Genomic DNA, 72,089 nt, shown 5'->3' on the forward strand with positions numbered 1-72,089 from the left:
TTTTTCGCCTAATAGCAACCTTTTGGAAATTAACCCTCGAGTAGTGAGAGTAGAAAAATCAAATGACTTGTTGGAAGACACCCCTTTCAGGAGTGGGTCATCAAAATTGATCAAGTGGACTTTTGAGTTCTTCAAAATCCACATTAATTCCTTTTACTGCTGCAATATATAGAGGTCATTTCTATAACAGCAAAACATGTCTTAGATTTCTATTCAAAACCGTCAATATATATTTACATTCTTAATTATCTGAAACCTGTCTGTACCTCAAGGTACATGTATGAAGAATCATAACTATATTTACTACTCTAAACAGCGTACGCTTTTATATGTCTTAAATATGTCGTGTTTGATGTTGTTTCGTTCAACATTTCTTTGATTATCGTTTGTTGACGATTATGACATTTACTGTGATGGCTTGTCGTTAAATGATTTAGAATAATAATCAGAAATACTACCAATATTGATAATAAATAAATTGTCTCCTCTGTCAAGATGTGTGGTATATCTAGTCCAAAATTCGGGAAGATGATATCAAATACTCAGATATGTTGGAATACAGAGACGTTTTAAGTATAACTGCTTTTGAATTGAACTATTTTTTTTGTACAAACATTGGATTAGAAAAATCACCCGGACAATGAAAATGTGAAAGTGATTTGTGTATATTGTATAAATTTCTGGTACGAAATGAATGAATTTAACTTGGTGATGTTAGTTTCGTTAATTTTGGACTAATACAACAGACAACGAGACAAATTTAGAGCACGGCGCTTCAGTTTGGAGTGATACGCTTTTCGTGAAATTTTGTTTTTGATCACATTGTTGATACTAAAAAGGTAAAATCCTTTAAACGCATTTGTATGGCTTGGAATATTTGAAACTTCGAGTATCAATATCCAACTGATTTTATTCGCCTGTGCCTTTTATAAGAATACAAAAATAGTCATCTTACTTAACTAAGTGAACATGTCACAATTAACTGAATGTTAATATTTCAATGCATGAAGGATTCTTTTAAACAAATATTTCAGAGTTTTGTATAAAAAGCAACATTAGGAGCTACGTTTTAAGTAGGACGATTACATTGACCAAACAGGCATTAATACAGAATGTTATATGTGAGAACTGAAATTGATTCTGTGTTCTAGTACATGTACTAGAATAAACCCCAGTGTTGATTAGAAATGATTTGACAAAATATTCAAATAAAACTCCTTTCCACATAGTTAACTAAAGCAGCTGGTAATTTATATAGGTCTATAAGTGACTAGGTCATTTTGAGTACCATTACCCTTGTAAATTGCTTTGACATTTTTTATTTTCGAGCTATCTGGTATTTCCCTTGTCCGTATAACCGTATAAGTTACTGTAACGGTAGAAAAAGACATGACTTGTGGCCTTTCACAATTTTAAGTAAAAATCCATCAGAACATAAGGGTTTATCAACATTGAATAACGTTATTTGATTTTCGTCCTTCCGTTCTAATACATGCATATTATCACGCACAAAGGAAAGTTGGTTTATATCATTACTTAAGTAAGCACGGTTTTGTAGATTTTCAGAAGAGAGAATTTCTTCTCTCGGAGTTAGATGGTGTGCTGGCCTGTCATTATGTTTAAATGGTGGTATTTTAGTTTGTTTATTGTTAATTTCGGTAATCATTTCAGGTTATCGACTTATTAGTTAAAGAAGGTTGTACGAGCTCAAAACACTATACATTTTTGCTCTCCGAACCAAATCAATAACACGATTTCTTGCCTGTTTATTTTCAAACCAATGTTGTAGACTATTTATATTCTTTTATGTTTTCTTATCCTACCTGTTATTTCTAGCTGATTATGGTTTGACATTCAACGTTTATCTTGCGGTCGTAATGCTATTCGATTTTTTTTCCAAACATTAGTATCCCCTCTTTCTGCGTGTTATTTCTGGCGGATCATTGTACTATCCCCTCCCCTTCCTACAGATATGATATGTCCCATTTGATACGACATTCAATGACGTTTTCCCATTATCATGATTTCCGGACTACTGGCGGAACATTAACAACACATTGTCTCAAGAGATGCACACCAAAGGAACGTTTTGTTGTCGACACCATGATGATATATGGCAATATATGTATTCTGTTTTCTTGTACGATATGAAGTCCAACATATACGATTCCTTGTTGATATGTCTAGCAGTTCCATTGTCAACACCCTATTTCTAAATTTGAGAATTAAACTTAACCCGGATTGGACCAATATTTGTATGGTGGATGTAAAAGAAACTTATCTTACTTTAGTCCTTTTCATCTTGTAGTTTTCCAACGGTCTCTTTGAAAATCAATTCTTTGTTCATAGCTTGCCGTCGTCTTATCTATTTTGAGGTCAAATTACGATTTCGTTACTCTGTTTGAATTATCTGTTGTTTTGCATAGTACAGTGTACTGTGACGTGACTTTAAAAAATGATAAAAATGTTCTTATGTAACTTACAGAAGAATACAATGTGCAGCTCTTTTGGCTTTGTGGCAAACCCAAAGACACTTTGACCGTAGAAGAATATCACCTATAGAACATTTTGTTGTAAATATTGTAAATAAGGAAAACTAAGGATCGGGAAACTGTATATGTAATCGAGATATATCAGACATGGAACAATCGTTTTGTTACTCGAATAACTGAAAATAATCAGATATAAGCCATTTCAGAAGACTTTCGTTTGATTTGGAAATCTTCTCAAGCTGGAGAAGTGTTCCACAACAATCGCCATCAGAATGACGCTTTATCAGGCATGTGAAAGTTTTGGCGCTTTCAGATGTTCAACGCTGGTCAACATTTTTTTACAACCGGCTTGTGTCAATGTTTTAGCAATTTTTTTCTGGGACGCAGTCAAAAATACTAATTTTACCATAGCGAATCAGGTGTCAATACAAATTATCGTATATGATTTGTGAGGTGATGATCAAACTTAAAACAAAATATCTCATAATCAACAACAGTAGAAGCTTGGTCAAAGTTTCCATGATTAATAACGCAGAAAAACAAAACTTGTCGAGAAACATTAAATGCAGTGTATTTATTCAATTTTGTAGGGTATCAGACATGCTTACAATTTAACAAGCACACTTGTCAACGGTTGTATACCAGCTGTACTGGTGACCGTCATCCCTCTGTGTTAGATATATATATATATATATAATGTAGTCTCTGTAAAGTCTATTGGGTCCACGTATTGGTGATACAGTGTAGGTAAATAGTAAGTACTAACTATATAATACTACTAAGATGCCCTACATCACAATACAGCTTGAACACTTTGAAATATGTTTCTTTTATTAAAAGCATGCTTCGTTCCTTAAGCGAATTCTGGGTGAGGTACTTTTTAAATTCCAACTATATAACATATCAACGCTTTGCTTTAGCTTCCAGCATTTGGAATAGAGATCTCAAATCCTCGATTTCCGTTTGTAGTTCCCTCTTGGCTGATGGTGCGGGTGCTTGGCCTGTAATAAGACAATGGAAGAGACGTATTGATGTTGTCATCTTTTCTGATCTAAACATGAACGAACAAGTGTATCGGCTTATATCACATGGAGGATTCATTTGTTAACCGAAACGACAGTAGAGTTATAGAAAGAGAAAACGTAATAATGAAAGTAACAAAACTGTCTATCTGGATAATCAATTCTTGAAACACACAAAAAAACCGGATTAACATCAAAACTTAAGGAATTGTGGCTGCAATATATCAACACGAACCTGCGCATGTCTTTTTTATAAGGATGTCCTCGTGGTCTACTAAGGAGGCAAAGTCGTCCACCATGAACGTGAAGTAGGGGGCTGGATCAGAAGCTATTCCTTGGAGCTCGTCTAAATCAATGCTACTGCCAACACCTATATTTATACATCATACTGATTTAGATAATGTATTAAAGTGTAATACATCGTATGTGTATGTCAACCAATGAATTCTGCCTTTTTTATTTACGCAGTTAAATACAATGTACTTTAATACAAAAGAACAGTGTAAGAATATTATTGACTATAAAATTCGGAAATGTATATGGCATGCTTAATTATTTGGTTTACGATACAATATCAAAACTGTATTACTTAGTATTATGTAGTTAGCGATCGTACGGTTTTTTTTATATATATGAAATCTGCATATGAAGATATTTTTAAGTAGATATCACTTAGCCGGAATCCTTCCATTAAAGAAATACCTTTAGAACGTCGATGTTTCGACATCCAAAATAGCATTTGATAATTATAAAATAATTTACCAATGGCAAACAGAGTGATGCCTTGAGCCTTTGCGTTTCTCGCCATTTCTTGTGTCCTAACTTGATCACGTGATACGCCATCTGTAATTACGATGCCAACCTTGGGTACACCAGCACGTGCTCCCGCCCCGGATGTAAATGCTTGTTCTGTCATCATTTCAATCGCCTTGTCAGTGTACGTCACCCCTGTCAGATATTTTACCTGAATATTTGCAAATATCAAAATTCAATGTTAACACAAAATAAACCACGGGAATATGCATTTAACCTAAACAGTTTCTATATGAAAAGACACAAAGTAACTGTATTTAAAGCGGTAGTAAGGATTTCTATCACCTGTATTCTTATCTGACTGTCACTTTAGAAATGCAAACATTACAATGGAAGTTAACATTGTATGTATGCTTGCATGCATCATGCATGTATGCATGTATGTATGTATGTACATTTTTTATGTATGTATGTATGTATGTATGTATGTATGTATGTATGTATGTATGTATGTATGTATGAAGTATGTATGTAGAAATCATAGAGAATAATATGTAGCACCTTGTCAATGGCGGATAATGTTTCAGCCTCTGAGGAGTATCTATTTAGAGTGAAGTCGGTATGAGCGTCGTCGGAGTAGGAAATCATGCCGATCTGAACACCATCTGGACCTATGTTGTATTTCTCCACAATGCTAGCGATGAAACCCTTCTGCTTTGCAAAGCTTTCATCGCCGATGCTTGTAGAGGCGTCCGAAATGACCACAATATCAGCTTTGTACTGGTTGCATCCTGCCACGACAGAGCACAAACATTGATTATTTGCAAACATTTAATCAAGAACATTTAGTTTTTAATTGATGAACCCATGTTGAAGACTTTCGTTCCATTAACTGATGTGTATGATTCAATCTTACCTTACTTATATGTACATGCACCAAAACTAAAACACCTACCTTCAGCCAAACTGCACCCAGGTTGCTCTAGAAAAATGACAGAGAAGGAAATTAAAAACTAGGTAATACAACACGGCTGAAATATAAAAGATGTACTCGGTAATCGGTTATATTATACGCTAATGCTATCTATAAAGTCAACATCAGTTCCGAACTATCTCAAAAAGACAAAGACCAGCATAAAATTGTACCACAGCGTCCCAAAATACACCACATGCATGACGGTCGTTCTTTACTATTAATAGCTGTTGATCGGACGGTATATGGTACAAAACCAAACTATTGATGCCACCAAAACAGCCAGTGAAATGGTCGTTTACCTTTACAAATACGGAAGGCAAATTTGTTCTTAAGGGAGTCCAGGGCATCCAGATTATCGATCTGGTATACATAATCCTCGGACGGCTTAGACGCCATGATATCCAACTCGGGTTTGTACGCATCTCCGATTCCTGGAAAGCAAGTATAATGTTTTCTTATATCAATAAAATTATTGACATCAGATGTTTTACATGTTATACATATCGAACAATAGTTTAAGAAAAAAATTGACGATTTTATTAAAATGTATACCAATACGTTGTTGATTGACCTGGATATATCGCAGAATCACAGAAAGCTCCCAATAAAAAAGTCATTAATGAAGGACGTTTCAGCCACAACATACCTAAGTGTCACCAGTGAGTGGTTGCTTATTACGCCAGTTAAGTTGAAGTATCTATATGAAAATTTACCCAAAGGGTTAAACTGCACACATTAGTAATGGGATGTATTCGTTGACATGATTTACATTGACATATCGGGAATCCCAATGCTTACCAACAGCGAACATCTCAATGTTTCCGGTAGCTAGAACGTTCTGTGCAGACTGTTTTGTGCTGTCAGAGTCGGTAGACTTTCCGTCCGTAATGACAATTCCTATGTGGGAAATTCCCTCGCGGACCTCGGACAGACTCTTCGACAAAAGGAGGTCCAGAGCTTTGTTCGTATACGTGTTTCCGGTGGACCAGTCGATGTTCTCTATGGCGTTCTCAAGGCTCGATTTATCCGTGTACTTACTCAGGGTGAAGCGCATCTGGCTTTCGTCACTGTATGTGATTACACTAACATGCGTCATATCCAGTCCAATATCAAACATATCGGACACATCTCGAACAAAATCAAGTTCTTTCTTAAAATTGTCTTGGGATCGGATACTGGTGCTCTCGTCAAGGATGAAAATAATATCAACTGGATCTCCGTGGCAGACTAATAAGATAAAATAATATCAAATGGATCTCCATGGAATACTGATGAGATAAAATAATATTAGCTGGGTCTCCTTGGAATATTGATAAGAAAAAAATGATATCAACTGGATCTCCATGGAGTACTTATAGGATAAAATAATATTTACTGGGTCTCCATGGCAGACTAATGAGATGAAATAATATCAACTGGGTCTCCATGGCAGACTAATAAGATAAACTGATCTAAACTAGGTATACATGGCAGACTAATAAGATAAAATGATGTCAGCTGGGTCTCATTGGGATACTAATAAGATAAATAAGCATACTGGGTATTGTGCAATGTGCCCTCTACCGGTTCACGTTATAAATAGCAACATTAATCTTAACCTTGATCTAACAACTCAAAATTGTACGAAATAGTATGGTCTTTTATCGTTGTGTGAAGTTTGATCAAAATCGCTCAAGGAATGAAGCCGCTAGAGTGCAGACAAACTTTACAAATATTGGCCTTACGTCCGTACATACGTACAAGACAGACGGAGTGGAAAGATGTAGTTCATTCGGTTTCATCGGCATAGGGACTTATAGTATAAACTGTGTCTATATAGCATACCAGGCATTATAAGATGAAACTCTCCCACATCAGGTTTATGAACTACGCAGCGACAAATAGAAATTTGATAAGAAATATATCCTATTATTTCAGTTTTTCTTGAACACAAAAGGACCAGGCTTACCAGCTTACTGCGGAAATTAACGAATTGTTTTGATAAAAGTACATGCTTAACCATGACTAAAACACGTGTTACCTTGACACAGGACGTATGTCATGCATCATAATACGGCATTAATGTCTAAATGTATATAACATAGTTGATCAAAATAATAATTATTCGATTGATATTGATCGGTGTAGATTACATTGTCATGTTTCTTTACAACATCTATGCATGGCAGTATGTTTATCAGGAGTAACCCCGTTGGTTAAAGATACCGGAATTTGTAAAGAAATGGCTTTATTTTAACTCACCTTCTCTTGCACTTTCAGCAGAGACCTGGCGACTGTACCGAGCTAGTTACAAACAGAACAAAAAGGTATAACTATGTATGTTTGACTTGCGTTCTTTATATTCGTCTCCTTTACCTACTTTAGTATACCAAAATCATAATGTTAGCATTTATGATACATGAATCTTCATATTCACTAATCCACAAGACATTAAAATGAGACTAGTAAAGTGTATGTAATTTGAGAATGGAAAATTGAGTGTTTACAAATAAAAAATGTGTGTTTATCGATACACTTACAATCCGCTGCTCTGCGTGCGTTGGTTGTTGTGAACTCAAACGTCGGTGCTATCGAAAGACAAATATGATTTCATATAAGTCTGATGATTGCATAGAGATATGTGAAATAAATATTACATCAGTTAATTTGATCAAATCACAAAAACAGAATCAACCCATCAAGGTATGATAAAATCGAATTGGGCAGCTGAAAATAGCTTAACTATATACTCATAAACACGAGTAGGTTTGGTTTCTAAATACCCTCGGTGAGATACTACTTGTCTCTTAACTTATAGGATTGAAATGGTTGTTCACGAAGCAAACAAGTAAATATCACCTTTATAATTATGTTATACATACACCATATGTTGAACAAAGAATAAGACAAAGATATTTGCATGGTCTTTACCTCTACAAGCACGACAGGCCAAAAGACTCTTAATATGTGCGGTATCCAATTTGTCATAATTGTCCACGACGAAGAAGAACTTGTCGTCTGGTTCCGACGCGATGCCTCTGAGTTCTGCTTCATCCACTCCATCTCCTATCCCTATAGCGAACATGTAGATTCCAGCTTGTTTTGCCAGCTCAGCCTCTTCTTGAGTCTTTGCTTTGCCCTCATTTCTCGAGTACTGGTCGTATGATCCCGGATTGGTACCTCCATCAGTCAGAACAACGGCTACATGTACGGCATCATCTCTGGCTCCATTGCCAGGGGCAAACAGGTCAGTGCGCATGCGATTTATGGCCAGGTATGTCCTGGTGGCGTCACCTTTGCTGTACCGGATGTTGTTCACAGCATCGAGAATGGCGTCACGGTCGCTGAAGGCATTAAATTTGAATTCGTCAAAAACGTGATTACTAAAGGACACCGCCGCGATCTGGACGTCTTCTGGCACAGACGCGAAAGAGTCGACAACATCGTGGATGAAGGATGTTTGGCGTTCGAAGTCTTTAATCCAAATACTGCTGGAGGAGTCAACAATAAAGGCTATGTCCAGCTTACATCTCGTCATCTCCAGTCCTGTTCACAAATCGAGAAGATACAAGTATACAATGTTTTGAATTATTTGGATATTCATCTATTTTTCACTCGTCTGTCTTTACAAAGGATTTACCTTTCTTATGATTATTACTGAAAATTCCTGATATTGTTATTTTTACTTTACAAACTAAAAGCGATGTTTTATTTTACCACAAATGTAACCATTGAATATCATTATGAGATGATATATTTGATATACAATGCAATAAATAGTCCGATGTAAAAAGGTATTCTCACCAGTGTGTGTCGGGATCTGAAATAAAATGCGTAAAAATCAACACGAGAAAGAAATATGTACGGTAAAAACAACATTTTCATAAACGTCTGTAGGTGGTACAATAGATCAACTGTAAGTTAATTTACTACCCATATATGTAAAATATACATCTGTAAGCGGTGTCATTACCCATATAAACAACATATACACCTGTAAGTGGTGTCATTACCCATATAAACAACATATACACATATACATCTGTAAGTGGTGTCATTACCCATATAAATAACATATACATCTGTAAGTGGTGTTATTACCCATATAAACAACATATACACCTGTAAGTGGTGTCATTACCCATATAAACAACATATACATCTGTAAGTGGTGCCATTACCCATATAAACAACATATGTACATCTGTAAGTGGTGTCATTACCCATATAAACAACATATACATCTGTAAGTGGTGTCATTACCCATTTAAACAACATATACATTTGTAAGTGGTGTCATTACCCATATAAACAACATATACATCTGTAAGTGGTGTCATTACCCATATGAACAACATTATACATCTGTAGGTGGTGCCATTACCCATATAAACAACATATACATTTGTAAGTGGTGCCATTACCCATATAAACAACATATACATTTGTAAGTGGTGTTCCTACCCATCTAACCACTACGTACATGTACATTTGTATTTTTTACTAGTTAGCTTACACAAAGTGTATGGTCACCATCGGCAGTTATACTTGCCAATTTCCTTTCTCGGGAAGGTGTTTAAAAATTACCGGAGCGTTTTATGTAATCCCTGAAATTTGCTTGAACTCAAACATTTAATAACAAAATAAAAATGTGAATTATTTAAAGCAGTATTCCAAATAACCATACAGTAAATATTTTAGTGTCAAAGCATATATTTTATTCAATGAGTCCTAGATATTACGGTAGGGTTTTTATCATTATATAATTTTCAAATTCATTTTATTTAATTTTTCATTTATTTATTATTCTTTTTACTTCTTCTATTACGTATATTTATCTAAACCACTTACAAAACCAAATAATCTACCACATAAGAGAAATTGGGATAAACACGTTACTCTGAAGTGGATTATTTCTAAGTTCGTTACGGTAAATTTAATTTGGCTGAAGTAGGTTATTTCTAAAGTACGTTAAGGTAAATATAATTACAACGATGTTGTTTTTTTCTAAGTACGTTAGGGTAAATCAAATTACGCTGAAGTGGGTTATTTCTAGGTTCGTTCAGGTAAATTTAATTACCCTGAAGTAACTTATTTCTAAGTATGTTAAGGTTAATTTAATTACCCTGAAGTAGCTTATTTCTAAGTATGTTACGGTTAATTTAATTACCATCAAGTAGTTTATTTCTAAGTATGTTACGGTTAATTTAATTACCATGAAGTAACTTATTTCTAAGTTCATTAAGGTACGTAAAATAACGCTGAAGTAGATTATTTCTAATTAAATACATTTAGGTACGTTCTAATAAAGCTTCGGCGCTATGCATGTGATCTAATTAAGGATTAAAGATAAAGGTTCCCTACACATTATGCGCGTGATTTTAATATATAGAATTTAGAATATAAACTTCTTTACAATTAATGCTCGTGGTCCATTGAACTAGCGTCAATGATGCAAGTCTTACAACCGATGCACGTGACCTAATTCAGGTTTTATAAATCAGGTTTCTTGTATATGCACGTGTTTTAACTTCAAGTTAAGAATACAACCCGCCTCACACGCAATGCACGTTATCTAATTAAGGATATATCACCCTTACAATTCGGTACTTACCAGGAACCCGAAGGTGAGCAGAAGACAGCAGGTAAGGGAGAACATCTTCGGTGCCAATCCTGATCATGAATCAATGTAGCTCTCCGCTGTCTCTTTTTTATACTATACACGGGTGGTGTCATTACGGCCGCTAATTACTGATAATACGTTCTCAATAACCGGTATCGACACATATAATCACTTTTGGTATTATGCAGCAGATTTTCGTCATTCAAAGTCATTGTAAAAGTAATTTTCTTCTCTAAAGTTATTATTTCAGCAATCAAAAATATAATTGGGTTATTGGAGTATGCTAATAAAGGTCACCTCCATCAAATATCCACGAGAAGTTAATTTTCTTGTTAAATTCGGTAATACACAATTACCCATAAGATGTGTTTATACCTAGTACGTTTAATCCAGTAAACTTATCTAGACTTATTCAAGGTGTTTTATAATCTTAAAACAAAATGGATATATCAACAGTAATGTCAATACATTATTTCAAAGTCATTTAGACGTGAAGTATAAATAACTGGTATTGATATGCTGCGACGCTTAATATGAATTCATGAAGACATGTACGTGTAATAACTATCTAGTTAGTATACACTTCTATCAATAATCAACTTCAATTTTCTATTCAATTTTAACGAAATTAAAGTACGATATTGATTCATGCTAGTGAGGTGAATAGAAATACAGAAGAAAAAATGTTTATAAGTTATTCAAGAAAATGTAAAATAATAGCCAGTGGTAAAAATGTACCATAATAGCGGAACACAAAGACAACTCTTGAAACATTATAAATTAGAAGATCATGAAAGTTTCAGTACCAATTTAATTCGTAATCTGTCTTTTTCTATATTTTTACATTTGGTTTGACACGTTGACACCTAGCATCATCAAACATCCAAGAAAAAAACCGAGCTGTATCAATGGTCGTTAGAAGGTAAAACAGTTGTATAAGTGGTCATTAGAAGGTAAAAACAGCTGTATAAGTGGTCGTTAGAAGGTAAAAACAGCTGTATAAGTGGTCGTTAGAAGGTAAAAACAGCTGTATAAGTGGTCATTAGAAGGTAAAAACAGCTGTATAAGTGGTCGTTAGAAGGTAAAAACAGCTGTATAAGTGGTCGTTAGAAGGTAAAAACAGCTGCAATAGTGACTGTTAGAAGGTAAAAACAGCTGTATAAGTGGTCGTTAGAAGGTAAAAACAGCTGTATAAGTGGTCATTAGAAGGTAAAAACAGCTGCAATAGTGACTTTTAGAAGGTAAAAACAGTTGTATAAGTGGTCGTTAGAAGGTAAAAACAGCTGCAATAGTGACTGTTAGAAGGTAAAAACAGTTGTATAAGTGGTCGTTAGAAGGTAAAAACAGCTGTATAAGTGGTCATTAGAAGGTAAAAACAGCTGCAATAGTGGTCGTTAGAAGGTAAAAACAGCTGCAATAGTGACCGTTAGAAGGTAAAAACAGTTGTATAAGTGGTCATTAGAAGGTAAAAACAGCTGTATAAGTGGTCGTTAGAAGGTAAAAACAGCAGTATAAGTGGTCGTTAGAAGGTAAAAACAGCTGTATAAGTGGTCATTAGAAGGTAAAAACAGCTGTATAAGTGGTCGTTAGAAGGTAAAAACAGCTGCAATAGTGACTGTTAGAAGGTAAAAACAGCTGTATAAGTGGTCGTTAGAAGGTAAAAACAGCTGTATAAGTGGTCGTTAGAAGGTAAAAACAGCTGCAATAGTGACTGTTAGAAGGTAAAAACAGCTATATAAGTGGTCGTTAGAAGGTAAAAACAGCTGCAATAGTGACTGTTAGAAGGTAAAAACAGCTGTATAAGTGGTCGTTAGAAGGTAAAAACAGCTGTATAAGTGACTGTTAGAAGGTAAAAACAGCTATATAAGTGGTCGTTAGAAGGTAAAAACAGCTGTATAAGTGGTCGTTAGAAGGTAAAAACAGCTGCAATAGTGACTGTTAGAAGGTAAAAACAGCTGTATAAGTGGTCGTTAGAAGGTAAAAACAGCTGTATAAGTGGTCGTTAGAAGGTAAAACAGCTGCAATAGTGACTGTTAGAAGGTAAAAACAGCTATATAAGTGGTCGTTAGAAGATAAAAACAGCTGCAATAGTGACTGTTAGAAGGTAAAACAGCTGTATAAGTGGTCGTTAGAAGGTAAAAACAGCTGTATAAGTGGTCGTTAGAAGGTAAAAACAGCTGTATAAGTGGTCGTTAGAAGGTAAAAACAGCTACAATAGTGACTGTTAGAAGGTAAAACAGCTGTATAAGTGGTCATTAGAAGGTAAAAACAGCTGCAATAGTGACTGTTAGAAGGTAAAACAGCTGTATAAGTGGTCATTAGAAGGTAAAAACAGCTGTATAAGTGGTCATTAGAAGGCAAAAACAGCTGTATAAGTGGTCGTTAGAAGGTAAAAACAGCTGCAATAGTGACCGTTAGAAGGTAAAACAGTTGTAGAAGTGGGCGTCAGAAGATTTTCCTATATTGTATATAAAGATTGGTTAAGAAATTAACCGATCAGAGGTGTGTATTACCCCCAAAACGTTTATACCTTTTCCTATATGGTGTCTTCAGCAGTATGCTTCGGTGAGGTAGCACTATAAAGCCGCCATCTAATTCTCGCTATCACAAGCTAGGAGACAAACACAAATATTTACAATTGCGTGGCATTGACACTAATTAGTCTATTTGAAGGCTGATGTACGTTTAAATACCATGCATCACTCGATACATTTCTCAGCGTATTTATACAACACATTCAAGAACTAAACTGTATCCGATATGAAAATGAAAGCATTGTTTAAACATAAATTTCAGCGAGGACTTAGTTTGGTCTTCATTAATTATTATGAAAATATGCCATGGGCGCATTATATTGATAATGAAATGTTAAACAAAATTAACTATGTTTCAGCTGTTCAATCTATTGACCAACAATTTTGATAACTGTCGGTAAGGCAGGAATTATGAATTTTAAATATAATATCTAAGCGAAAAACATTTTGAAAATGTAAGGGGAATGTAAATATCAGCGTTGATCTGCTTTTGTATGGCATTAATGATATATTGAACGTCAGAGCTTTGCTAAGAAACACATCATATTGCACTATCGCGCATTATGTCGTTTGCTAACAAATCTCTGGCGTTCAAATATTTCATAAATGCCATACGAAAACAGGGCAATGCTTTAACATACCACAGCTTCCCAAAACACACGACATGCATACATCGCGCACACAGGCGTGGTCTTCTTAAGATGACTTTGGTGTTCCTGTATGGTTTTAACTCGTGAAGAGATGTTAATTGGGTCATCCGTTGTTACTGGTCGACAAAACGAACACGGATTTTTTTCAAAAAATTCCAATACGGTCCTCTATTCTATTCTAAAAAATTAACCCAATATAGTCCGTTTCATAATTACATTGAGAAATGCATCCATTTTGCTCCAAAGTGTTGGTAAAACAACACATACCGTAATCGTACCGTATAATACCAAAACCCAAAGTACTAGTCCGAATGATTTTGACTATCAATCCCCTTTGGAATACTGTACTTTAATCTATTTTGCAACCTGTTAGTTCGATACAAGGGATTTTTTAAACGGTTAATTGTTAGTCTAAGTTAGTTACAATTGTTGATTGGCCGTAAAATAATAAACCGCTCTATGATCCACTTCCTGTACTACCTTATTATATCATGTATATTCGGACTGCCAAAGAGTGGAATTCAAAAGGGAAGTTGTAAAGCTCCAATCGGCAAAAACAATGTTGGAATATTGAAGAGGAAAACACTATCACTCTTACTCATGATTTGTAAAGATTGGATTGTACCGATTTCCGCTGGTAATATCAAGAACTGCTAAACACTGTAATTAAATGTTGTGTGGTGTATAGGTATTATCACTGATACATGTACATCGTAAGGTTTCCAAGTGCTTAATGAAATATTGGTTATCGAAATCCTTCAAAAATCATATACAACTCTGAGTAATGCTGTAGGGTCAATGATGTTCATACATGTTTATAATTTAAACTACCAATTGACGACATAGGTTGGAAGGCCTTATACGCCATCCATGTCCTCATCGATACCGACACCATCTCTCACCTCGAGCTCAGCGTCATGGGTTATTATATCAATATGGAATAGTAGCTGAAACATTGTTCCAACAAAATACTACTTCAGAAATCATAGGTTTTTGTCATGGTTTGGGATGGTTTAACGTCATAACAAATTTACCAAGTTTCAAAAAGAATGGTTAAAAAAAGATGTCATAACAGCTTTGGACACAAAAGAAATCACATCTATGTGTCATGTCATCGAGTTTCAAAGTGATTAGTTATAAACGTCAAAGGATAAGATTCAAATACCGATGTACAACTGTATACTAACTTAACTTAGTATAACTCGGTATATTTGCCCCTATATTAGGATCGTAGTCCATATAATATTCAAACAAATATGTATTAGTGTTTATCTTGTGATGTTACTGACGGTTTCCGAAACTGGTTAAATTTTGGGCTTGAACTACATTTTCTTGTAAAGAGTTCCTATTGTCTACAATAATTTGAGTGAACGAATATTTCGTCCAGTCTACTTTTTGATTTATTTAGGCTGAGTGAATGTCCCCGAGCCAAGAACTCCACATAAGTGGATGCGTCGCCTGTGCCAAGGGTGAACTTTTGGACATTCCGTCGTCACCATGTCAAGAACATTATGCTAGCTACCTATTGCTGTTTGATGGAGTTGAATGTCCACGCAAATATAACGTCATATATATGTGGATGGTATCGCGAGTACACGATCAAATCCGAACTATTGTATAATATTCATAATAACGAGATGCATCAAGTTACATACTGATGTGGCAAGTGGTACATTGTAGCTGTGAGTGGGGGCTCACATAGATTTGAATGTACTCACCATCTCGTTCATCAATATAACAAATCTGTCCAATCGTTTGTGAGATATCAGGTTTTCTAGATGTTTTAAGTGATCAAGTTCAGTGTTTTTTTTACCTATAATATTGACCGATCAACCACAGGGACTTGGCAGAATTCCCAACACACGGCCCATATAACATGTACAACTATGTATTATTACATGAACCATTTGTTGAGAATTCGTGCCAAGCCTCTGTGGTCCATCGGTAACAATAACCACCGAAATGTAATCAAGTGTAGTGTTTCAAAGTGATTCGTTAAAACCAGGGAGATCTCCAGACAATATTCAAATGTTGAATTAAGAGAAAGGGTAATTAATTTCCTGAAAGACGTCGAATCAAAATGTATAATGTAAAGGTATAATAAACAACCAAACAAAAACTACATTTCACTTCTTTATTCACAGCCAATCCCATAATCCAGGATTAACATATTTTCTAGGACACATTATTCCACAGCCGGTCTGTATCTAACATTTATATCTCTGTTATATATATATATATATAATACCGCCATTTCCTGGTCAGAGTACTATGAGGGTCCACCATCACATCTTCAATATCACTATCCACGAGAGACAATAACATACAAGTTATCACAAGAGTTTACATTCACATTTAACTTTTACAAAAATCTGATAAAACAAAGTATTTCGTACTAAACAAAATAAAAAAGGATATCAATGCCTTGTAGTACTATATTTAGAAACGTTAGGAATAAGTCTTCGTTATTTAGTTTCATATTGAAATACACGCACACATCAACTCAAACTAACATTGCAAATATGAAACATAAACTAATTTTGTTACCAAAACGTGTTTGTCTTACTTCAATGTACTCGACATACAATGTATTCTCGTTTAGACATGCATCTCCCTAGCTTAGAACATCATACATCCAAATAGTCTTCGTCAGTACAAAACGGATGGTGATGGCATTAGAAAGTACAACCAATCGACGTAATCACCAACTACACGTCAATGTGTATCTTATATAAACTACTAAGTACTCAGTAACATGTATTAGTAACACAGCATTCACAAATAGATAAACACCTGTACAAATGTCAAATAATAACGTCAGTGGGAATGGTTATAATCAAAATCAGTTTAGCTTTACCTACACAAGTTATTTTTGTCTTTCTATATTTTAGGGTTCCCGTTAGTGTCGTCCAATAAGCCATGAGTGTTTCGCATTCTCCTTTCTTAAAAAGAAGTAACTATCCTTGATGGCATCATTGAAAGAACACAAACATTGTAGTACAGTCACTGAAAGGACACAAACATTGTAGTACAGTCACTGAAAGGACACAAACATTGTAGTACAGTCACTGAAAGGACATAACACATTGTAGTACAGTCAATGAAAGGACTCCCAACATTGTAGTACAGTCACTGAAAGGACTCAAACATTGTAGTATAGTCACTGAAAGAACACAAACATTGTAGTACAGTCACTGAAAGGACTCAAACATTGTAGTACAGTCAATGAAAGGACTCAAGCATTGTAGTATAGTCACTGAAAGGACTCCAACATTGTAGTACAGTCACTGAAAGGACACAAACATTGTAGTATAGTCACTGAAAGGACTCCAACATTGTAGTACAGTCAATGAAAGGACACAAACATTGTAGTACAGTCAATGAAAGGACTCCAACATCGTAGTACAGTCACTGAAAGGACTCCAACATTGTAGTACAGTCACTGAAAGGACACAAACATTGTAGTACAGTCACTGAAAGGACACAAACATTGTAGTACAGTCACTGAAAGGACACAAACATTGTAGTACAGTCACTGAAAGGACTCCAACATTGTAGTACAGTCACTGAAAGGACACAAACATTGTAGTACAGTCACTGAAAGGACACAAACATTGTAGTACAGTCACTGAAAGGACTCCAACATTGTAGTACAGTCACTGAAAGGACACAAACATTGTAGTACAGTCACTGAAAGGACTCCAACATTGTAGTACAGTCACTGAAAGGACTCCAACATTGTAGTACAGTCACTGAAAGGACTCCAACATTGTAGTACAGTCACTGAAAGGACACAAACATTGTAGTACAGTCACTGAAAGGACACAAACATTGTAGTACAGTCACTGAAAGGACTCCAACATTGTAGTACAGTCACTGAAAGGACACAAACATTGTAGTACAGTCACTGAAAGGACTCCAACATTGTAGTACAGTCAATGAAAGGACACAAACATTGTAGTACAGTCACTGAAAGGACTCCAACATTGTAGTACAGTCACTGAAAGAACACAAACATTGTAGTACAGTCACTGAAAGGACATAACACATTGTAGTACAGTCAATGAAAGGACTCCCAACATTGTAGTACAGTCACTGAAAGGACTCAAACATTGTAGTATAGTCACTGAAAGAACACAAACATTGTAGTACAGTCACTGAAAGGACTCAAACATTGTAGTACAGTCAATGAAAGGACTCAAGCATTGTAGTATAGTCACTGAAAGGACTCCAACATTGTAGTACAGTCACTGAAAGGACACAAACATTGTAGTATAGTCACTGAAAGGACTCCAACATTGTAGTACAGTCAATGAAAGGACACAAACATTGTAGTACAGTCAATGAAAGGACTCCAACATCGTAGTACAGTCACTGAAAGGACTCCAACATTGTAGTACAGTCACTGAAAGGACACAAACATTGTAGTACAGTCACTGAAAGGACACAAACATTGTAGTACAGTCACTGAAAGGACACAAACATTGTAGTACAGTCACTGAAAGGACTCCAACATTGTAGTACAGTCACTGAAAGGACACAAACATTGTAGTACAGTCACTGAAAGGACACAAACATTGTAGTACAGTCACTGAAAGGACTCCAACATTGTAGTACAGTCACTGAAAGGACACAAACATTGTAGTACAGTCACTGAAAGGACTCCAACATTGTAGTACAGTCACTGAAAGGACTCCAACATTGTAGTACAGTCACTGAAAGGACTCCAACATTGTAGTACAGTCACTGAAAGGACACAAACATTGTAGTACAGTCACTGAAAGGACTCCAACATTGTAGTACAGTCACTGAAAGGACACAAACATTGTAGTACAGTCACTGAAAGGACACAAACATTGTAGTACAGTCACTGAAAGGACACAAACATTGTAGTACAGTCACTGAAAGGACTCCAACATTGTAGTACAGTCACTGAAAGGACACAAACATTGTAGTACAGTCACTGAAAGGACTCCAACATTGTAGTACAGTCAATGAAAGGACACAAACATTGTAGTACAGTCACTGAAAGGACTCCAACATTGTAGTACAGTCACTGAAAGGACACAAACATTGTAGTACAGTCACTGAAAGGACATAACACATTGTAGTACAGTCAATGAAAGGACTCCCAACATTGTAGTACAGTCACTGAAAGGACTCAAACATTGTAGTATAGTCACTGAAAGAACACAAACATTGTAGTACAGTCACTGAAAGGACTCAAACATTGTAGTACAGTCAATGAAAGGACTCAAGCATTGTAGTATAGTCACTGAAAGGACTCCAACATTGTAGTACAGTCACTGAAAGGACACAAACATTGTAGTATAGTCACTGAAAGGACTCCAACATTGTAGTACAGTCAATGAAAGGACACAAACATTGTAGTACAGTCAATGAAAGGACTCCAACATCGTAGTACAGTCACTGAAAGGACTCCAACATTGTAGTACAGTCACTGAAAGGACACAAACATTGTAGTACAGTCACTGAAAGGACACAAACATTGTAGTACAGTCACTGAAAGGACTCCAACATTGTAGTACAGTCACTGAAAGGACACAAACATTGTAGTACAGTCACTGAAAGGACACAAACATTGTAGTACAGTCACTGAAAGGACTCCAACATTGTAGTACAGTCACTGAAAGGACACAAACATTGTAGTACAGTCACTGAAAGGACTCCAACATTGTAGTACAGTCACTGAAAGGACTCCAACATTGTAGTACAGTCACTGAAAGGACTCCAACATTGTAGTACAGTCACTGAAAGGACACAAACATTGTAGTACAGTCACTGAAAGGACTCCAACATTGTAGTACAGTCACTGAAAGGACACAAACATTGTAGTACAGTCACTGAAAGGACTCCAACATTGTAGTACAGTCAATGAAAGGACACAAACATTGTAGTACAGTCACTGAAAGGACTCCAACATTGTAGTACAGTCACTGAAAGGACACAAACATTGTAGTACAGTCACTGAAAGGACTCCAACATTGTAGTACAGTCACTGAAAGGACACAAACACTGTAGTACAGTCACTGAAAGGACTCCAACATTGTAGTACAGTCACTGAAAGGACATAACACATTGTAGTACAGTCACTGAAAGGACACAAACACTGTAGTACAGTCACTGAAAGGACTCCAACATTGTAGTACAGTCACTGAAAGGACACAAACATTGTAGTACAGTCACTGAAAGGACTCCAACATTGTAGTACAGTCAATGAAAGGACAAAAACATTGTAGTACAAGGGAAAACGACATGGTACAGCTTACTTTTATAAAAAAAATAAATAAGTATGGCCAGGATGTTATGGAATAAAGAAGCAAAATGGTCCTTTGACCTAAATACTGTCACATTTTGTACCAGACACTTTGTCCACTAGTGACAGAGATTGACGTTGTTTGATGAAATAAAACCGAACAAATACATTAGTCCATAATATGTTTATATACGAGTTAATGTTAATTTACAATTAATGGTTTTGTTCACAGTATCAAGATCTAGCAGATATACTAATTAAGTGTTCATTGTCTCTTACATTTGGTATTAACATGTGAAGGAAATCTACATAAATTCTCAAATACTATAACGGTTTTTACACTCACATTTTATACACGTGTGTAATAGTTAATAAACAAACGACCTTCAGTCCAATTGTACTCAGCCAGACTGAAATTCCATACCGTCATAATTAAATATAAAAAAAACTTCGTCTCCTTCCTCATGAATTAAAGGAACACCTAATCAGGCTAGGACACCCATCCCCATTCATCACTCATCAATATCATGCCGTCACATGCACTCAATTAATTATACTTCCATATCACACATGAAATCCACACTTTAGTTCTTTGTAAAACACTCTTTAAAATATGCATATTTAGATAAAATTGTTAAGTTCATTTTCGGCATCAAGTCAGTCTGGTTTGGCCGCAGACGTGATTGAACCTCCTGCAACAGAAGCGTGTAAGTATGTCATTACATATTTAGGAACACCGACAAGTAACAGACAAAATAAAATTTTAATATAATTACAATTGGTATAACGTTTTAACTGTTTCAGACACTTGTAAACCAACAAGTTCATCTGTCGTATTAAATGTAGATGTTGTAATATTGTTAAACATGTCTATCTGTTGTGGGGTATTCAATAACTAACTGACTGGGTGCATGATGTTTTACAGATGTATAACCACCGCTAATAAATGTGCGTTATTAACTTACTGTGCATGGTTGACGTTGTGGCGCTGTGTCCGACAGTTTTTCCCCCAATGGCAGTCTGGTCTTGATACCACTGCAGCTGTAAAGTAAGACAAGTATGCTCTAAAATATGCAATTGAATATAAATTCAAAATTTTAGACAGCACCATCGTAAGACCGCTGCTGATAAAGAAACAAACCTAAGTCTATACTTAATTGGTTGGACAGATGGACTGGTTGACAAACTGACGGATTGGGCAGAACCTATTTCAAGGAGAGTGAGTATAAACAATCTTTTCTTTACTAGGAACTGTTACAGTATTTCATATACAAAACCAAAACTGTCTGTTCGTCAGTATTCTAAATAAAAACAGCCTTATAATGCCATACATCTTAGTTAATTAGTCATCACTAAACCAAGCGTTCCTAATGTTAATCAACAAACTAATTTCACAAGCTGTCAATCACACGACAATCTATCCATCATAATATTTATACCATTAAACATTAATTACATCATTATATATAATAGGGCAACTCTTTATGTTATATTATCATAGCTGGCGATAATGGCTTACTGAAAACGTGCTGATAAACAAGCCTAATAGCGACTGATTAAATCTAATGATGAAAAAACGTATTGTAACAAATTATAGACACTTATACAGGCTCACATTTACCACACAGTTCAAACCCCTAGATAAGTATTCAGCAGCACCAGTCACTTTATGATGGTAGTAGTACTACTGTATGTGACAGATCAGTGTTGGGAGTTTACAGAGGCATGGTACGTACGGCGCTTATGTGAAGACATTTTTTCTTTTACTGAAAATTGCTGACGTATTTGCCAAAACTGTCTAGAATCATTGCCATAGTATGTGATTCTGAAGTCAGATAAAAACAGCTTTTCTCACTAAAACAAAGACGTCTAGACATCTACTCAGTTTAATTTTTATGGACACCTTATACTGTAGCAAATAAATAAATAGATAAATAAATAAACAAATAAATAAATAAAGGAGAAAAATAATAATAATAAAAATAGCACTTGTACAGTATATTTATGGTATATTATAACTACCATAGTCATCATATTAATTCATATTGTCGATGGATATATTAGGATGTTTACATATTCGACCTCTCAGAACTTGACATTGTAACCAAGTCTGACCGAAATCAATACAACAATGAAGTTGTTAAGTGTTTGAATTGAACCAGTTGATAAATTTCTATGTATAGCAAGTAAGACCTTGTTCTTGGCCTTGTAATCCTGAAACACAACGATGTCCGAAGCATACCAATACTCGACATCTGTATAAGTTAGACCAAATTCTGTCAAAGAAAAGACCAAAATCTGTCGAAGAATGAAGTAGCTAAGTGTTTATATTGAATGGAGACAGGACGCGACGCGACATAATACTTTATGCTCCCTCTCCATTTTATGGTGAGTTATCATTGTATATTACATGTTAAATATAACTAGAACTGTCGCCAGGATGGCTGACTAATACCCCCGCAATCCGCATGAGTCAATGGACAACTGGAACTATTATTTAGAGGCTAACTAAGATAACCTGTGCATGCCCCTATTTCTGAAATTCAGAATGGCTGGAATATGTGTTGTTCATAATAAAGAGAAGTTAGTCATACGTTTTGTTTAAATCAGTCCACAGGTTTTGGAAGAGTTGTTTGGACAATAGAAACCTGTTTAAAGTGACCAGTTACCATGGGGACACAAATTTAGAATCTAAACAGCTGCATGCACATCTGCACATGTTCCCTAACATTCCCGTAAAGTCTTGTGAAAATAGGTTCACAAGTTAAGGAGGAGTTGTCCGGACAAGAAAAACCTATGAATAGTGACCAGTAACCATGGCAACCAAAATTTTGGAATTTTAACAGCTGTATGCACATCTACACACAGTCCTTTCTGTTTGTGTGAAGTGTCATTGGAATTGGCCCAGTGGTTTAGGAGGAGTTGTCCAGACAAGATGTGCCTACAGACAGACCAACGGACAGACAAACCAATTCCAGTATACACCCTTAACTTCGCTGCGGGGGTAAAATGACCCTGTAATAACAGGTGCCTTGGATAGTCAGAACTATTGGGATAAAGCATTTGATATGTGGGACATGGTTAAGTTGGACATAAAGGAATAACTGAGGATAAAATATTTGAAATGTGGGACATTGTAAAGATGGCCATATAGGAATGAATGATGATAAAACATTTGATATGACTCACCTGGTAAATCATAAAGAGATCAAAACTGTAGATACAGATACTCACCTGGTAAATCATAAAGAGATCAAAACCATGGATACATATACTCACCTGGTAAATCATAAAGAGATCAAAACCATGGATACAGATACTCACCTGGTAAATCATAAAGAGATCATAACCATAGATACAGATACTCACCTGGTAAATCATAGAGATCAAAACCATGGATACAGATACTCACCTGGTAAATCATAATGAGATCAAAACCATGGATACAGATACTCACCTAGTAAATCATAAAGAGATCAAAACCATGGATACAGATACTCACCTTGTAAATCATAAAGAGATCAAAACCATGGATACAGATACTCACCTGCAGGTAAATCGTAAAGAGATCAAAACCATGGATACAGATACTCACTTGGTAAATCATAAAGAGATCAAAACCATGGATACAGATACTCACTTGGTAAATCATAGAGATCAAAACCATGGATACAGATACTCACCTGTAGGTAAATCATAAAGAGATCAAAACCATGGATACAGATACTCACTTGGTAAATCATAGAGATCAAAACCATGGATACAGATACTCACCTGCAGGTAAATCATAAAGAGATCAAAACCATGGATACAGATACTCACTTGGTAAATCATAAAGAGATCAAAACCATGGATACAGATACTCACCTGGTAAATCATAAAGAGACCAAAACCATGGATATAGATACTCACTTTGTAAATCATAAAGAGATCAAAACCATGGATACAGATACTCACTTGGTAAATCATAATGAGATATAAACCATGGATACAGATACTCATTTTGTAAATCATAAAGAGATCAAAACCATGGATACAGATACTCACCTGGTAAATCATAAAGAGACCAAAACCATGGATACAGATACTCACTTGGTAAATCATAAAGAGATCAAAACCATGGATACAGATACTCACCTGGTAAATCATAAAGAGACCAAAACCATGGATACAGATACTCACTTGGTAAATCATAATGAGATCTAAACCATGGATACAGATACTCACTTTGTAAATCATAAAGAGATCAAAACCATGGATACATATACTCACCTGGTAAATCATAAAGAGATCAAAAAACCAGGTATACAGATACTCACCTGGTAAATCAGTCTTTTTGATACTGAATCTAAACAAATAGGCCAAGTCCTTAAATTTCCTCAGTGCACAAGCATAACATAGGGCGGTGTTACCATCTATTTGAACTGGTGCAGCATCTGTAACAGACAATCCATCTGACTAGAAACCCAGTTTAATTTGATTCAGAGAATAAATAGCTTTAAAAATGTTGAACTAATTGATCAACATCCAATGTATACATTAGCAGCAAACTATTACAAATTTTGTTTGTTTGTTGGGTTTATCACCCTGTATTCAGCCAGGGTCATTTTGAAGCAAGGGTGTCCTAGTGGTAGCTGGTGGCTACCTCATTAAACAACATACAGGAGGCCCATCACATGTCATCCAGAGTAATAAGGGGGAAATGTCTAACTCAAGGACACAACCATGTCAGCACTGAACAGTCCATTTCTCACCTTCCCGAGAACACACATATTGGTTTTTAATGAAATATGTTAAACTAAAAAAAACATCACGGGTAGGGAGCATCTAAACACACACTTTCAATCTTCACATGAGTTTAAGCCAACGCTCTTACTAAATGAGCTATCGTAGCCCCCACATGACAATTGACAATACTGTATCACACATATCTTTAGTTGAGAGAGAGGGAAAGTTTGTTCCCGTTAAAACTGTAAATTTGTATATAATGGCATAAGGTCCCATTTGTGCATGATGGTTGAAAAGCCTTATACTGTATGTTTAAAGTTTCAAAAAAACAAACAAGAGGCCCAGTGGGCATGTATTACTTGCATATTACTTATCTTAATTCTGTTATGTTAAGTTGACCATTTTAAATTTTGTCGGAATGGTTCATCAATCTACATCTAATGAAGCTGAGAGCAAAATGCTAATTCTCAAACTTGATTTGAAGTTCATCCATGTGGAACCCGAACCACTAAATCCCTTTGTATTAATTACTAACCAAATAGCTTAGCCAAATGTCTTTTAGATTAGATAAAAAACTAATTTTGAATTTTAAAGGGACATTCCTTTGTTCAGACATCAGAAACATACACAATTTCTATTGATGAAATCTATGCCCAAACAATGATTATATGAGTATTTGTGCCTACATGTAATGAAATTAAAACCGAAATGTACAAGAAAAAGGCGTATTGTATGCAAATACCATTATGTGTTGGTGGTAACTAGTGATACTGCGGGATTTAATACTTGAAAAACTTTGGTTTATATTGAGAGTAAAACTGCCTTATTGATGTAAATATATATTATTACTTTTACTACTTGGAAAAAATACATATTTTCCAGTAAAAATACATATTTTCCAGTAAGTTTAATTTTGATGACCTAAACTTCATTCAAACGAAGGAATGCCCCTTTAATGTATTTGCCATCTATGACCTTGAACAAACGCAACTTAGCAACCCTTAATTCAACCGTTTCTCTCTAGGCCTCTTGGTTACCAAGAAATCTATGATGGATCTTGGTGCTCACAACAGAGTGATCTTTCTAAGTTTGAGGATTTCTCTACTTGTTATCTTCTTATAATGTTCAGTTGAATTGGTGTTATAAGTATGTCACTCCTATAAATAGCTATGATCATATTAAGACACTTAATAAAATATGTGAACAGTAAGTCAAGCATATGGTGTAGAAAATGCTCATTGCTGTATGTGAAATTATCCCTTGAATATGGGGTACTTACTCAACCTACATGTATATACTATAATTATCAACAAGAAATCCCAGAAAGTTCTTGGCACCTGCCAATGAATGTTCTTTATCGGTTGTATGTCAGACTAATTGTCTCTACTTTTCCTTTCTTTGCCAGTCAGCCATTTAAAATCTAATGAAAACAAGTAAGGAACACACATGTGAAGTTTGAGAAATATCCCTGTAGTACTAGTGGGGTGACACCTAAAGGAGTGTTACAGAGAGAATGAAGTGTAGTGAGGGGCGATAACTCTGTTTGAGCTCGAAGAAAGACGGATAAAAATAAATAAATTCCCTTCCTTTAGCATTAATACCTTCACTTGCTCTTAATTTCCTCACTTTCATTTAATTCCCTCACTTGCACTTAATTGACTCACGCGACATTTAATTATGTTTAAAAATTCATACTGCCGCGAGGAAATTGAAGGTTTTGGGGTTACCAGTGTAATAATTCTCACACATTCTACAGTTTTCTGGAATATGACACTTTAATTGATTATGAGACATCAATTTGCATATATCCATGCAAGCATAAGTTAAGGGGGCCTTGTGTGTTGTTCAATGACGTAGTCACCTCTTATACCAATATATACCTCCTACACAATATATACCTGGTATCTCCAATATAAATTAATTTCTACAGTTTTCTGGAATATGACACTTTAATTGATTATGAGACATCAATCGGGGTCAGGGCATCTTGTGTGTTGTTCAATGAGGTAGTCACCAACTACTACAAGGAGACCCAGCCTCAAAATGATCCTGACTAAACCATATACACTTGGTGATAAAACAAGCAAACAAACAAACCCAAGTTCAGTTTAGTAACAGATGTACTCACAGTATTCTAATCGATAAATAGTGACATATGAATGCATTTGAATATAAATATTTCATTAAAAATTTGAGAAAAAAGCCTTCTATTATTAAAAACAAATTGTCTAATATCCTGCTAGTGTGTCCTGAAATACTTGAAGGTTCGTGTCATCGTAAGCTAATATGTATGTGATATGATTCTTGAAATGTTGCTCCTCAACATAAACAAATATCATGATCAGCTGATCAAGATTTCAAAACATAAACATGCATCAACTAACGAAACAGTATAATTTTATTAAACAAACAAACAATAAAGAAAATAAATATTACATATTGAAAAGAGTTGACCTCTGGTTTGGGTTAACGTTGAGGATGAATACTAATACTGTCAAGCAACAAATTTGGTCATAGTAGAACAAATATAACCTCCAATGTCACCTTTAGTAAGATATAATATTAAAAATTCCTGGTCCTGACGGGAAAATGTAATACAACTCACTTAGACTGTAGCTAAAGCCTTTGAGTTGAACAAGTAAGCGGCGTGAAGTCCCCGGTGTTATTCCATCCGGAACTCCCCGGAGAATCATTTCAGAGACAATACCCGATGAGTTCAGGATGGCTTTAACTATAGTTTTCCTTTATATATGCAGACAAGCCGACCAAACCAGTTGTGTCAATAATTTTTATTACGTATACATTCATACATCAATCTTAACGGACTTGTTGATGTTAATGCAGGCTTTGAAAGACATCATCAAACAAATATAAAACCAGCCGATCCATAATGATTTTAATGCTAATAACCTTGTATGTTGATCTGGTCCATCTGTTTAATCGTGCTAAACGGAAGGGAAACGCCCCGTCTTATGTCATCAAAACAGTCGGCCTATTTATAGGAAAATAACCCTGTCTAGTGGAAAAATACTGAGAAGGTCGAAAAAATCTTGTGACCGTTCTGTTAAAGATATCGAAAAACTAAACAGACCATTTTCTTTAGGAAGCATTAATCTATTAATATGTGCAATATATATGTTTCTGGATTTTTTTTTTTTAATTTTGAGGGTGATTTGAACAGAACCTCTTAGTCAAAATGACGATTTTGGCATGTTTGACCTAAAATATCTCATAAATATGGATTTCCACAGGGATACCAGATACATCCAGACCTAGATCGAGCCGAGTTTTTACAATTGTTCAAAAAAACATAAAAATTGTATGTGCCAGTTTTACCGTCTTCAAATCGCTATTGTATCCGGCAAAATAGGCGAATAAGCTCGCATTTTCATTACGTTCCGTAAGGAACGATTATCGCCCCTTGCTACACTCCATTCTTTACTTTTCAAGAATCAGCGATAACAAACTTTACTTCTTAAAATCCAAGATGGCCACCTGTCCGCCATTTTGTTCAAAATTGAATTGGCATAACTACAGACCTAAGGGAAGCCTACATGTACATAAGAAATATCCCTCCAGTCCTTTTTAAGAAATACTGATAACAAGGATTGTTTATGGACAGTAAGATGACCGACCATGTCTTAGGACATAGGGCGGTTGGAATAGCCCACCATCTGATTATGGTGGGCTAAAACATAAAGAGAATTTAGGTATATCTGTTGGTGATATTTTTTTCTGTTCTTTTTGCAAGACTCAAATTAAACTAGAAAGCTTTTCTAGTGATAATTTTCAAAATTTTATAGGTAAATCAATCCACTATTATAATACTCCTTTCTCATTTAAAAAGAAATGGAATAAAGAATCAGCACAATTTTGAAATCCAAGTTGACCAAATGAACATAAAATCCTTCATATACAGCTTATAGGTTGCCTTTTCGATAGACTATTTGGTTCTATTGTGACTTTTTCAGCATGCAGATAACTTATCTTTTTAAATAACACAGTATCACGAACAATACAAAACGCCTCACACCAAATATTTATCACTAATGTAAATCCTTTTGATTCACAGAACTATCTAAATTATCCAACTTTTAATGGAAGGTATCTATTGTACAGTTTGATATTACATATATCCTGCAATAACCCCACAAGGCAAAATTTCTTACTTGAAATCTTGGTTAAGCTAATCACAAAATGGTGTATAATAATGAACTTGTACAGGAGATGATGGTGTAACTGTATGAAGTCAGCAGAGTAGACAATAAAAATACATGTATATTTATAGCAACAGTGACCTCGATTTTGACCTCAGGTGGTGGACATGCAAACATTTACAACAAGAGATGATGGTGGTAAGTAAATGTATTAAGTTTTAAGACAATTTGATGAAGTCTGTATAGCTAGAAAATCTATTTATAGTAATAGTAACCTCAATCCCAGGTGCTCAAATTTAAACTCATCGTGAAGTTGGTGGAGAGAGGACAATTACATGTAATGTTTGATAACGTAGTACATCCATACAGGCTGATCCATAAATAATTATTATCAATATTTATTACACACTGTTTAGTATCATCTAGTACATGTAATAAACATGTGAAATTTAGATTTCAAGCTTTATACACTTGTAACAGGAGAGGAGAAAATGTAGCGGCCAGACCGGGGTTCGAACCCGGGACCTCAGAACACTAGCCGGATGCTCTACCAATTGAGCTACCTGGTCACCGATGATCGACCCAGTCCAGTCCCGCTACACACCTCCCTCCTCTTTTTCAAGTCTTCGCCGTCGAAGACACACGAGACCCTTATACCACCACCATGGGTATTTTAGTTGGGCGCCAATTTTGTAACAAGAGAAGAGAAAATGTAGCGGCCAGACCGGGGTTTGAACCCGGGACCTCGGAACACTAGCCGGATGCTCTACCAATTGAGCTACCTGGTCACCGATGATCGACCCAGTCCAGTCCCGCTACACACTGTTTAACATTATCTGGTATACACATGTATGTAATTAACATTGTGAAATTTAGTTTTCAAGCCTTACCTCTAAAAGTAAATTCTCCTTTATCAAGTTTAGCAAGGCACTGTTCAAGAACATATTTCACACTTAAATTGTTCTTTTCCAAATAATTCTGAAAAATAAACGTTTATGTATCAATAAAAGTCATGCTGTTTATATCTCTGATCAGAATTTGTATTGTAAACATGCTTCACAGGAAACAATGAAAATTAAAAGTGATATACACTGTACATGTATATTGTTAATACAGCTACATGACAGAAAATGAAAATTCAGCCTGTTTGGTAAAGAAAATAATTACTAAATTAAATACAAAATGTTAATTTCTTGGAATGAAACTAAGATTTACTAAAATGAGTATCAAAATAACAGATATTTTGAAGAAACAACTGAGATCTAGGATACTCTTAAACAAATCCTCACTTTAAAAACTTCTGATTCATGCTGGTTTTCCAGGATCAGAGATGGCAGACACTTTTTCCCAAATCTGATGTCTGAAACAAGAACATAAATTTGAATGAGTGTTTGGTATATTCTGTGAATATTAAGTTGGTTTGCTGATGATTTTCATGCCAATTAATTTCTTTACAGAGTGTTCAGTAAGTTTGTCACAGACTTCATGCCTGCCCCCAGCTAATAAAATTTGTTAAAAAGTGTTCAGTAAAATTTGTCAATGACGCCCTTCAATCAGCCTAGGAAAGTTAGACTTAGTTATTGTGTACTGTATCATAAGAAAAGAACATGAACATTTTTGTATGGCTTCTTTCATACAGTAGTTATAATGTACATGCAATCTGTTTTAAGCTTGAATGTGAAATGACCTTTTATGTCAAATATGTTTAGTCTCTTGTCCCTTGAAAGGTCCAGTATCTACCAAACTTAAGAGATTTAAGCACTGTATTCCTGTTGTTCTTCATATGGACCCTCATTTTATGACAGATCACTGAAATATATTGAAATTACACTAGATATAAATTAATTATACTGATGCTAAATAGTATGGATGTCTCCTAATTACCTTTAAAGATTCCAATACATCCATTACAGTCAACCTTCTTACAGCCCCAGTAGGCGTGACAGTAGGATCTGTAGCATAGTCGACCTGTAACAGTTAACATCAAAAGTATCATTACTGACAAAGAATTGAAAATCATATATAACAGAGATCCCAGAGGTATATTGCACCCACCATTCAATGATTTTTATAGGTTCCATGTCAGATTGATCTTCTTTCTATTTTTCACTTCCTCTTACTAATCTGTGTAAATTTAGATACCTGGGTACATCCCTCAAGTACTTTTCAAACAAGGGGAACCTATATATGAAATTTGAGATTTAGTGATAATGGCTGTCTGTCAGTCATGTTGTTGTCTGATCAATCCAACAAGAGATCCCAGAGGGATCTTGGCGCCCACCATTGAATGATCTTTATAGGTTCCATGTCAGATTGATCTTTTCTCTACTTTTCTCTTCCTCTAAGTGTTACTAATCTGTGTAAATTCAGAAACAGCCCTCTAGTACTATTCAAACAAGGGGAACCTATATATAAAATTTAAGATTTAGCGCTAATGGCTGTCTGTCGGTCATGTTGTTTTCGGATTGGTCCCAAAATGCAATACCAGGGACCAAGGGGAACCTACATATGAAATTTGAGAAAGATCGGTCCCAAAATGCAATACCAGGGACCAAGGGGAACCTACATATGAAATTTGAGAAAGATCGGTCCCAAAATGCAATACCAGGGACCAAGGGGAACCTACATATGAAATTTGAGAAAGATCCTTTCAGTACGTACCTTCTGTAAAATAGCAATAACAAACTTCAATTTTCCGATTGGTCTCAAAATGCAATATGCATAACTTAGGCACCGAGGGGAACCTATATATGAAATTTGAGAAAGATCCCTTCAGCACTTTCTGAGAAATAATGATAACAAACTTCAATTGTCAAAATCCAAGATGGCTGCCTGTCGGCCGTGTTGTTTTCCGATAGGTCTCAAAATGCAATATGCATAACTAGATACCAAGGGGAACCTACATATGAAATTTGAGAAAGATCCCTTCATTACTTTCTGAGAAATAGCGATAACAAACTTCAATTGTCAAAATCCAAGATGGCTGCCTGTCGGCCATGTTGTTTTCCCGATAGGTCCCAAAATGCAATATGCACAACGAGGCACTGAGGGGAACCTACATATGAAATTTGCAAAAGATCCTTTCAGTACTTTCTGAGAAATAGTGATAACAAACTTCAAATATCAAAATCCAAGATGGCTGCCTGTCGGCCATGTTGTTTTCCGATTGGCCTCAAAATGCAATATGCATAACTAGGCACCGAGGGGAACCTACATATGAAATTTGAGAAAGATCCTTTCAGTACTTTCTGAGAAATAGTGATAACAAACTTCAAATATCAAAATCCAAGATGGCTGCCTGTCGGCCATGTTGTTTTCTGATAGGTCACAAAATGCAATATGCATAACTAGGCACAGAGGGGAACCTACATATGAAATTTGAGAAATATCCCTTCAGCACTTTCTGAGAAATAGCCATAACAAACTTCAATTGTCAAAATCCAAGATGGCTGCCGGTCGGCCATGTTGTTTTCCGATTGGCCTCAAAATGCAATATGCATAACTAGGCACAGAGGGGAACCTACATATGAAATTTGAGAAAGATCCCTTCAGCACTTCCTGAGAAATAGCAATAACAAACTTCAATTGTCAAAATCCAAGATAGCTGCCTGTCGGCCATGTTGTTTCTGATTGGCCTCAAAATGCAATATGCATAACTAGGCACCAAGGGAAACCTACATATGCAATTTGAGAAAGATCCCTTCAAAACTTTCTGAGAAATAGCGATAACAAACTTCAATTGTCAAAATCCAAGATGGCTGCCTGTCGGCCATGTTGTTTTCTGATTAGTCTCAAAATGCAATATGCATAACTAGATACCGAGGGGAACCTACATATGAAATTTGAGAAAGATCCCTTCAGCACTTTCTGAGAAATAGCGATAACAAACTTCATTGTCAAAATCCAAGATGGCTGCCTGTCGGCCATGTTGTTTTCCGATTGCTCTCAAAATGCAATATGCATAACTAGGAACCAAGGGGAACCTATATATGAAACTTGAGAAAGATCCCTTCAGTACTTTCTGAGAAATAGCGATAACAAGAATTGTTTACGGACGGAGGGACGGACGGACGGAGGGACGGACGGACCACGGACCACGGACGCAGGGCGATTTGAATAGCCCACCATCTGATGATGGTGGGCTAAAAATGCAATATGCACAACTTGGGACCAAGGGGAACCTACATATGACAAGAGATCCCAGAGGGATCTTGGCGCCCACCATTGAATGATCTTTATAGGTTCCATGTCAGATTGATCTTTTCTCTACTTTTCCCTTCTTCTAAGTCTTACTAATCTGTGTAAATTCAGAAACAGCCCTCTAGATCTAGTACTTTTCAAACAAGGGGAACCTATATATAAAATTTAAGATTTAGCGATAATGGCTGTCTGTCGGCCATGTTGTTTTCCGATTGGTCCCAAAATGCAATACCAGGGACCAAGGGGAACCTACATATGAAATTTGAGAAAGATCCCTTCAGTACCTTCTGTACAATAGCGATAACAAACTTCAATTTTCAAAATACAAGATGGCTGCCTGTCAGCCAGGTTGTTTTCTGACTGGTCTCAAAATCCAATATGTATAACTAGACACAGAGGGCAACCTACAAATGAAATTCAGAAAGATCCTTTCAGCAATTTTTGATAAATAGCGATAACAATCTTCAATTGTCAAAATCCAAGATGGCTGCCTGTTGGCCATGTTGTTTTTTGATTGGTCTCAAAATGCAATATGCATAACTACGCACTGAGGGAAACCTACATATGAAATTTGAGAAAGATCCCTTCAGTACTTTCTGAGAAATAGCGATAACAAACTTCAATTGTCAAAATCCAAGATGACTGCCTGTCGGCCATATTGTTTTCCGATTAGTCTCAAAATGCAATATGCATAACTAGGCACAGAGGGGAACCTACATATGAAATTTCAGAAAGATCCCTTCAGTACTTTCTGAGAAATAGCGATAACAAACTTCAATTGTCAAAATCCAAGATGGCTGCCTGTCGGCCATGTTGTTTTCAGATTAGTCTCAAAATGCAATATGCATAACTAAGCACCGAGGGAAACCTACATATGAAATTTCAGAAAGATCCCTTCATAAGTATCTGAGAAATAGCGATAACAAACTTCAATTGTCAAAATACAAGATGGCTGCCTGTCGGCCATGTTGTTTTCCAATTGGTCTCAAAACGCAATATGCATAACTAGGCACCAAGAGGAACCTTTATATGAAATTTCAGAAAGATCCCTTCATAAGTTTCTGAGAAATAGCGATAACAAACTTCAATTGTCAAAATCCAAGATGGCTGCCTGTCGGCCATGTTGTTTTCCGATTGGTCTCAAAATGCAATATGCATAACTAGGCACCAAGGGGAATCTACATATGAAATTTGAGAAAGATCCCTTCAGTACTTTCTCAGAAATAGCGATAACAAACTTCAATTATCAAAATCCAAGATGGCTGCGTGTCGGCCATGTTGTTTTCCGATTGGTCTCAAAATGCAATATGCATAACTAGGCACCAAGGGAAGCCTACATATGAAATTTGAGAAAGATCCCTTCAGTACTTTCTCAGAAATAGCGATAACAAACTTCAATTATCAAAATCCAAGATGGCTGCCTGTCGGCCATGTTGTTTTCCGATTGGTCTCAAAATGCAATATGCATAACTAGGAACCAAGGGAAGCCTACATATGAAATTTGAGAAAGATCCCTTCAGTACTTTCTCAGAAATAGCGATAACAAACTTCAATTGTCAAAATCCAAGATGGCTGCCTGTCGGCCATGTTGTTTTCCGATTGGTCTCAAAATGCAATATGCATAACAAGGCACCAAGGGGAACCCACATATGAAATTTGAGAAAGATCCCTTCAGTACTTTCTGAGGATTAGCGATAACAAGAATTGTTTACGGACGGACGGACGGACGGACGGAGGGACGGAGGGACGGACGGACCACGGACCACGGACGCAGGGCGATTTGAATAGAATATGCACAACTAGGTGCATGTGAAATTTTGTAATGATCCCTTCAGTACTTTCTGGGAAATAGCGATAACAAGAATTGTTTACAGACGGAGGGACAGACGGACCACGGACGCAAGGCAATTTGAATAGCCCACCATCTGATGATGGTGGGCTAAAAAGATCTCTATGAAACCTATTACATGCTATATTTCTGTCATTTTCAGAATATGTATTTCTGAAATGTATTGCCTCAGCAAAATAATTTTTTTCATAATATGACAACACCTTAGTGTCATCAACTGAAAAAATTAAGTCTACACAATACCTATCTTAGTCTCTGTGGTAAAATCATGTCATTATTAAAATTATTATATAGTCATATTAAATCATGTTGGCAGAAAAATATCAGATCATTTTAAAAACAAGACCAGGGTCTTAAAAGGGGAGATAACATGTTATCTCCCTGATTTTGTTTATTATGTTCACTAATGATTGTGAATTGGAATTTTCACAGGTCGGTGTACAGCCCCTTGACTTACAAGTCTTGTCCCTATTTTTATTAATGTATGTATGTATGCTGATGACATGGTTTTGTTTTCTGAAAATATACATGGTACAGTCACTGCTTGACCAAAACTTAAAACTTATGCAGAAAAGTAGTCTCTGAAGGTTAATGTCTCAAAAACAAAAGTTGATTGAGAAATTGAACCCTGTCAGTCCAGTGAAATGCGAGTGTGATTGTGTTACCACAGTGCCACTTGACCACCCAATGTTATTTACAGTGCCACTTGACCACCCAATGTTATTTACAGTGCCACTTGACCACCCGATAATATTTACAGTGCCACTTGACCATCCAATGTTATTTACAGTGCCACTTGACCACCAAATGTTATTTACAGTGCCACTTGACCACCCGATAATATTTACAGTGCCACTTGACCATCAAATGTTATTTACAGTGCCACTTGACCACCCAATGTTATTTACAGTACCACTTGACCATCCGATGTTACTTACAGTACCACTTGACCACCCAATGTTATTTACAATGCCACTTGACCACCCAATGTTATTTACAGTGCCACTTGACTACCCAATGTTACTTACAGTGCCACTTGACCATCCAATGTTATTTACAGTGCCACTTGACTACCAAATGTTATTTACAGTGCCACTTGACCACCCAATGTTATTTACAGTGCCACTTGACCACCCAATGTTATTTACAGTACCACTTGACCATCAAATGTTACTTACAGTGCCACTTGACCATCCAATGTTATCTACAGTGCCACTTGACCATCCAATGTTATTTACAGTATCACTTTACCATCCAATGCTATTTACAGTACCACTTGACCATCCGATGTTACTTACAGTATCACTTTACCATCAAATGCTATTTACAGTACCACTTGACCACCCAATTTTATTTACAGTGCCACTTGACCATCCAATGTTACTTACAGTGCCACTTGACCATCCAATGTTATTTACAGTGCCACTTGACCATCCGATGTTACTTACAGTGCCACTTGATCACCCAATGTCATTTACAATGCCACTTGACCACCCAATGTTATTTACAGTGCCACTTGACCACCCAATTTTATTTACAGTGCCACTTGACCATCCAATGTTACTTACAGTGCCACTTGACCATCCAATGTTATTTACAGTGCCACTTGACCATCCGATGTTACTTACAGTGCCACTTGATCACCCAATGTCATTTACAATGCCACTTGACCACCCAATGTTATTTACAGTGCCACTTGACCACCCAATGTTACTTACAGTGCCACTTGACCATACAATGTTATTTACAGTGCCACTTGACTACCAAATGTTATTTACAGTGCCACTTGACCACCCAATGTTATTTACAGTGCCACTTGACCATCCAATGTTATTTACAGTGCCACTTAACCACCCAATGTTATTTACAGTACCACTTGACCATCCGATGTTACTTGCAGTGCCACTTGACCATCCAATGTTATTTACAGTGCCACTTGACCATCCAATGTTATTTACAGTGCCACTTGACCACCCGATGTTATTTACAGTGCCACTTGACCACCCAATGTTATTTACAGTGCCACTTGACCATCCAATGTTATTTACAGTGCCACTTGACCACCCAATGTTATTTACAGTACCACTTGACCATCCGATGTTACTTGCAGTGCCACTTGACCATCCAATGTTATTTACAGTGCCACTTGACCATCCAATGTTATTTACAGTGCCACTTGACCACCCAATGTTATTTACAGTGCCACTTGACCATCCAATGTTATTTACAGTGCCACTTGACCACCCAATGTTATTTACAGTACCACTTGACCATCCGATGTTACTTGCAGTGCCACTTGACCATCCAATGTTATTTACAGTGCCACTTGACCATCCAATGTTATTTACAGTGCCACTTGACCACCCAATGTTATTTACAGTGCCACTTGACCATCCAATGTTATTTACAGTGCCACTTGACCACCCAATTTTATTTACAGTGCCACTTGACCACCAAATGTTATTTACAGTGCCACTTGACCACCCAATTTTATTTACAGTGCCACTTGACTATCGAATGTTATTTACAGTGCCACTTGACCACCCAATATTATTTACAGTGCCACTTGACCACCCAATGTTATTTACAGTGCCACTTGACCATCTAATGTTATTTACAGTGCCACTTGACCACCCAATTTTATTTATAGCGCCACTTGACCATCCAATGTTATTTACAGTGCCACTTGATCACCCAATGTCATTTACAGTGCCACTTGACCATCTAATGTTATTTACAGTGCCACTTGACCACCCAATGTTATTTACAGTGCCACTTGACCATCCAATGTTTTTAACAGTACCACTTGACCACCCAATGTTATTTACAGTGCCACTTGACCTCCCAATGTTATTTACAGTGCCACTTGACTACCAAATGTTATTTACAGTGCCACTTGACCACCCAATGTTATTTACAGTGCCACTTGACCACCCAATGTTATTTTCAGTGCCACTTGACCACCCAATGCTATTTCATAGAGTACCACTGGTGAGAGAGGTACTTTTTGTAAACAACGTTAGTTATATTTTATTAATATGAGGTTGAATTATCATGTAGTATACTATAAAGCTCTCCTATACATATGTAACTTGCCATGCTTTTCTGCATAAAATGCTTGCAGTTTAACAATGTTTCTTCAATAGTGTTGCATGTGAAGATGATTTTATTGCCAGCTTCACAAATAAATCTGTTTGGCATTCTAAGATAAGAGAATACTTATCATGAGGTTAGAATTGACTGTTGTAAAACACTGCTATGTGACTTACACTGCTGTGGAGGAACAGACAAGGGGTCTGTGTTGTACTCAGCTCTCCTGTCTGGCATGGGTTGTAGGCAGCACTGACACATCATGTGGGTCTGTGTCATGGCACATCTGTAGTGGGGTGCAGTCGGCATCACCTTAACATCAGGATCAGGCTGTTCTCCACTCGGACCAGGCTCAACAGATTCATCTGGATTTGACTGTTCTCTACTCGGACCAGGCTCAACTGCAATTTGTAGTAAAAGTTAATAGACAAAATCACCAAAGAATTATTGCATGAACATAAGTCTGACGTTAAAAAAACCAGAGTAACATGGGGTGGAACATATCCATCCATCTCATACAAAAACAAAATGCATAGGTAATTGTATCAAGAAAAAATAAATATTGAAATGCAAGATTAATTGTCATATCCCCCCAAAAGAAGTCCTGGTACGGAATTGAAATGATTAAGCATCATCAATTTGTATTAAATAATGGGCAGGTAGAATATCATTTCAACAATAGTGATTGTTCTGATTTAATTTACAGTCAATATATTTCTGGAAAAGATCAAAAGACAAGTGTGAAGTTTTTGTGACCAAGTGCTAAGGAAATTGTTACTGTAAATAAATATCGCATCATGATGCAATGGCCACACTACCTGGTAAAACATCCAATGTGGCGGCAATCATTATTTTTTATCATAAACAATGACTCAAAACATAATTCAATTGTTACAGTTGATAACTTACTTTCTTCCCTGTCAGTAGGGAGCCTCATTATCACATGGGGAGACCACTCACCTTCATCCTCTGTCAGGTCTCACACAACTAATTATTTCAATATCTGTTAATACCAATGACTCCATCCCCTCCATCACTCATTTGAAGTTCAAATGTTGTGAAATTTACATCAAATTAAAGTTTGAAGATTTCCCTACCAGAAAAATTATGTTATTGGATAGGTTTGATAGCATATAAGAGCACAATAGTACTTGGAAGACAGTAACCCTGATATTGACAGTGGACAGGGGAACCCCCACCTGGGGAATTCCCGCTTTTTACACCTAGAATCCTACATCTTTCTATTTATACCAGGAGTGTATACTTCTGATTTTTAAAATCTCAAGACCCTACTCTTTATTCTTGTATATAGAAATTACCCATTGCATGTGTTATTTACTCAGGACATAGCTACAAACCTAAGAAACACATTTTCTTCAGGGACTTGGTTCAGGTGAAACACCAGCTGATTGGCTGAATTAGTTGTGCGAGACCTGTCAGGAGGTTGTAACTACATGTATCACCAGGGGAGATCACTCACCTTCATCCCCTGTCAGGAGGGTGTCCTCACTATCACCAGGGGAGACCACTCACCTTCATTCTCTGTCAGGAGGGTGTCCTCATAGTCACCAGGGGAGATCACTCACCTTTATTCTCTGTCAGGAGGGTGTCCTCACTATCACCTGGGGAGACCACTCACCTTCATTCTCTGTCACGAAGGTTGTAACCATCACCAGGGGAGACCACTCATCTTTATTCTCTGTCAGGAGGGTGTCCTCACTATCACCAGGGGAGATCACTCACCTTCATTCTCTGTCACGAAGGTTGTAACCATCACCAGGGGAGACCACTCACCTTCATTCTCTGTCAGGAGGTTGTAACTATCACCAGGGGAGACCACTCACCTTCATTCTCTGTCAGGAGGTTGTCCTCATTATCACCAGGGGAGATCACTCACCTTCATTCTCTGTCACGAAGGTTGTAACCATCACCAGGGGAGACCACTCACCTTCATTCTCTGTCAGGAGGTTGTAACTATCACCAGGGGAGACCACTCACCTTTATTCTCTGTCAGGAGGGTGTCCTTACTATCACCAGGGGAGACCACTCACCTTTATCCCCGGTAAGGAGGGTGTCCTCATTATCACCAGGGGAGACCACTCACCTTTATTCTCTGTCAGGAGGTTGTCCTCACTATCACCAGGGGAGACCACTCACCTTCATTCTCTGTTAGGAGGTTGTCCTCATTATCATCAGGGGAGATCACTCACCTTCATCCCCTGTCAGGAGGTTGTCCTCACTATCACCAGGGGAGACCACTCACCTTTATTCTCTGTCAGGAGGTTGTCCTCACTATCACCAGGGGAGACCACTCACCTTTATTCTCTGTCAGGAGGTTGTAACTATCACCAGGGGAGACCACTCACATTCATTCTCTGTCAGGAGGTTGTAACTATATCACCAGGGGAGACCACTCACCTTCATCCCCTGTAAGGGGGTGTCCTCATTATCATCAGGGGAGATCACTCACCTTCATTCTCTGTCACGAAGGTGTCCTCATTATCATCAGGGGAGACCACTCACCTTCATTCTCTGTCAGGAGGTTGTGCTCATAATCACCAGGGGAGATCACTCACCTTCATTCTCTGTCAGGAGGTTGTAACTATCACCAGGGGAGACCACTCACCTTCATTCTCTGTCAGGAAGGTGTCATCATTATCATCAGGGGAGATCACTCACCTCCATCCACTGTAAGGAGGGTGTCCTTACTATCACAAGGGGAGACCACTCACCCTCATTCTCTGTCAGGAGGTTGTAACTATCACCAGGGGAGACCACTCACCTTCATTCTCTGTCAGGAAGGTGTCATCATTATCAACAGGGGAGATCACCCACCTTCATTCTCTGTCAGGAGGTTGTAACTATCACCAGGGGAGACCACTCACCTTCATTCTCTGTCAGGAGGGTGTCCTCATTATCATCAGGGGAGATCACTCACCTTCATTCTCTGTCAGGAAGGTGTCATTATTATCATCAGGGGAGATCACTCACCTCCATCCACTGTAAGGAGGGTGTCCTTACTATCACAAGGGGAGACCACTCACCTTCATTCTCTGTCAGGAGGTTGTAACTATCACCAGGGGAGACCACTCACCTTCATTCCCTGTCAGGAGGTTGTCCTCATTACCATCAGGGGAGACCACTCACCTTCGTCGCCTGTCACGAGTGTTTCCTTATTGACATCAGGGGAGACCACTCACCTTTATTCTCTGTCAGGAGGTTGTAACTATCACCAGGGGAGACCACTCACCTTCATTCACTGTCAGGGAGTTGTCCTCATTATCATCAGGGGAGATTACTCACCTTCATCATCTGTCCCTGTGGTTGCATTTGGTGTAACGTTTCTTCCTAGGACATTCATTGCTTAAAACACAAAACATTATTACTCATAAATATTATTGAAGTTCATATAATAATTATACAATATATGAAAAATTTCAAAACATATAGGTATGTCATATATTGTGATAATAGATTCATTTTCTTGTGTGAATTAATTAACATAAAGAGATATAACGAACAATGCAGAGTACTGTCCACAAGTCAAAACATACAGGGCAGAGTATACTATCTGTATGACAAAACATATAGCGCAGAGTACTGTCTGTAAGTCAAAACATTCAAGGCCAGAGTACTGTCTGTATGTCAAAACATTCAAGGCCAGAGTACTGTCTGTATGTCAAAACATTCAAGACAGAGTACTGTTTGTAAGTCAAAACATTCAAGACAGAGTACTGTCTGTATGTCAAAACATTCAAGACAGAGTACTGTTTGTAAGTCAAAACATTCAAGACAGAGTACTGTCTGTATGTCAAAACATTCAAGGCCAGAGTACTGTCTGTATGTCAAAACATTCAAGGCCAGAGTACTGTCTGTATGTCAAAACATTCAAGGCCAGAGTACTGTCTGTATGTCAAAACATTCAAGACAGAGTACTGTTTGTAAGTCAAAACATTCAAGACAGAGTACTGTCTGTATGTCAAAACATTCAAGACAGAGTACTGTTTGTAAGTCAAAACATTCAAGACAGAGTACTGTCTGTATGTCAAAACATTCAAGACAGAGTACTGTCTGTAAGTCAAAACATTCAAGGCCAGAGTACTGTCTGTATGTCAAAACATTCAAGACAGAGTACTGTCTGTATGTCAAAACATTCAAGACAGAGTACTGTCTGTATGTCAAAACATTCAAGGCAGAGTACTGTCTGTATGTCAAAACATTCAAGACAGAGTACTGTTTGTAAGTCAAAACATTCAAGACAGAGTACTGTCTGTATGTCAAAACATACAGGCCAGAGTACTGTTCTATCTTCACACAAGTATCAAACATTTTGCTAGAAACATAATAGCTGCTTTAATGTCAAGTAGTTAACTACCAAAGTTTCCTATGGCGTTGAGGACCACAGCTGTTGTGGTAGTAGTGCAGGTGGTGGTTGTAGCTGTATTTGTACTGGCTGGCTCTATGTAGTCTGGGCATTGTCTGCACACAGTCTTGGCTGGCCTGAAGATAGGTTAAACTTACATCTAATTCATTCAAATATTTTGTTACAGTTTTATCATTGTGTAAGCTATACCAGATACTTTATAGAATCAGAAAAACTTCAATTGAATTGCCGTTCAAAATTTATGTCAAGATTAAAGTTATTAGAATGACATCAAAGATTACTCAATATCCAAGTTGTGATGTTTGACATCAACAGGATACTGTTAAGACAAGTATCTGCTGTTTGTGATTATAATAGGTAAATACTGTTGTTCATAGGTTACCTGATGGTCCCAAAAAAGGGGGTTCCAAATCCATGCAGGAGAGGCGTTGCAGGGTTGAACCTACAGTAGTACAGAAAATACAAACTGTCATAACACAAAACAATATCAGGGTTGTACCTACAGTAGTACAGAAAATACAAACTGTCATAACACAGAACGATGTCAGGGTTGTACCTACAGTAGTACAGAAAATACACACCGTCATAACACAAAACAATATCAGGGTTGTACCTACAGTAGTACAGAAAATACACACCGTCATAACACAGAACAATATCAGGGTTGTACCTACAGTAGTACAGAAAATACACACCGTCATAACACAAAACAATATCAGGGTTGTACCTACAGTAGTACAGAAAATACACACCGTCATAACACAGAACAATATCAGGGTTGTACCTACAGTAGTACAGAAAATACACACCGTCATAACACAAAACAATATCAGGGTTGTACCTACAGTAGTACAGAAAATACACACCGTCATAACACAAAACAATATCAGGGTTGTACCTACAGTAGTACAGAAAATACACACCGTCATAACACAAAACCATATCAGGGTTGTACCTACAGTAGTACAGAAAATACACACCGTCATAACACAGAACAATATCAGGGTTGTACCTACAGTAGTACAGAAAATACACACTGTCATAACACAAATTGACATGTCATTGAAAGCGTATTCATTTGTCTTTTACAAACACATTCAACAGTCTTAGCTTTAAACACACAGGAGAAAATGAATCTATAACTGACAGAAAAGCGTTCATATATAACCTGGCCAAGTTCAACACTGATGTAGAAAGGTATGAATACATGAATATTATGAGTATTTATAGTACTTCAATATATTGTTTTCAGAGCAGTTCTACATGAACTTACAAGAGTGGTGGAGGACTGGGAGAGTCTGACCGGTCTGAATCCGAACTTTCAAATATGGTACTCCTACGTCCTGGGTATAACTGTAATTACAAGGTGAGACTGACTGAGCTGGATACAACAACATTCTCCCTAATGGTGTCACTGTAAAGAGCTGGTGTATCTCATAGTACGTAATTATTTACTAATGATGTTAAACAAACATCATTAATATTAAAGCATTGAACTGCTTTCAGTTGGAAGTTATGGGCTGATGAATGCCAACTGGACAAAGGCAAATTTAATGAAGCGTATTAGCGCTTCATGTTGAATTTGCCTTTGTCCAGTTGGCATTCATCAGGCCATAACTTCCAAATGAAAGCAGTTCAATGCTTATATTTACTTTGACAACGATTTTAAAGACTACATCCATGAATTTTGCTCCGACGATGAACAAACAAATTATTAATGTCAAAGTTATGGACTCGTAACCTTCAACCTGAGCTTGGTAAAGTTATATAGTGGGGCTACAGTGTAAATGTAAATATATAGACATGAAACCATTCTATTTACATCATATTAACAGTAATTTCAGATAAAAGTTTTGTGTACCATATCTCTTGATATTTTGTTCTTGGCATCTAATTCTTTTATGTCTTCTTCATCTCTTTTTTTACCTGCAAAACAAAAGCATGAACAACTGGTATTGTACAGTTAATTGTAATTCTTGTGTTTAACTCTTAATATATCCTAAACGTTATACACCTTTTAGTTAATTGGCCCAAGCTGGACATAAAAAAACATTATCATTATCTATAAACAGGAAAAGTGTTTTTTTGACCACTATGAACCATAACTCTGCTCTAGATCTGTATCAATAATTTGTATACGTTGTACCTATGTAAACATACACCTCTCTCAATGATTCCTCCTGTAAATGTTTAGATGTATCAATATTGAGGTACTCACTGGGATTTTCCTTAAGATAAGCTTCCATAAGATTGTTGACAATGTGGTTTTTGTTGATTCTTTCCACCTTCATACGGCACTTGATAAAAAAGAAAGTGTGAGCACTTGTTTTTAAAAAATTAAACATATACAGATATTATGTTCATATACTTAGTACCTATACTTATATAGAATGTAATAAAAAATGAAAGTATCAAAACAATGTTCAAAATTAAACATATAATTAACAAATCGAAAGTATACAGTATGACAGTGTTTAGAATTGTGTAAACATAATATTAATGATAATTCAGTACTGTAATACTTTCCACATAGCAAGCAAAATTAAATAATAAATTGATTAAACATTAAGGCTTTGAGAATCATGACATCACAATTTCCAACTAGAATCAATCCTGAGGTAAAACGATATCAGAGAACATCTAGAATCATTTTAATGACACAAGTCAGAGTCAGACAAAAGTCAGTTTACAGTTATCCTGATCCAGTACTCACCGTTGGACATTCGTTTGATTTGTCCATCCAATCAGAGTAACAACCTGCGCAGAATGAGTGCATGCATGGCTGCAGACTAAAAATAAAAGTTATAAAACAGCTTAACCATGGTCGCAGAATTAAATTACTGTAAAACAGTAAAATGTGATTATAAGAATTAAACACAAAATTTGTTATAGTATCTTAAAATAGATAATGTTGAGTAAATATCAGGATTTTGATTTAATTTGAGATAAGCAGAAAATTGTATGATGCCTGTTCATTGAAAGGTTTACTTTATAGTGATCTACAGGGTCAACATTTAATTCTAGCTATCAAATACTCAGTTTCAATCAATTTCTGTTTAATTCCAGAAAACACCAACTACATCGTATGACTTTACATGTATTTTATATATTACAGAAGCGTTCACCCTGAGTGTACTAACCTGATGCAGTCGTGCAGAAGCTCCTGACATATCGTACAAATTAGGGCTTCCTCTATCTCGTCTGGACCATCCATACAGGCATCAGCCCCTGCCACAGACTTATTGGAACTATCCTGGTCTTTTTTACTCACAGTTGTCTTTCCTTGATCATCTTTAGTTTTCCCCAGACCATCTATATCCTCAAGAGTTTTCTCCCCTTGGATATCTTTGGCACCAGCTTCAGTACCAGAAGATTCTGGCTTACGTTTTGATGTTTCTGTCTTCAAACGTTTAGCTGGTGGCTCACTGGTAGATGTGTTTGGTTCCTCCTATCATGAAAATAATCTTAAGCTGGATTAAAGTATTGCCGGCTACAGTTCAAAACTTATCACAAAATGGGCCTGGTTTGTAACATGATGGCATTCCACCTAAATTTATCTGTATGTGTATTCGTACAAGTCAGCTGATTTTGTTAGGGTTAACTTGGCATACTAGGAACCTACATGTATATGAGATAGCAGGGTTACAGCAGACCTGTAGATACACTGTGATCACAAAACGTTAATGTTATCAGACCCTACATATGCAAGACATTGTACTTACAGACAACCTCTTCTTACTCTGCTCATCACAATCCTCCTCTACTATGTTAACAGATATATCTGTAAATGTGGAAAGACATCAACAAATTATGTAAAATTAAAAAGTCTGCACAAGGAAAACAAGTCTAAAACAAGAGATCCCAGAGGGATCTTGGTGCCCACCATTGAATGATCTTTATAGGTTCTGTGTCAGATTGATCTTCTCTCTATTTTTCCTTTCCTCTTACTAATCTGTGTTAATTGAGAAACATCCCTCCAGTACTTTTCAAACAAGGGGAACTTATATATGAAAGAGATTTAGCGATAATGGCTGTCTGTCGACCATGTTTTCAGATTGGTCCAAAAATGCAATACGACAGACCAAGGGGAACCTACCTGCCTGTCAGCCATGTTGTTTTCAGATTGGCTGCAAAATGAAATATGCAAGGGGTCCCAACATATGAAATTTCAGAAAGATCTCTTCAGTACTTTCTGAGAAAAAGCGAAAACAAACTTCAGTTGTCAAAATCCAAGATGGCTGTCTGTTGGCCATGTTGTTATCCGACTGGTCCCAAAATATATTATGCATAACTAGGGGCCAAGGGCAACCTATATATCAAATTTCAGAAAGATCCCTTCAGTTCTTTCTGAGAAATAGCAATAACAAACTTAAATTGTCAAAAACCAAGATGGCTGCCTGTTGGCCATGTTGTTTTCCGATCGGTCCCAAAATGCAATACGCATAACCAAAGACCAAGGGGTACCTACATATGAAATTTGAGAAAGATTCCTTTAGTACTTTCTGAGAAATAGGGAAAACAAACTTCAAATGTCAAAATCCAAGATGGCTGCCTGTCGGCCATGTTGTTTTTCGATCGGTCCCAAAATGCAATATGCATAACTACAGACCAAGGGGTACCTACATATGAAATTTGAGAAAGATTCCTTCAGTACTTTCTGAGAAATAGCAATCATAACTTTCAATTGTCAAAATCCAAGATGGCTGCTTGTCGGCCATGTTGTTTTCCGATCGGTCCCAAAATGCAATATGCATAACTAAAGACCAAGGGGAACCTACATATAAAATTTTCTCAGAAATAGTGATAAGAATTATTATGGACAGATGGACGGACCACGGACGCAAGGCGATTTGATAGCCCACCATCTCATTATGGTTGGCTAAAAAGATGGCTTATTATCAGCAAATTGAAGAGCTTTAAAAGTTATTCTTACTAGTTTCCAATCAGTTGATACCAAACCAGACATTCAGTAAACATAATCAAATTTAAAATAACTGACTGGTCCCCTAGTGACAGTATCTCAAATCAAGGACTGGTCATTAGTGGCAGTAGTATTACCAATCAATGTCTGGTCTCCACTGGCAATATCACCAATCAAGGACTGGTCCCAACTGGCAGTATCACCAATCAAGGACTGGTCCCAACTGGCAGTATCACCAATCAAGGGATGGTCCCCACTGGCAGTATTGCCAATCAAGGACTGGTCCCCAGTGGCAGTAGTATTACCAATCAATGTCTGGTCTCCACTGGCAATATCACCAATCAAGGACTGGTCCCAACTGGCAGTATCACCAATCAAGGACTGGTCCCAACTGGCAGTATCACCAATCAAGGGATGGTCCCCACTGGCAGTATTGCCAATCAAGGACTGGTCCCAACTGGCAGTATCACCAATCAAGGGATGGTCCCCACTGGCAGCATCACCGGTTAAGGTCTGGTCCCCACTGGCAGTATTATCACCCAAGTTCTGGTCCCCACTGGCAGTATTATCACCCAAGTTCTGGTCCCCACAGGCAGTATCTGAATCAAGGACTGGTCCCCACTAGTAGTATTGCCAATAAAGGACTGGTCCCTGGCATGCACTGGCAGTATTGCCAATCAAGGACTGGTCCCCACTAGTAGTATTGCCAATAAAGGACTGGTCCCTGGCATGCACTGGCAGTATTGTCAATCAAGGACTGGTCATCCACTGGCAGTATTGCCAATCAAGGACTGGTCATCCACTGGCAGTATTGCCAATCAAGGACTGGTCCCCACTGGCAGTATTGCCAATCAAGGACTGGTCCCCACTGGCAGTATTGCCAATCAAGAACTGGTCCCCACTGGCAGTATTGCCAATCAAGGACTGGTCCCCACTGGCAGTATTGCCAATCAAGGACTGGTCCCCACTAGTAGTATTGCCAATCCAGGACTGGTCCCTGGCATGCACTGGCAGTATTGCCAATCAAGGACTGGTCCCCACTAGCAGTATTGTTAATCAAGGACTGGTCATCGACTGGCAGTATTGTCAATCAAGGACTGGTCATCGACTGGCAGTATTGCCAATCAAGGACTGGTCCCCACTGGCAGTATTGCCAATCAAGGACTGGTCCCCACTGGCAGTATTGCCAATCAAGGACTGGTCCCCACTGGCAGTATTGCCAATCAAGAACTGGTCCCCACTGGCAGTATTGCCAATCAAGGACTGGTCCCCACTGGCAGTATTGCCAATCAAGGACTGGTCCCCACTAGTAGTATTGCCAATCCAGGACTGGTCCCTGGCATGCACTGGCAGTATTGCCAATCAAGGACTGGTCCCCACTAGCAGTATTGTTAATCAAGGACTGGTCATCCACTGGCAGTATTGTCAATCAAGGACTGGTCATCGACTGGCAGTATTGCCAATCAAGGACTGGTCCCCACTGGCAGTATTGCCAATCAAGGACTGGTCCCCACTGGCAGTATTGCCAATCAAGAACTGGTCCCCACTGGCAGTATTGCCAATCAAGGACTGGTCCCCACTGGCAGTATTGCCAATCAAGGACTGGTCCCCACTAGTAGTATTGCCAATCCAGGACTGGTCCCTGGCATGCACTGGCAGTATTGCCAATCAAGGACTGGTCCCCACTAGCAGTATTGTTAATCAAGGACTGGTCATCCACTGGCAGTATTGTCAATCAAGGACTGGTCATCGACTGGCAGTATTGCCAATCAAGGACTGGTCCCCACTAGTGGCAGTATTGCCAATCAAGGACTAGTCCCCACTGGCAGTATTGTCAATCAAGGACTGGGCTCAACTGGCAGTTATACTAGACAAAGAATGGTCATCACTGTCAGTATATTAATTATCTGATTGTAAGAAAATATCACTATCTGATAAGGAACAAATAATAGTACTGTCAGACTGACAGAGGTTGTCCTGACCTAAGAGTGTTGCCTCCATTCCATAATCAGAGCTGTATTCCTGTGTGGCATCCATTTCCTTCTGTAACTCCTCCAGATTCTGGTACATATAGCCCACATCTATGAGGCAAAAATACTGCATTAAATCTTATCATACATGTATCTTATCTAGCCTGTTGTAAAGAGTGATGTGTGCCGGTCAGAGATATGCTACAACAGAATTGTCCTTTTACTTTTAACAGTTAAAAGGTTATACATCAATTATTGTAATTCCAAGAAACCCCATTGAGCCAACTTTGACAGTATGTTCTTAATTTTTCTTATTTTCATTAATCACTTACTTGGTTATAACAAGCTAAACTCAAATTATATTTTTTCTATGTGATATATATGACAAAACAAACACGGTAAATAGCTAACTGGGCATGCATTACAAAGTTACTATTAACTAAAGCCTTACTGATATCATCTTCATCCTTCTTGTAGACAACAAAGAATTCGTCTCCATGACTTAACTCTCTCTTCTGTCAACAGCAAACAATTTTATTAATTATCAATAGATATGTATTGCAAATTATCATCATTAGCATAATAGTGAAAATCAACTGTGTTAAGATAGGTCTGAATCAACAGTAAAACAATACCTTAAGTGTGAATATCATTTACATTTAATTGCAATAGCTTATCAAAATCAACTGAGGTATACATTCTGTAACTTCCTACTAAACTTCAAAGATATGAAATGTTATATTTAGTACACAGTTACTGCTATCTGAAAGAAATTGTTTCAAATTAATCAATCAGTGCAATATTTTGTACTGTTTTGATAATCGAAGCCTCAACTTATTGTTACATAATCAAACAAAATTCATTTCAGATTAAATTTCTCTAACTACTGAATGAGAATAGTCCGTTTAAAATATTTTCATATTAAACAAAATGAAATATGCTTCTCATCCTGGGGCCAACTGATTTTTGAAGAATAAAAATATGCTGTCAGTAATGCTTTAAGAAACATGTTTTTTGTGAATGATGTTTTACTTACATTGCCTTTTGTAATTTTCACAGTCACATTCAGCAGCGTTCCATTTGTACTGAAAATATGAATGAACAGAAAGCTTGTATGGTAAAGAAAAACAGAAAAACTACCAAAAAACAATAATTTCCTGTCTCTGAGAGTGAATATAGGAACATTTCGGAGATCTAAAAAAAAAAAAAAAAACAAATATGGAAATATTGGTGCCTTTTCTAACAGTCACAACAAACAAGAGGCCCATGGGGCCTGTATCACTCACCTAGTTGGATTTGACCAAATGTCAAAATATTTTTCATTGTTCAATTCATTTTATTTGTCAACCACAAACAATGCATTATATGCTTAAAGTATGGGGATCTCAATTGCTTTAAAGAAATAAAGAAGTCCAGACTTTCTAAGTTTCACACAACATGCATTCATAACTCTATGCCTAGTAGCGATTTAAAGGAATTTTTTCCCCTATGGGGCCCTACAACTTTGGCCAAAGTCATCATTAAATGCAAAATCTGTTTTGCTTTCCCAAAGGATGTTTCTGACCAAATTAAGTTCAAATCCATTCATAACTTTATGACTAGTAGCGATTTAAAGGCATTACCTCTATTTCCCATATTGGGCCCCACCCCTTTGGCCCCTTGGGGGTCAGAGTCACCATTTATGCAAAATCTGTTCCCCTTCCCCCAAGGATGTTTCTGACCAAATTGGGTTCAAATCCATTCATAACTTTATGTCTTAAGTAGCGATTTAAAGGCATTACCTCTATTTCCCCTATTGGGCCCCGCCCCTTTGGCCCCTCGGGGGTCATATGCACCATTTATGCAATATCTGTTCCCCTTCCTCAAAGGATGTTCCTGACTAAATTGGGTTCAAATCTATTCATAACTTTATGACCAGTAGCGATTTAAAGGAATTACCTCAATTTCCCGTATTGGGCCCCGCCTCTTTGGCCCCTTAAGGGTCAGAGACACCATTTATGCAAATCCTGATCCTCTTCTGCCAAGGATGTTTCTGACCAAATTAAGTTCAAATCCATTCATAACTTTATGAAAAGTAGCTATTTAAATGCATTACCTCTATTTCCCCTATTGGGCCCCACTCCTTTGGCCCCTTGGGGGTCAGAGTCACCATTTATGCAAAATCTGTTCCCTTTCCCCCAGGGATGTTTCTGACCAAATTGGGTTCAAATCCATTCATAACTTTATGACTAGTAGCGATTTAAAGACATTATTACCTCTATTTCCCCTATTGGGCCCCGCCCCTTTGGCTCCTCGGGGTCAGAGTCACCATTTATGCAAAATCTGTCCCCCTTCCCCCAAGGATGTTCCTGACTAAATTGGGTTCAAATCCATTCATAACTTTATGACTAGTAGGGATTTAAAGGAATTGCCTCAATTTCCCCTATTGGGCCATGCCCCTCCGGCCCCTTAGGGGTCAGAGTCAACATTTATGCAAAATCTGTTCCCCTTCCCCCAAGGATTTCCCCTATTGTGCCATGCCCCTCCGGCCCCTTAGGGGTTTTGAATTGGGTTCAAATCCATTCATAACTTTAAGACTAGTAGCGATTTAAAGGCATTACCTCTATTTCCCCTATTGGGCCCCGCCCCTTTGGCCCCTCGGGGGTCAGATGCACCATTTATGCAATATCTGTTCCCCTTCCCCCAAGGATGCTCCTGACTAAATTGGGTTCAAATCTATTCATAACTTTATGACTAGTAGCGATTTAAAGGAATTACCTCAATTTCCCCTATTGGGCCCTGCCTCTCCGGCCACTTAGGGGTCAGAGACACCATTTATGCAAATTCTGATCCCTATCTGCCAAGGATGTTTCTGACCAAATTAAGTTTAAATCCATTCATAACTTTATGAAAAGTAGCTATTTAAAGGCATTACCTCTATTTCCCCTATTGGGCCCCACCCCTTTGGCCCCTCGGGGTCAGAGTCACCATTTATGCAAAATCTGTTCCCCTTCCCCCAAGGATATTCCTGACTAAATTGGGTTCAAATCCATTCATAACTTTATGACTAGTAGCGATTTAAAGAAATTGCCTCAATTTCCCCTATTTGGCCACGCCCCTCCGGCCCCTTAGGGGTCAGAGTCACCATTTATGCAAAATCTGTTCCCCCTCCCCCAAGGCTGTTCCTGACTAAATTGGGTTCAAATCCATTCATAACTTTATGACGAGTAGCGATTTAAAGGAATTGCCTCAATTTCCTCTATTGGGCCACGCCCTTCCGGCCCCTTAGGGGTCAGAGTCATTATTTATGCAAAATCTGATCCCCTTCTGTCAAGGATGTTTCTGGCCGAATTTGGTCAAAATCCAATAAGAACTTTTTGACTAGTAGCGATTTGAAGCAAATGTTGACGGACGGATGGACAGATGGACGGACGGACGACGGACGCTGCGCAATGACATAAGCTCACCGGACCTTCGGTCCAGGTGAGCTAAAAATTATTCAAATCAGCAGGGTTTGTCCTGGGTATATAATACAATGCAAATGGAGATGCTGTCAGTTTAAATGATGTTTCCCTCTGTATATTGATCAGATGGACTCCCTAAAAGTAAGTGGGATATATCTACTAAAATTGCCTGTAATTTCTTTTTTAATAAAGCTAAAGAAAGGTCAAATATAGAGAAAATTAAGCTAAAAATATCAATTTCATTAAAATACTTGACACAAAGCATTGATATACATGTACATAAAGGACTTTAATGTCATTATATTATAATTAATAAATCTCAAATAATTACATCATACTAAATAAACTTCATTAAATGAGCTCAAATTATACCAAATTGTATCAAAATCCATATCATATTGCAAACTTTTGGCCTCTTAGCCGGGAGGCCGTCCTTAAATGACATTAGCTGTTAAGGTAGACCGACCCTTCGGGTTTCCTCTGATAGATCTCCTTAATTTTATTTTTATTTCAATGTTAATTATGCTCTTATCACAAAAAGCACATAAAAAACATATGTCACCACGTTCGTTCTACTACCAGGGCCACATAAATATACGTATTACTTAATAGCTGAACCATATTTTTAAGGATTTTGGTAGATTTTATCTTTCCCCGATGATATTCAGCTAAAGCATAAAAAGAAGTTTATATCTTATTTGTATCATCAGTATGAGCAATATCATTCATAATTATCAAAAAAAGAGAAGATTCTTTTGGTGGTTAACAAAATATGGCTATTTTTATACGAAAAACCTGTTAATTATTAGTGAAAAATTGATTAAAAAAATACACGTTTATTTTTTTCCTGAAAAAATGAACAGAAAAATGACCCCCTTTTTTTTGCTTAATTAAAAATTTCATATGTATGCTTTAAGAAAAATAAATAAAAATAACACCTCACCATATTACTTTTCACACTATGGCCGTTTACTTTGCTGGTACCCCAAAACTTTTGCTTCAAGTATGGCTCAAATTACCAAATTAGAGCAGTTATTTTGGAATCTGAGATTGATAATTTTTTTTGTTAAATCTTTACCATTTTCTTTCATAAATTATGTTGTAATCTATGTTACTAGTGCTTTCTTTTTTTTCTAAAAGAATTTTATTTGTTTGATTTCCCAAACACAATTAACATTTTCCGGATATTTTCCTCTTTTCTGGATGAAAATTAGAACATTACACTAACGGTCCTTCAGACGCTTGCTTCTAATACGCCATGTCATACGAAGCGTATCGGTGATACAGAATGCCAGAACATGTGCACAATATGCAATATGAGGTTCATTTGCATCGCGTTGCTCGAGTGTCGAGTATCGAGCGTTCCAACCTATGCAATAATGTAGTATTTGTGGTAATGCAAGATTTATATCTTCCGCGTTTACCTTCAATACATGACTGATATTAGTTGTAACCTGCCTATGTTTAGGATGATTTACCGTAGGCCTACCTACCTGATTATAAAACGATATTATCATACTGTATCATTCCAGTACCTGTATGTCCGCGTGAGTAATACATGTAGGTCTACTGTTTACATTGACGTAGCTATCAAACTAAAACACCAGCGAGCATAACGTCATTGTTCTTGATTTTAAGGGCATTTATTTGCCATTTGGCGGGTACACAGGGTTTGACTTCTGCACTTTATTTTCATCTAAACTAGCCTAGAGTCTCGGCGCACATAAGGCCATATACAATTATAGTTGTGTTTCCCATTTCGGCTCCAAAAAAAATAAGGTAGGTAGGAAGGAAAAACCTATTTTTTTTCATTTTATTCCTTTCCCCACCAAAACATTTATTTTTTATTTGAAGGTAATCCATATCTTGATCTACACTGTATGATATAATAATGACTACATAGATAGCATCAACATTCACAACTCTTTTAACTGTTACATAAAATTCCATCCGAAAAACACTTTCAAATAAAATTCAGTGTTCATTGACAGTTGTATCAAGTGTGTTTTACTAGTAATTTAGTGGTGTTCAAAAAATGTATTGATAATATCAAATGAATCCCAGAAGACTGGCAGCTCACTTCCATACAGTTTTGCCTAAGATACCATGGACACGTGGTAAAGACACCCCTCACCACCAAACCTCCGGGTAGTAATTTATAACAGGTGATGTGGGATCTTCAAATCTCTTATGTACCACAAACAAGCATGTGTCCAAATATCTGGACCAGAAGATGTGACTTTGACTGGCAATTATTTACAGATCATCTGTGATTTAGGATTTACAACTCAAAATATAAAAAAAAAAAAATGTTTTAGGGTCGGCAGAAAAAAACAAGGGTAGGTCGGGAAAGGGGAAACACAATTAAAATTGTATTTGGCCTGACAATGATTGCATGACCTCAAAGAATTATTTTGCTTTATTGTATCAGTTTGATATCAAGTTCTTGAGCCTTTGATGATAAAATATTAACATGCAAAAATAAAACTTCAGCAGAATATTATCAATAATGTTTGTACATGTGGTGTCATACTCATGGTACATTTACTAATGAATAAAATATATGGATAAAATTCTTGTTGTGTGTTACATGTATTGTTGGATTTCTGATGAAAAAAAGGAACATTTTATATCAAAAAATATTTCTGATACAGGATCATGAGTATTTTCCATCAATCACAAATATATAAATCGTATTTAGAGTAGAAGAATTTGTGCTTGTCAATCCGTCGTCCGTTTTTGTTATGATCTATTTATAAAACTGCTCGAACCTAGTAGAGAGCTCCCCATGGAGTGAAATCTCCAGCCTAGACCGATCACAAGAAACGTGCTTTATAATTAGCCTACAGTTAAATACAATATTTATAATATATCCAGAATATGAGTAAAAAGGCACTTAACATCTTCATCAATTTTACGGGTTTCAGTTTTTGAAAATTTGTCGAATGTCAACGTAAATTTCGTGAGAGTTTATATAGATCTATTATACCATCCATGCATGGTGCAAGTTTTGTGTTTACGTCCCATGCGTTTCCTCCTTTTTTTGATCTGTGTCTACCCGCGGTTGGAATATGGTTGACTACCTCGCATTCTGAATAACAATATATCACATGTAAAGTGCGCAAGGCCGAACTTACGTTCCCCTATACAATCTGACAGATGGAGTACATAATTGTTGGTTGCCGCAAATTAAAGTGCACATGCTTTTAGAGCATCGGCCAAAGTCTCTAACTCCACTATGCGTCGGCCCGTGCGCCATGAAGTGTTCTCTTGTTCTATATTGCCATAAATTGGAGATGTTCTAACCTCTTCCTGACTTGATATAAATTGTCTCCGCCGAGACTGTAACTAACGTTATATGGTCGTCACACATAGGCACATGATGCGTTACATCGGCGCTGTCCTTGTTTTCAATGGACCATCTTTATGTTCTCACTTCATTGAAAGCATCAGCCTTACCTGGTCTTTTAGTTTTACAAAACTGACCCCTTTTACATCTTGGCCGCATCCTGTTGTATACCTAAACATTTACCTCCCAGCTGACTTGAAAATTAAACCAGATGTAACTATTCGTGAATATAATCAAGGACCCGGATCGCCGGACGCCGGATCGCCGGACTCATGTCTGTGACGTCACAGAAGGGTCGGTCTACCTTAATAGGATGTTAAACAAAATAAACAAAAAACCAAACCAAACCTCTTATTCATCCTCAGACAGAAATCTAATAAAACTGCCTCGTCACATCCATTTTGATAGTGGATTTGAATTTCTGTTAAGATGAATGTGACTTAGCTGTCTTGTGGATTTCCGCCTGAGGATGGCTTAGGCAAAAATTTGCAGAAGTGAGACATTTTCGTTGATATCTTGAATTGATAACATGAATTCAAGATGGTATGAACATGAGCTTAAGATTTTATTTGACACATAACTGATTGTCAATTCTATTCCTGTAAGACATGAAGTTTCTGTTATGTTTCTCACTACACCAAGCCACCATTTACATGTATGAATGGCATCAGAATACTAGTGTTACTGCACATGTACAGGTGTCATATCATATAATATCATGTGAGTTTATAAAATAGCAAAACAACAAAATTGTGATAGATGTATACATATATCTACATGTACATTATATTTTTATGTACAGTAGAATTTATTGTACTAGTAAATGTATTCAATAGTTTTACCTTGTGTCGCAAAGCCAGACTCTCCCGTCGCTATCCTTTTCAATATGACAGTGTCTGCCTGATACAAGTTTGTTGTTCGGCAAGGATATGTCACTATCTAAAACAAAACAAAATTATTTCAATTCTTAAATGGTGAAGATGAATCAGAAAGGTGTAAACTTGAATAATTAGTGCATATGTGTTATAATTCAATGTTAAAATTTAAATGTCATGTAAATATTAATTAACTTTTATTTCTGATTGAATCTTGTAGCAAGTCATTGACTACATTTAATGATACTATGCCTCCTTTGACCTTGGTAAATATATATATATATTAAATAAAAAGTCAAACACAGGGCTGCTGTCTCCGAAACAATGGGAGACAGCAGACCTGTGTTTGACTTTTTATTTTATTATCATTTACCGTCACATGGACACTTTAACTTTATTCTATATATATATAAATGTTGGTGATCCGAAGATATAGATTTGAATTTCCTGTTGTAGTTGTACCGAGAGAAAAATTTATAATATAAGTACAATTCGTATCCATGTATGTAAATACATTGCGATCCAGGTATTTATATCATCTAATAGACATCTTCCACAATGATCATGTCAGGGTATCTGGCCGACCATCACTGCGCCATTGAAACGTTCTTTTTTAAGAACGTTGATGTGGCGCAGCAGTATAAGCTGCGGGTATTTCTGGCTAGGCGATTGGGTGCCGTAGATCGTGAGTTCGAGGCCCGGTCAGGGCACGAGTCAAAAAGTTGTCTTCCTTCGTCATTTGTGTTACTACATGTATGTTATATATATATATATTGCTTATATAATTAGTGAAAGACAGATCCAGATCACGGTCCACCTCTGTATATCAAATACTAGTATACTTGATCAGATACTATATGTGGCAGATTGTATAGTGACAGCCAGATCCAGATCATCTCGGTCCATCACTTTTACTTGATCAGATCTAGATATGTGGCAGATTGTATAGTTATAGACATGTCTAGATCACCTCTGTGCCTTACTTGTACTTGATCAGATATGTTGCAGATCATGTCAGCCCACTACCTTTACTTGATCAAATATGTTGCAGATAGTATACTGACAGACAGATCTAGATCATCACTTGTACTTAATCAGATATGTGGCATATTGTATATTGACAGAATAATGTAGCTCTAGATGACGAACAGACAATTTCTGACAGATTGAGAGCAGTGTAGGCAGGGTATGGATATTCGTTCTAATCCGTTTGTTGTCGCAAGATTTTTGTGCAGATAGAATAAAATCGGACGTGACATAACACCTACATGTACCTTAAATTTTTGGATACACGAGATATTCGTTTACCACAAAACACCTAGACTATTTAGGAAAAAAATTAATAAAAAAAATAGGCAAAGATATGTATAGGTACTTCTGGCTGTTATTTTTAATATGAGACCATATATAGATATTTCTGGCTAAATTTTTTTTATGTAAGACTACTGTAGTCTGTAGACATGTCCCTTGGACCACAGGGCCACGTCACTATCGTATCGTTTTGTAAACACTTAATATGTCTACCCTACCACTCATTACCTGTGACAGGTATGAGTCGTAGGGTAGACATATATGCACTGCAAGTTTTGCCCTATCAGCAAGATTTTTTCACCTTTCGCTCGCCCAATGGTAAATTTGTCTTCTACTAGCGGAAATGGTGAACTGTCAACATCTGTGATACTGACAAGTTGGCCCCATGAACCTTCTACAGCATCATCCATACTTTCATCCATCCATAGCTTCTCCCTGACCTGTACTGTAAATATGTAGAGTCTAAAATGTAGTTTGTTGACAGTCAGAAACCGGAAGTGACATAGAGGTTGTACTATACCTGCGCAATATAAATGTATATAAAGTGTGTTCCTCAACCGAACCTGTCAAGAAATTTGATCGTCCAAAAATAGTGCAAACATTTCATAATTATATATATTGCTGAAAAATTGGACTAAGTTGTGTTCAATTGGTGTTTTTTTTTGTTTTGTAAAATTGGTGAAAAAATCGGAATTAGTAGAAAATATGCAGAAATTTGGGCATTCGTGTCTCCCAGTGAAAGCTAACAAACGTCCCTGATATTATTTAGTCCGACTTTGCTACAGGGAATATCAATAAGATAAACGTTGAATTTTACTTGATAAGAAACGTACTTACTACGATTGTCTGAATTATACAATATGTTTAGGCCTACAGGTATCAGCCCGAAAATACTTTTCAATGTGTGTTTCAAGTTAAACGTAAAACACCACGTTTTGAAATAGGCTGTTCCCTTTCTTTAACATAGTTTTACAGAAACTTTTTGAATATATGTAAAAAACAAACAAACACTCAACATGGTTATGTTGAAAGCCGTGAGAGAATTACATAATTAGAATCTGTATTTAAAATAGAGATTAGAGCACACTGGGGTATTATCGACCGTTTAAGGGTAAATTCACTGCATCCGAGAGTTGCACTGTCACATACTGCTCAAACATCGATGATCCGATAGCCTCATTGACGAGCCATATTAATTGACCAACTGGATGCACAGACGTGTTATGACCTTGAGATAACCTTCGGTGTTATTCAATAATATACGCAGGGTATTATCGACCACTTCCGGGTATTATCGACCGTAAGAAAACTTTTTAAAGAATTGATAGTATATATTTTTTTTATCGACAATATTTTCATTCAAGTAACACACTCCACGGTCATTTTAAACACTTATATCTCCAATCTTATCTCTATTTAAATTACAGAAATCTCTGATTATATGACACATATCTCTAATTCAAAATAAGATATTTGAATTAAATGAGTAAAACCCCAAAAAGCTCGGTCTATAGCCCGCATAATAGTATTTAGCCAGGGATATATTAGAGCACACTGGGGTATTATCGACCATTTAAGGGTAAATTTATTAAAACGTTTTACCTTAAGCTATTATGTATTAAATATCAAAACGGCTTGCCATACACTGTCACATACTGCTCAAACATCGATGATCCGATAGCCTCATTGAAGAGCCATATTTATTGACCAACTTGATGCTCAGACGTTGTATGACCTTGAGATAACCTTCAGTGTTGTTCAACAATATATGCTGGGTATTATCGACCACTTCCGGGTATTATCGACCGTAAGAAAACATTTCAAAGAATTGATAGTATCATTTTATTATCGACAACATTTTCATTCAAGTAACACACTCCACGGTCATATAAGAATTTTCTTTTAAAATCATAATGGTAACTACATAAATGTATAGGGTATCGGAACCTGTATGCCTGAATATCTGCATCCAGATTCAGGTTTATGAGAGTTGCATCGTTGCTGCACGGAATGTGACACCATAAACTACAGAACTGATATTTATCATCAATCTGATACGTAAACAGGTGCTAATTATTTTCTATTGTTTTGTTGTTATGCTATAATATTATTATAATTCGTAAATAATTTGTGAAGTTTATGTATATGTTACAGTGGGATTAAAGCTTGTACACTGTATCTGATTCATTAGGGACTGTTCTGGTAAATATAAACACAAGTATACAGTTTTTGTATATATCTAAAAAAAGATATAATCTAACAAATCAATAGTTTAAATTCATCAAATTACCAATTTGATTTTGAATATGCGGGTTATTTTAGTTATATTCCACTGAATTCTTATTGATCGATTACAACAGAAAAAAATGAAATACGTGCCGGTGAGTGTATTCGATCACGTATTCAATCGTATTTTATCTTTTTTAACCATTACACTACCGTACAAATAGTTTACTTATAATATATAATGAGTCAAATATGTATATAACCTTTATAATATTAAATCATACATGCGGAACTCCTCTTTATTTTTTCAATTTAGCCAGCGCTCGATACTACCCCAGTGGTCGATACTACCCAGTGGTCGATACTACCCTAGTGGTCGATACTACCCAGTGGTCGATAATACCCAGTGGTCGATACTACCCAGTGGTCGATACTACCCCAGTGGTCGATACTACCCAGTGGTCGATACTACCCCAGTGGTCGATACTACCCAGTGGTCGATACTACCCAGTGGTCGATACTACCCAGTGGTCGATAATACCCAGTGGTCGATACTAACAGATTTCTCTGTTGAGATACAGATACATGTAGTGTATATGTATCTCTATTTAGATACAGATATTTCTTATTTATATCAAGAAATTTGAATAACTGATTTTGTTTTTAATATAATAAAATATGTTTTTTTCAATGTGTCGGGGTCATTATAACTCCTGGTGTCGAGGCCATTGTAACTCCTGGTGTCGGGGTCATTGTAACTCCTGGTGTCGGGGTCATTGTAAATCGATCCTGATGTCGGGGTCATAGTAACTCCTGGTGTCGGGGTCATTGTAACTCCTGGTGTCGTGGTCATTGTAACTTCTGGTGTCGGGGTCATTGTAACTCCTGGTGTCGGGGTCATTGTAACTCCTGGTGTCGGTCATTGTAACCTTGATGTCGGTCATTGTAACTCCTGGTGTCGGTCATTGTAACCTTGATGTCGGTCATTGTAACCTTGATGTCGGTCATTGTAACCTTGGTGTCGGTCATTGTAACCTTGATGTCGGTCATTGTAACCTTGGTGTCGGTCATTGTAACCTTGGTGTCGGTCATTGTAACCTTGATGTCGGTCATTGTAACCTTGATGTCGGTCATTGTAACCTTGGTTTCAGTCAGTGTAACCTTGTTGTCGGTCATTGTAACCTTGGTGTCCGTCATTGTAACCTTGGTGTCAGTTATTGTAACCTTGGTGTCGGCTATTGTAACCTTGGTGTCAGTCATTGTAACCTTGGTGTCAGTCATTGTAACCTTGGTGTCGGTCATTGTAACCTTGGTGTCGGTCATTGTAACCTTGATGTCGGTCATTGTAACCTTGGTTTCAGTCAGTGTAACCTTGATGTCGGTCATTGTAACCTCTGTGTCGGTCATTGTAACTTTTGTGTCGGTCATTGTAACTTTGGTGTCAGTCATTGTAACCTTGATGTCGGTCATTGTAACCTTGGTGTCGGTCATTGTAACCTTGGTGTCAGTTATTGTAACCTTGGTGTCGGTCATTGTAACCTTAGTGTCCGTCATTTCTACCTTGCGTCGGTCATTGTAACCTTTGTTTCAGTCAGTGTAACCTTGTAGTCAGTGATAGTAACCTTGGTGTCAGTTATTGTAACCTTGATGTTGGTCACTGTAACCTGTATGTCGGTCATTATAACCTCTGTGTCGGTCATTATAACCTCTGTGTCGGCCATTGTAACCTTTGTGTCAGTTATTGTTACCTTGGTGTCAGTCATTGTTACCTTGGTGTCAGTCATTGTAACCTTGGTGTCGGTCATTGTAACCTTGGTGTCGGTCATTGTAACCTTGGTGTCGGTCATTGTAACCTTGGTGTCGGTCATTGTAACCTTGGTGTCGGTCATTGAAACCTTTGTGTCAGTCATTGTAACCTTGGTGTCGGTCATTGTAACCTTGGTGTCAGTCATTGTAACCTTGGTGTCAGTCATTGTAACCTTGGTGTCGGTCATTGTAACCTTGGTGTCGGTCATTGTAACCTTGGTGTCGGTCATTGTAACCTTGGTGTCGGTCATTGTAACCTTGGTGTCGGTCATTGTAACCTTGGTGTCAGTCATTGTTACCTTGGTGTCAGTCATTGTAACCTTGGTGTCGGTCATTGTAACCTTAGTGTCCCTGTTATTGTAACCTTGGTGTCGGTCATTGTAACCTTGGTGTCAGTCATTGTAACCTTGGTGTCAGTCATTGTAACCTAGGTGTCAGTCATTGTAACCTTGGTGTCTGTCATTATAACCTCTGTGTCGGCCATTGTAACCTTGGTGACAGTCATCGTAACCTTGATGTCGGTCATTGTAACCTTGGTGTCAGTCATTGTTACCTTGGTGTCAGTCATTGTTACCTTGGTGTCAGTCATTGGTACCTTGGTCTCAGTCATTGTAACCTTTGTGTCAGTTAATGTAACCTTGGTGTCGGTCATTGTAACCTTGGTTTATGTCATTGTCACCTTTGTGTCAGTCATTGTAACCTTGGTGTCGCTGCTATTGTTACCTTGGTTACGGTATCATTTGACATTTGTGTCGGAGTCATTGTAGCCCTGGTGTGGGTGTAATAATATTGAAGGTGCCGGGGTCATTGTTACCCTGGTGTCGGTGTCATAGTATCCAAGGTGTCGGAGTCATTGTATCCAAAGTGTCTGTGTCATTGTATTCTAAGTGTCGGTGACATTGCTTACAACGTGTCTGTGCCATTGTATCTACGGTGTCTGTTTCTTTGTATCCAAGGTCTTCGTGCTATTATATCGAAGGTGTCTATTTCATTGTTTCCAAGCTGTCTATATCATTGTGTCATTGTATCCTAAGTTTCGGTGCCATTGTATCCAAAGTTTGGATGCCATTGTATCGAAGGCGTGTATATCATTGTATCCAAAGTGTCTATATCTTTGTATCAAATGTGTCTGTATCATTGAGAGTCGAAGTGTCGGTGTCATTGTTTCCAAGATGAATATATCATTGTTTCCAAGATAAATATATCATTGTTTCCAAGATAAATATATCATTGTATCTTAAGTGTCGAAGCCATTGTATCAAAGGTGTTAGTGTCATCGTTTCCGAAATATCGGTGTCATTGTATCCGATGTGTCGATACCATTGTATCCACCGTGTCTGTTTTTTATATCCAAGATGTCTGTTTCTTTGTATCAAATGTGTCACTGTCATTGTATCGAAGGTGTCGGTGTCATTGTATCCTAAGTGTCGAAGCCATTAAATCTAAGGTGTCGGTGTCTTTTTTACCAAGATGAATATATCACTGTATCCAAAGTGTCGGTGCCATTGTATCTACGGCGTCTGTTTCTTTTTATCTTAAATGTCTGTGTCATTGCATCGAAGGTGTCTAAATTATTGTATCTAAAGTGTCGGTGTCATTGTATCCAAGGTGTCGGTGTCATTGTATCCAATGTCTTCGTCCCATCGTACCCAAAGTGTCTGTTTCTTAAGGTGTCGGCATCATTGTATCGCAGATGCCTGTGTCATTGTATCCAAGGCGTCTATTTATTTGTATCCAATCGGTTAATATTATTGTATCCAATGTGTCTTTTTATTTGTATTCAACCAATGTCAGTGTCATTGTAACTATTGTGTCGCTGACGTTATAATTATTCATATAGGAGTTCTTATACATGTATCTGATAAACAGTGAGATTCTTGTATACAGAAGTCCTTTAAGCTGATAAACAGTGAGATTCTTGTATACAGAAGTCCTTTAAGCTGATAAACAGTGAGATTCTTGTATACAGAAGTCCTTTAAGCTGATAAACAGTGAGATTCTTGTATACAGAAGTCCTTTAAGCTGATAAACAGTGAGATTCTTGTATACAGAAGTCCTTTAAGCTGATAAACAGTAAGTAAATGTAAAAATAGTGTACAATGTAAATAGTTTTACAATTGTAACAGCGTTACCGTATACAGGGTACGTCAAATATTACAAAGGCCATAAGTCGTTATAATAAATACAGTTTAAAATGTAGTACACTACCACTTAACATTGTTTTATGACAGGCAGAAGCAGCAACATTCCCGCTTGTACTGGAAACCTAACGGAACTCAGCGGATGACTCCAGCCAATCAGTGATGAGCAAAGAAGTGTTTACGAATAGATATCAGCGATCGATCTCGACTTCTGTGTGCGAACAAGAATTACTTCCCCTTATTATATATTAATCAAGATGAGATGTGGATGCTGTTTGATGTAGAATGTCCAGTGATAGCGAAGAGAGCAGATCGTCAGCATGTAGGTAAGTCACTTGTATACGCACATTAATAATCTAGGACAAGACGACGACAGCCCGAATCCAAACACATGGTTAGTCGGTGAGAGTTCGGTATATAGGCCAATACACGGAAGTGAACGTATAACGCATTATCGAGATATACAGTGTATTTATACAATGGATATATGTGTAGCGTACATGTATCTCTTTACACATCATAACCTATACATCGGTGATACAAGTACATGTACCAATACTCGCACGCTTACCCTAACTACGTGTATGCATAGGCACTTGTATCTGGCAACACCACAGTTAAAATTATCCTCGATATGACAGATATACTAGTAGTACATATCGAGGATACTTCTGGTGTTAATTACCAGATACAAGTGCCTATGGTATATGTGATGGTAGTTCCTGTGGGGTTGACTACCGCTGTAGAATAACTATATAGCCGAACTATCATTCTGAACGGTTTATAAATCTCAATTGATTCAACAGAACTTCACAGTCAATACTAACTAAATTACCACATGTACATGTTTATTATGTACATGTATTGTATAATTTCTAGTCCAGTGTCTAGGAACTTAACAATGCGAGTGACACTGATCCTCTACGTAACGTGTATATAAGAAGGTTATACCATGATGACGTGTTACGGCTTTACATCCGTAAAGACTGCTTATCATATTGCTAATCTATGATGGAATGATTGGGATATTAATAATATATTGTCATATGTGGGATATCAGGTGTATTTTGTAATCATTTGGACATCAGGTGTATATCCGTAATCATTTGGACATCAGGTGTATATCCGTAATCATTTGGACATCAGGTGTATATTGTAATCATTTGGACATTAGCGATATGTTGTCATCATTAAGAGGTAAGTGGTATGTTGTCATCATTGGGACATGAGTGGTATGTTGTCATCATTTGGACATTAGCGATATGTTGTCATCATTGGGACATAAATTGTATGTTATCCTCGTTTTGAAATTTATAGAATGTTGTCATCATCGGGACCTAAGTGGTATGTTGGCACAATTGAGACATTTGTGGTATATTGTAATCATTGGGACATTAGTGGTATGTTGTCATCATTGGGACATTAGTGGTATGTTGTCATCATTGGGGCATTAGTTGTATGTTGTCATATTTGGGACATTAGTGGTATGTTGTCATCATTGGGACATAAATTGTATGTTATCCTCGTTTTGAAATTTATTGAATGTTGTCATCATCGGGACCTTAGTGGTATATTGTCACAATTAAGACATTTGTGGTATATTGTAATCATTGGGACATTAGTAGTATGTTGTCATAATTGGGACATTAGTGGTATGTTGTCATCATTGTGACATTAGTGGTATGTTGTCATCATTGGGACATTAGAAGTATGTTGTCATCATTGGGACATTAGTGGTATGTTGTCATCATTGTGACATTAGTGGTATGTTGTCATCATTGGGACATTCGTGGTATGTTGTCATCATTGGGAGATTAGTGGTATGTTGTCATCATTGTGACATTAGTGGTATGTTGTCATCATTGGGACATTAGTAGTATGTTGTCATCATTGGGACATTAGTGGTATGTTGTCATCACTGGGACATTAGTGGTATGTTGACATCATTGGGACATTAGTGGTATGTTGTCATCATTGGGACATTAGTGGTATGTTGTCATCATTGGGACATTAGTAGTATGTTGTCATATTTGGGACATTAGTGGTATGTTGTCATACTTGGGACATAAGTGGTATGTTGTCATCATTGGGGCATTAGTGGTATGTTGTCATCGTTGGGACATTAGTGGTATGTTGTCATCGTTGGGACATTAGTGGTATGTTGTCATCATTGGGACATTAGTGGTATGTTGTCATCACTGGGACATTAGTGGTATGTTGTCATATTTGGGACATTAGTGGTGTGTTGTTATCAAAGGTACATATATAAGTGATATGTTGTCATCATACCACTAATGATTGTTCACAACAACAGCTAAACAAAACCGTATCACCAAAGGTAAACAAATACATAACACCACAGGTAAACAAGGACAAACAAATACAGGTAAACAAGGACAAACAAATACAGGTAAACAATGACATACCACTACAGGTAAACAAGGACATACCACCACAGGTAAACAAGGACATACCACCACATGTAAACAAGGACATACCACTTCAGGTAAACAAGGACATACCACCACATGTAAACAAGGACATACCACTACAGGTAAACAAGGACATACCACCACAGGTAAACAAGGACATACCACTACAGGTAAACAAGGACATACCACCACAGGTAAACAAGGACATACCACCACAGGTAAACAAGGACAAACAAATACAGGTAAACAAGGACATAACACCACAGGTAAACAAGGACATACCACCACAGGTAAACAAGGACATACCACTACAGGTAAACAAGGACATAACACCACAGGTAAACAAGGACATACCACCACAGGTAAACAAGGACATAACACCACAGATACACAAGGACATACCACTACAGGTAAACAAGAACATACCACCACAGGTAAACAATGACATACCACCACAGGTAAACAAGGACATACCACTACAGGTAAACAAGGACATAACACCAAAGGTAAACAAGGACATACCACCACAGGTAAACAAGAACATAACACCACAGGTAAACAAGGACATACCACCACAGGTAAACAAGGACATACTAACACATGTAAACAAGGACATTTCACCAAAGGTAAACAAGGACATACCACTACATGTAAACAAGTACATAACAACACATGTAAACAAGGACATAACAACACATGTAAACAAGGACATAACAACACAGGTAAACAAGGACATAACAACACATGTAAACAAGGACATACCACCACATGTAAACAAGGACATACCACCATAGGTAAACAAGGACATACCACTACAGGTAAACAAGGCATTACCACTACAGGTAAACAAGGACATACCAGCACAGGTCAACAAGGACATACCACTACAGGTAAACAAGGACATACCACTACAGGTAAACAAGGACATACCACTACAGGTAAACAAGGACATACCACCACAGGTAAACAAGGACATAACACCACAGGTAAACAAGGACATACCACCACAGGTAAACAATGACATACCACCACATGTAAACAAGGACATACCACCACAGGTAAACAAGGACATACCACTACAGGTAAACAAGGACATACCACCACAGGTAAACAAGGACATACCACTACAGGTAAACAAGGACATACCACTACAGGTAAACAAGGACATACCACTACAGATAAACAAGGACATACCACCATAGGCTTACGGCTCATTCGTTGGTACATAGAAACATAATTTTAACAACATATATACAACATGTAAGTTAGGAGATGGACAAAACAACATGCGTAACTGGTGATAGGAATATAGAAACATCCATTTCAACAGCATATATACAATTACTAATAGTAGTCATGGGATGGACAAAACAATATGTGTGACTGGAGATACGTTCATAGAAACATTATTTTCAACAGTGAATAAACAATTTGAAAGAATAGTTAGGGGATGGGCCAAACAATAGTTATAATTGGAGATAAACACATACAAATATGATATAGATCTATACCAAAGGTTGGAATCTCAACCGTGTTAACCAGCTTGATTGCGAATACTTTCCAAGATTACATAGATCTTTTTTATTACGTACAGAAAGCAGTTGGATAAGTTTGAATGAAGAAGGATGGTTCCAGTAATACTTTTTTAATGAATCTTTTACGAATATCAACATATGGTGAACAAATAAGAACAAAATGGAACTCGTCCTCTACTTGGTTTTAAATGTAGTTCCAATAACGACATATCCTATTCGCCCTTGTGATATTACGATACCTATATATACATTTTTTATACTTATTTAAAATCTTTATAAAGTTTATGATACACATCAGGTATAGACTTTGTTCGGCAAAATTACAATGTAAACCTGTCTGCAATGAATTGATATAGATAACATTTAGATGACCTTTCAATTAATTAATTTCTTACTTCAATATAAACACCTATCAAACTTTGATTGAAGCAATGTACAAATACTCTTTCATTATCAACATAATGATTTAACCAAACACTACCAAAACCAGAAGACAGCAATATTTTTTTAACTCGACAATGCCAATTACAATTTCTATGATTACAATCCTCCATGTCTTCATACACTGACTTAAAAACAAGTTTGTGTTTAATCAATTTAAACCAATATTCATAATAATTCGACATTTTCTAATATTTACATCTCTCCCTTGTTCAGTTTAGTAAACTCTGACAGCGAATAAATCAGCGTATACGCAGTGAAAAAAAGGCTCAGCGGATTAATAAGCGCGGGAATCGGTAACATAATCAGGACGTCGTCTCTTTATGACGTTACCGGAACGTCAAGTAGACGGCGTAATTTTCAAAGGACTGATTTGTTTTCTCCTGTCACTTGATGATCTCTGTACAAAAAAACTAATGTCAAGTGAGTGTTTTTAAAAAAAATAAACTGAAGATTGCGGAAATGAGTGAATATTTCACTTCTCCACGAGGTAAACTAACAATAAATGGCTGAAGCGTACAGTTCCTATAGAACAATAGACCACGTGCACGTCTGTGTCAATTCACGCTGTGCTTGACAACCATAGTTAATCTGAGATGGATTGTGAATGTGTTAATTAATTAAAAACGTAAAAGATATTAAACAAAAATGTCAAGTTATTGTTAACAATACTGATGTCTTTACATGATTCACTGGAACTATATTATATCAGCATCCACAGCTGCCGAAGTTACCAACGTCGCAACACACCTGGATTTTATTTCCTTCGTACTGCAGTTAAACAGTTTGTTTGATGTTAATATAAGGATTGTACCTCATTTACTGCGTATACGGTAGTATGCCCGCAGTTGGCAGTGGACATATCTTATGGAGCGCTAACCCGCTAACCATAGGAGATGTTCGTTGCCAACTGCGGGCCATCTTCGCTAGCCAAGGCTTCTGATTACGTTACACATTCGTGGAGTGTAACGTAATCAGTAGCCTTGGCTAGCGAAGATGACTGCGGGCATACTACCATATACGCAGTCAAAATGAGGTACAATCCTTAAATGATATGTAATGGCAAACGTCCTAATTCAAAATATATCATAATATATTGTGTACTGGTTTTTACGTTAGGATCCTTCTGAAATATCATTATGGACTTTTCTACTTTGTCAGCAACATGGAAACCCCGTGTTTCACAACCGTTATTAAGAACAGAGGAGATGTAAACATAAAAAAACATACAGTTTTAAATTCTACATTAGTGATAGATTATTACAAATGTTGAACACATCATACATACATTTACGGCCTATATTGATTTGAGTTTTTGTGAACTTACCGTTAAAGTTAAACACCACATGTAAGTAATTACATGTAAATCGATCAACGATCTATATTTCGTTGCCATCAAGGATAATCTTTCGATAACTCGCAATCTTTTTGTTAGCCAGAGGCAGATCCCGAGAAAAGAACAGTGTCACCTGTGTACATAAGAGGAAATATCCTCACAGGAGAAATTATGTAACGCGACTGGTATGCAATTAAAGAACTGAGAAATATATATAAATTTCAAACATTATTTAAGAAAGCGTTACAAACGGTTCTCTATGTTTTTAGAAAAAAATAGAGAAGCTAACAGATATCTTCCTTGAAATAAAATGTACATAAAAATGTATGCTTAATATCTTCACCATACTAATTGCATAGCAAGTAAAGTTTAAGGTACCTCACAAGACAATGAAAGCCACGAAAGGCTACGAGGCCTGCATAGTTTACGACTTCGCAGCCTTGTTTGTTGGTGGAGCGCTTTATTGGTAGGAATATGTAGGAATTTTTTGTTGAAGAGTATTATGCTCTTTCGAAAGCAGCCAATATGAGGCTCCCACGGCGTCGAGATCGGGGCTACGTACAGTGTAATTGTAATTAATCAGGCGCCGTTGTCCTAGGGCAATATCCGATAACGAGTATTAGCTACACGGCTACACAGATTTTTAAAACGGCGCTTCGATCGGTTACTGGTTTGTTCAATGTGGAGATACTTTATGTAACATTTTGTATGCCCTACGTTTGAACTGTTTAACCGATATGTCTGACATCTGACATATACATGTATCTATATTTGGCACATGTGAAAAATCTGTTACACATTCAAATTCTAAATTCAAATATCCATTGCGCAGTTCTAATTACGTTAGTAACTTGTTAGCAATACATGTACATGTATAACATACATATAGCTTTAACGGTTTAACAATATAGTACATGTGTAGAATATAGTGGACGCGAGCCTGTAATTATTCTGTAATCTCAGACATACATTTGTAGTATCTATTCGTTGACAAATTGGTGATAACATTTTCATCTTCTTATTTATTTAGTTCCACCAATGTGTAAATCTGGTAAAAAATAAAAATTCCCGAAATTTGAGCACGCTGAAAATGTAGGCTTAGAGTACAGCAGTTGTATGTTACTCGATGCTTTGTTACAGGTCGGTGGTAATCGTCCTTATTAGAATTTGGAGACGTGTTAGTAGTTAGAATTTTATCCGGATAGAAATCAAATACTGAGATAAACACATGACATTTTTTTTTTACAAAAAGAGCCGTTCAGTGAAACCTAACTATATAAATTCACAGTTATACATTTATATATTCAAATTATAAACTAAGTTACTAAGAATTCGATGGACATCTCTAGGTGATTTCCGAGCAAGATTCGAGTAATAGAAATAAACAAAAGGCAATAACGTTTGCAAAAATAGTCGAGTCAAAATGCCCCTCTGGGAAATACAATAATATATATCATGATTATATAGCCTATCAAGTTTCAAAGACATACATGTATTCTGAAAAGTTTGGTAGGCGGTGATCTCCGGGCAAAAACAAGTACTGATATTAACAAAAAGGATGGATAACAAGTGACCACCTAGTTGAATTG

At 37.0% G+C, this 72,089-nt stretch overlaps 2 protein-coding genes across 3 annotated transcripts; both read right to left on the bottom strand.

Moving 5' to 3' along the window:
• Positions 1-3,051: 3,051 nt before the first annotated feature.
• On the bottom strand, positions 3,052-8,760 carry LOC117332239 (collagen alpha-1(XII) chain-like). Its single transcript, XM_033891124.1, has 10 exons — positions 8,154-8,760; positions 7,763-7,810; positions 7,485-7,526; positions 6,042-6,470; positions 5,543-5,674; positions 5,223-5,249; positions 4,829-5,058; positions 4,277-4,478; positions 3,750-3,884; positions 3,052-3,493 (listed from the first exon to the last, which is right to left on the bottom strand). Exons 1-10 carry the CDS (start codon positions 8,758-8,760, stop codon positions 3,396-3,398), a joined length of 1,950 nt encoding a protein of 649 aa, XP_033747015.1. The 3' UTR covers positions 3,052-3,395.
• An 11,389-nt stretch (positions 8,761-20,149) lies between these two features.
• LOC117333044 (E3 ubiquitin-protein ligase CHFR-like) lies at positions 20,150-59,050 on the bottom strand. Of its 2 annotated transcripts, none has more exons than XM_033892162.1 (21): positions 58,885-59,050; positions 57,240-57,336; positions 50,642-50,690; positions 50,057-50,120; positions 49,618-49,716; positions 46,437-46,495; positions 45,855-46,162; positions 45,428-45,503; positions 44,933-45,011; positions 44,576-44,640; positions 43,988-44,067; positions 43,097-43,156; positions 42,706-42,830; positions 41,634-41,693; positions 38,510-38,686; positions 31,076-31,159; positions 30,481-30,551; positions 30,082-30,169; positions 24,626-24,742; positions 21,272-21,347; positions 20,150-20,998 (listed from the first exon to the last, which is right to left on the bottom strand). In XM_033892162.1, the coding sequence occupies exons 1-21, from the start codon at positions 59,003-59,005 to the stop codon at positions 20,959-20,961; spliced, it is 1,995 nt and encodes a 664-aa protein (XP_033748053.1). In that variant the 5' UTR covers positions 59,006-59,050; the 3' UTR covers positions 20,150-20,958. The 2 variants fall into 2 exon arrangements, with proteins under 2 accessions (XP_033748053.1, XP_033748052.1); XM_033892161.1 differs by having other exon boundaries at positions 38,510-38,731; positions 58,885-59,049.
• Between the last annotated feature and the right edge of the window lie 13,039 nt (positions 59,051-72,089).

The sequence above is a fragment of the Pecten maximus genome, chromosome 8 (assembly GCF_902652985.1).
Source record: "Pecten maximus chromosome 8, xPecMax1.1, whole genome shotgun sequence".
NCBI lineage: Eukaryota > Metazoa > Mollusca > Bivalvia > Pectinida > Pectinidae > Pecten > Pecten maximus.

Coding starts and splice junctions, on each gene's coding strand:
- LOC117332239 (XM_033891124.1), bottom strand. CDS start 8,760: ATGACGAGATGTAAGCTGGACATAGCCTTTATTGTTGACTCCTCCAGC. Junction 5,250..5,542: donor TGCCTTCCGTATTTGTAAAG/GTAAACGACCAT, acceptor TCATTTTTCTAG/AGCAACCTGGGTGCAGTTTG. Junction 4,479..4,828: donor CATTATCCGCCATTGACAAG/GTGCTACATATT, acceptor GCAAATATTCAG/GTAAAATATCTGACAGGGGT.
- LOC117333044 (XM_033892161.1), bottom strand. CDS start 59,005: ATGGATGAAAGTATGGATGATGCTGTAGAAGGTTCATGGGGCCAACTT. Junction 45,504..45,854: donor CTTCTGCACGACTGCATCAG/GTTAGTACACTC, acceptor TTTTATTTTTAG/TCTGCAGCCATGCATGCACT. Junction 24,743..30,081: donor AGGAGAATTTACTTTTAGAG/GTAAGGCTTGAA, acceptor TGTCTGTTACAG/ATGCTGCACCAGTTCAAATA.